We start from the raw sequence: 53,846 nt of genomic DNA on the forward strand, positions 1-53,846 counted from the left end.
CTCCTTTTCCGTTGTCTTTTATATGCTGATTGCACGCACTCTGGCCATTGGGACTTTCATCTTTGTTTGTGGAATCGAGATTTCCCAACACTAAGTTCATCAGCATAGTCTGAAGATGAGTGACATTTAGGTTTTCTAAGAAAAAGCAGTTAGGAGGACTCTCAGTTATATCCACAGCAAAGTTTTCCACCCCATAACTCAGGGTTGAAAAAGGGAAAGATATTAACTCCTCCTTCAGAAGAAGCAAACCTCTTCCTTCAGGTTTTTTCGTTTTGGTCCATGCGAGAGGTAGAAAAATGTCTGTGTTGGCTAGACCGGCGAAAACTCCTTTTGATGCATTCTCAAAACTAAATTGGACCTTTAACATCATCGTGTCTTTCATGTTGAATTTCTCGTCAAATTTTTGTTTGGTATTCTTGCCAAGAACGACAAGGCTACAGGCTTTGTTGGCAGAAGGAGTTGATCTAGTTTCCGTGGTAACATTTTGAGCAAAAATGTCCGACAAAAATGATATGAATAGGAACAGTTGAATTATTAACTGCATTCTTCGTAGGCGTTCACTTGTGGAATACTACTATCAATTTTGTTTCTCTGATTTCCAGTCGGATATTTTTCCAAGCAGCAATACTGAAGTACAATTCGAAAAACCAACGCAAGTCTCCAAGTCCTCTGAAAGCAGTTCGGCTTTCTGTAGCATTTTTCTTCGGTCAATTTATTTATATACTAGTGTTGCCATACCTGTTTATTTCATTAAACTTCCCTGTTTGGTCTTAATACATTTTTCCTCAAATACGCGTATAGAAGCACGTACACGTAAATATTGGTGTTTTTTTTTAATTTCATCTATTTTAATCATAAAATGACCTTGATAATTTATCCTGTGAACAAAGGGTTAGTGAACCAAATGAAGGATGATTTTGTTGCATGCACACATGCAAAATTGTACTTTCTTGAGAATTATAAAAATTCATTTTCAGGTTCTACTTGTGGACGACCCTGTTAAAATAGTGACTTGTCTTTTGTATAAGAAACCTTTGGAACGTAAACATCTGTTATGTCTACTAAATTACATGTAATGAAAAGAAAACTAAACAATTTTTGAAACAGTAAATAATTTTGATGGTTTGATGTTAAGTTCCTTATTTCTCTTCATGAATCGGTCATTTTAAACTCAACTGAAAATATTTTATAAATGTATAGGCATCCGGCTCGGTGAACATTGTACTTCTCGGGTAGCTAAATCATCGTAATGGCCTCAAAAACGGCAATAATTGTATACTGGTAATGTACACTGTCCGATAGAAAAATAGTATTATATTAACCAACCCAATAACGGCATCCGTAAACAAGATTGTGAACGTGACAATTGCCTGGGGTGGGGTGGTTATTTGACACTATACTTCACAATTGTTGTTTATCAGTATAAAACTATAGTTTTTGCTTACAATGCTCGTTATAGTAAACAGGAAAATTAACTCTCATATTATTTTTGGACAACAAAAGCTTTATAGCTATTTACACGCCAATACAATGAAGTAAGAGAGGAAACGTGAATCAAAGACCAGTTTGCAATAAACAGGAATACAAGTGTATGATTCAATTTTGTTGTAAACAAGGTCATTTTTAAACAAGGTCATTTTGACATATCTCCACGATATTCTTGCCCAATCACATCTGTAGCAATAGTCTTCCTCAAAATATTAAGGAGTTCGGATTGTCAACAAGTATACTTTTAAATTAAAAGTTTATAAACAATATACTCAGTAGTTCTAATAATAAAATAAGGACTTTGTGGCTCTACTATCGTGGTGCATTGTAGTTATCTACCTGGTATATGAAATGTTGGCCTATACAAGGTGCAAAAAGCACGGGGAGTCATTATAGACGATGAATTTCTGCAATCAAGTTTTAACACCACAACACATATTTTCTTACATACATGTAGTTTAAACAAGCGTAAAATCCATGGAATTAGGAATACCATCATTGAATATAAATTTATGGAATTCTTACCAATTTAATTTGTATCTTACAACAATCATCGAGTAGGTTGGTCCATCACAACAACAATACACTGATTTGTTCTCCTGATTTATTACTCACAGTATTAGATATATCTCAAGAATTGTGTCATTCAGTATTTACAATTTGATTTCTTATTTACATGCATAAATTATGAAACAAATACAGATATCCCACTGCAATATCTCAGCAACAAGACAGAGAGAAAGGGTTCTATCATCTTGAATGGTACAGCAGCCACTACCAACGAAAAACGCTCTCAGAATTGCACTCATTCTCTTAGTTTCATAGTCTTCCTGCTATTCATATTTCATTTGTACTCATTTAATGCCCATTGCTGAATGTTCAAAGATCACTCAGAAAGCATACACATTCATCAATGTCATTCTGTAAGTAGTTTGTTTCAGGTTTTATGGTTAATGATCTCATGATTATTTTCGTCTTTGGAAGAGCACCAACGTGCTTTCCTTTTGTATTAAAAGAAATGTCAAAATAAGAATGTCTTATAAAGCATATCAATTTGACATCTTCTTAATTACTTGGTTTCCAAACTACCAAATTACTTGTTAATTCTCTTGCAGAGGACAAATCTTGATCAAAAACAAATAATATTGCAAGAAAAAAGTCAAAATCTTACAAAACACCTGTTACTAATGCATAGAAATGATAGACAACAATGAATGGGTAATTACAATGCATGATGGGATGGGTGATATTTGTTAGTCTCTACTATGTTTATTTTTCTTGCTTTTCCTACGATGGCGACTAGGGCTTCTTGATAATGAGCGTTTGTGAGGTGACCTTGATCTAGATCTCCGTGACCTTTTAGGACTGAAACAAAATAAAAGGATGTCAAGTTTTTGTTTTTAAATTATACATTTATCTATATAAGAAATAAATTGATAACTTCTTTATCTATGATTGTGACATGTATTATTTGCAATAAATAAAGTTTCATTCAAAATTTTGTCATGATTCGCAAATTAGAATATATTTTCAAGTGTATGCAAATGCTTTTTTACTTCCTTTTTAAGATGTAAATCTTTATGTTGTTCTTACCTTCGAGATCTTTTAGATGAGCTGCGTTTTGGACTCGTGGAGTATGACTTGGAGTCCGGAGAATATGACCGGGATCGATGCCGCTTCCTCTCCTTTCCACCGGGAGAATCTAGCACTTCCTGTAAAACAGAAACAACACCAACTTAAATTCATGCTAAATATCTCTTCCACTAGGAACAGTTTTTCAAAATCATACAGAGAGCATTATACAAAAGAAAACTCTTAAAACTCCATTTTGTTGTGTTTGAAAATAAGTTAGAAAATGTTGTTACATGTATCAATAAAATTTTAAAAATTCAAACTGGCAATCAGTATTAAATATACAGTATTAATACTTGTGGCCACAGATACATGTATATCAAAAATACTTGTATGTTTCTCTAATCTTCTTGAGAAAATAATATTTTGCCTTTCCTCAGCATTTAAAATTCTGAGAAGGATTATATGCTTGCAGAAAAAAAAAAGACTTACTTTTTGTAAAAGTTTCTTTCTGTAGTGTTCAACCTGTTGCGAGATATTCATATGAGATTTCCGAGATCTCTTTCCACTCTCTATCTCATCCTGGTATTTCATCACTTTGAGCTGAGAAGAAGGAATCAAACACAACAAATTACAATTAGTCACAACTGCATATAACATGACAACAGTGATTTTTTTGTTTCCCTCTGTCTATCCTCTACCTTACCTCTATTTCTCTCAGTTTCGCTCTCCTCTCCTCTGTCATTTCTTGCTTGGAGCCATCAAAACTTTTACTGAAATCGTCATCATTGTCAGAGTAGGCCCCTTCATCTTCTAAAGGTCTGTGGATAAAAATCATTATGATTGAATCTAAACACTGCCCAGTGGCTCTGTGTGTTGATTCACATTAACCACTAATAATTTAATCACTACTCACGCTCCGTCGATATCCTCTGACTCCTCGATTTTAGATGACTGCGTATCTTCTCTTTCCTCATCCTGTTGATCCAACAAGTCCCACTTGGATGTTGTCATAGCTACAGATATACAATAATTTATACATTTAATTCAATATGCTGTCAATCAATTGCTGAGTGCATATTTAAAATTAAACTGAAAAAAAGCAGTAAGCTGATCATATAAATAATATATATATTATGAAAAGTATATACATGTACTCTACAATTGTAAAGACTTCCATAAATTTTCTAATCAGCCTTTGCATAAATTGACTCAAATACATGTACATGAAGTGCCTTCATTAGTACACATTACCTTGAGCCTCTAACTCGGCTTCGTCAACTGTCTCCCATTTTGAGCTGGCAAACCTGGGCTGGGGAGGAGACCTCTCTTTTTCTGGTTCCATTGCACTTCCATCAATGTCTTCCACTAAAAGCATCAAATGTGTTTATATATACAGAGAAACATGACTAAAATTCAGAGTATCCATTAGAGATATAGAACATATTCAATGACAGGTATTGCATGAAAATAGTCTGTAATTCTTTTTTAACTTTCTATACCAATTCAACTGTAAAATTGATTCTGGCATACCACTTATTTTTGCATCTCCAATGTCAAATCTCAGTTATGCTTAAATTAGTAGTTCTCTGATGATATCTTGATATCAATGGCATACAAAGTAATCTACTTTCTCCCACTTGCTAGGTGCTAGGTATTGTAATTTTCCGCTACATGCAAAGTTCCAAGTTTTATAAACTTCCACTACTTGCAAAGTTCAAAGTAAAGTCAAAATTCATTATCTCTAACTAGATGGGACTGTTTATAAAATTCGAGATATCTGGGTATTCAAGATATTGAGGGTAAAATACTTAAAGAAAAGTTGTTGGGACTTACAAATCACTTTGACATATCCATTATATTCGAGGTATCAGTGACTGAGATATCGAAGCTCAACTGTACATGTATTATAAACTTCCTCTACTTGCAAAGAGTTAAGTATTATAAACTTCCACTACTTTCAAAGAGCTACGTATTATAAACTTCCACTACTTTCAAAGTGCTAATTATTACAAACTTCCACTACTTTCAAAGTGCTAAGTATCACAAACTTCCACTAATTGCAAAGAGCTAAGTACTATAAACTTCTGCTACTTAAAAAGTGCTGGGTATTATAAACTCTGCCATTTGCTACATGTAGGCACTAAGTATTGTGGATTTATCCACTTACAAGGTGCTCCGTCTAATTCTTCCGTGTAACTGTCCCCATCCACATCCTCCACCAGGGGTTTGCCATCAATGGTCTTGATTTCCACCTCCTTGGAGTCCAGAGGAAGACCATCCAGATCTTCAATGGGAGCCCCATCAATGTCTACCTCATGCCGAATGTCTTCATCCTCCATCTGTAACTACAAACATTGATTGTGTCACTTACATTGTCCACAAGTGAACATGGTTAGACACTGAATTCACTTGCCCATGAATAATATGAATAAAACAGTAAAACCAGTTTAGGTCCATTACAGATGGTGCAATTCAATGGACATAACAAAAATTTGGGATTTCCAACAAGATTCTATTTAACATTTCCTTGTAAAAGTTTAAAGTTTTTTTGAAATTCTGGTGGGATGAATTTTCAAACAGAGCTCAAAAGATAGCCAATAGAAACCATTCAGTCAATGCAACTGTATTAACAACCTACCTTTGAAGGAATGAGTCCTAAGAAAACATTTTGTAAGTTGATCAGGAAATCATTAGGATAAATTGCCCAGTCTTCCCAAGCTCGGAAACAAGACATTACTTTTTGCTGTGGAAGATTTTATGAACAATTTTTTAGACATCAATCTTTACATTATAAGAAAACACAGAACACGATTACTTCAAGGTCTTCTAGGTCTAATAAGTTTTCAGACATATGTAGATTATTCATTTTGTTGTACCTTGAACTGCTCTGCTTTTAGCCGTCCATCAATGCCTGCATAGGTTTCATGGACATCTTTAAATATGTCTTGAAGTTTATGCTGAAAACTGTAACAGGAAAAAATACAATAAGATATTCAGAGTCAGAGTTTTGTGTTTTTGATTTCTATGGTGAATGTAGATGGTACTTACCATCTCCTGAAGAAGGAAGCGTTGGGAACCTTGGCACTGCTGTTAAACAGGATGTCTGACACCAGGAACAGCCGGGCAATCTGTGATACAAAAACTTGCTTATAAGTTCTGTAGATTTTATGACACTTTATTCCCATTGAGATAATTCGAAGGCTTTTACTTCTGCTTTGCCTTTTTATGAAAGGGGCATCTATAGAATAAACAGTGTGGATTATTTGATAGCTGACATTTTTTTATTTTTATTCTTACCTTTTTAGGTATTGGTGTCTGTAGAATGGACAGTGACTCTGTGATGCACTCGACGATCTCCTCTGCCGACTCAGCGTGATCTAAACACCACACCATGGCATCTCCAACCTTTGTTCTCTCCGGAGTCAATTCTCTCAGCATGTCCTCTAGTCTATCCCTTTGACTTTTAAAGACATTGATAAATTTGAAATAAGTGTCCATGTATCCTAAAATATCTCTTTGACTGGTAAGAATAGAAATGAAATAGAATATTACAATTTTCTGCCCCCATCACCTGTCTGTGAGTTGCCCCTTTTTGGGCCCCGATGGCGTCTGTTGTTCAACCACTTTCTCCATGTAGTCTTCTTGTACCAGTTCCTCTGGCATGCCCTGTGTGTATGGGTTCATAGGCGGTGGCTTCCACAGGGATCCCCCCTTGAACATTCGGAACTCCTCTGTCCTCCATTTGTATGGGGAATCTCCCTGAAATCAAAACACATGCAGAATGACGTACACCTTTTGTATTATTAAATTAATGTGCAACATTATGTTATGATAGAATGGATCCACATGCATTAGTGATTACATAACCATTAGTTTCATATACTTAGTGGTCACAATTATGAAGATTTACCTGTAGAATGTAAAAATTTTGCAAGATTTACCTGTAGAATGCTAAATAGCTTCCATCTGTAGTAGGTATGCGCTGGACTCATGTTGTCAAATAGAAATCTGAAAAAAAGTAGACTTTCAATTGTTAAACTTATATTTACATGTTAGTGATTCAGCGATAGTCGCCGACGATCGAAAAATCGTCGTTAGACTGCTACCGATGCCGACAATCGATAGCTGAAAGCTGACATCGATAGTCGGTAAACATTTGACTAAAATTTGAACTCGCGGTAAACAAATCCGTTTTGTGCCGGTTCTATGCATTTTTTAATTTCCGAAAAGAACGATAACTCTAAATAAAGTTCAAAGTTAAAATGGCTGGGCAAAGTGGGCAGGACGCGACGACAGGGTCTCAGATCTACCCTTAACTAAGGACAACCCGGTCGGCAGTCCCAAATATTTGACGTTTTCCTGGCTTTTTAAACGATTTTGATATTTAACATGCCAGGCAAGTAAAATATCAAAATCATTTAAAAGCCAGGTAAACGTCAGATATTTCGGACTTCCCGGTAGGTTGTATGGAAATAGTTTGGCTTCACTACAAAAAAAAAAGTAGACAGAACTTATAGTATGGTAGTCAGTTATTCTGCAAACTCTGTAGAAAATCGTATGCCAAAAAAGGTAAACAGAAAAAAATGTCAGCTTCACACCACGACTTGCACGTCACATGTTAGACATGTTTTGTTGCTTTGCGCGGTCAGTGAAGTTTGCCAGTTCTATTTTATAAATTAATTTTTTTTTATGATCAGCGTTTACGATGATTTAAAATCCAAGATCTAGAATGAGATGGTCTTAGGAGGACACAATAGTGTTTTTGAAAATGAATATGGATTTGTACTTGTGAAAAATTGAAAACTGAATAGTGGTAAATACCTCGTACATGTTCTGTATTTTTTCTGATAAAAAATTGATACTTGAACAGAAAGTTCATAACTTACTACGGCTTTAATTGTTATAATAGTAATAACACTCTGTCACATAACAGAAACTTTTAATCTGCAAAAGCTGAATGCCTATAATGCCCTATATTGAAATACAAAACTTCTATTGACTTATATTGTGTTATTTATCTCGAAACAAAATCTATCTAGCTGAAATATAACTTCTTGTTTATGATTTAATAATAATAATAATAGACGTTTGAAACAGAAGTGCATTCATGACCATATTTATTAAAGTTCATTTTGCAAATGCCTATGTTAGTTATATTTGCTTGAATATACTATAAGTACGTGTACATAATTAATACATGTAACTATAAATTCAGTAAGTTGAAAATCACCGATTATTTTCGATTATGAATCGAAATGGTGTTTCCGATTCGATTCGATAATCGATAGTGTTTTCTGTCCGATTCTGAAACACTATTACATGTACATGTTATATCATTATTTTTTTTTTAAATTTGTATTCTGACTACATGAATATCAAACCAGACCTGAACTGTGGGTTCTTGAGTTCTCTGTTCATGATCATGGCCTCAAACATGGGACCCTCGCGCACAACGAATTCGATCATGCGATGAATCAGGATCAGCAGGTTTCTGTGAAGAGATCAAAAACAAATTCGCAACCTTTTCACGGGCAAGAACCCCCAATTTCATCTTTCATTTTCAATTGACTGAGATTTAAATCTCTGAATTTTTGCCCAAAAAAATTAGAATTTTTGTTCTTTTAAGGAAAAAGAATGGTTGATTTAAGATCTTTCAATTAAATTAGTATTATAACAATGTAAGTATCAAAAAATGACAATCTTGTGGAATGTAAAAATCATTATCTTCAGTCGTAACAACTGTACTACAATTAGGAAGAAGCCATGAATTCCATTGGATTCCTGACTATTTCAAAGTTTTGGAAATCCCTGTTTATATCTTCAATCTAACTAACATGAAAATTAGAAAAATATTTCACAGCAACCTAAGTAGCATCATTCTGTTACCAGACAATCAATATCCACATCCCCCCAAAAATACAGAACTAGTTGAGAACTTCCTTGGCATTTCACAAGGTGTCGAAAAAATTGTAAGTAAAAAATGAAATGGTTTGGTTACAGTGACAATATAAACTGTTACTACTTCACATTAACATGCCTGTACAGAAAAAAAGACATTCGTCATTTCTATATCTGTTTGAATCTACATGTAAAAAGCTTCATTTTCCTTATACAGAGATTTATTTTGTGTATGAGATTGATCTTTAATCCATGGATTTATCATAATTATCATGGGTAAATTAGATTAAAAATAACCCCAATAATCCTACCGTCATGATTATTGCTCGTAATGTACATCACATATCTCCGACATTATGAATAACATATTAATAAATTATAAAATCCACTCTTCACTTAATACACTCAACATCAAACAGAAGTCTTATATTTGTACATGTACATACTTATAGAATCAAAGATACAGTTCACTGAATTTGAAAGGATTTACATATACATTTGAGATATTTACTTCATTGATTTGCATATCAAACTGTTAAAAAAAAAAAAAATTCACATTAAAATCTATACCAATTAAAAATTTAATAATGTGGTTTCTACTAATATAAGAAGTTCAGTCGCCATAACATCAATTGACTTTTGTAGAGAAAATAAATGTACAAATAGTTTTCAATCCTTTCACTTTATTCATTATCAAAAGTTATGCGACTCTTTTCTCCACACCTGTGTTTTTGTTTCTGGGTGGTGGTTTTCAGCTGGGGAGACTTTGTTTCTTCTTTAGATCCCTTTCTTCTCCGGCCAGTGGTGGTTTATGCCTAACCAGCCCTAACTCTAGTTGTAAACCTTGCATTTCTTAGACCGAAATATGCATACAAACTAAGAATAGATACCTTTCTGTAGGGATAACCACCTTGACAACAGCGTTGGCTAAACTCTGGAGAAATCGCAGTTGAAAAACCAAATTAAGTCGTGTTAAGTATGGTTGCTAGCTACATCATGTTAATTTTAAAGTAATCTCAATAACATTTTTTCTTATACTATCCTTAAACTACCTAGCCAAAATACTTATAACTGTTAATTACTTGCAAAATAAATCAATAAATAAATGAAAAAAAAAAAAAACAGAAAAGAAAATGCATACCTACCATAGATCAATTTTGAAACTTGTTTACAGACATTTCTATGATAAGTATTTCTAAATATTTCATGCACGGAAAAGCTATGAAGCTAACATACATGTACATGTATTCAGGTTGTAATTTAGATTTAGAAAATTGCTCCAGGGCTCCAAAAATATACACGACAACTGATAACAATATCTACATTACATAAAACAATAGTTTTATTCTCTAAACATTTAACAGTTTATATCAGAGCTGCATTTGTTGGTTATTACCTTTTCTCCACCCTCCTCCTCCTCTCGGCCCAGTGGGGGAGGGACTTTTCCCAGGCCTTTCCCTCTGCGATCCCTTCCTCTCGAGGGCTGGGCATTAAATGGCAATCCTGAGGGGGGTGGGGGCTGGGTCATCTCTGCTAAAGCCGGGGGGATGTATTTTGGATGGGGAGGGATAGGCACAGCCTTACCCCACCCTAACTTCATCTCATACTGCATAATATCTTTGCCTTTAGGAAAAATCAAAGGCATAATTTCAACAGTTGGTAAAATCAAAGAATATTATCAGACTTGAAAAGACGAGCAATAACAGCCTGACAATAGTACATATACAACTAATATTAATATAATTATTACTCCATTACTGACCTTTTAAAGCATTGAGGGCTCTTTCTCCATCCTTTCTATTCATGAAAGCCACAAAGCCACAGTTGCGTCCCCTGCTTCTCTCCTCGTCTGTGCGGGGCCACATGATCTTCACGCTGGCCAGGGGACCAAACCGACCGAAGATCTCACAGAGCTCAGGCTCTGTCATCTACAAGCCAATCAATCAACAAAGTCAATTAGATTGCACTCATTGGATAGATAAAATCCTTCTTACTAATTGAGATGGCTATGCTAACCAGGTTTATGTTTATTGTTAGATCAAAATATCATTCTTGAGTAGATTAAAAGTATTTTGGCAATATACCACATATTTACAGCAAGCATATCTTAATTAACTGCAACACTGATATTCAGCTTGGTCATTGGTACAACAGGACACATACCTTGGGGTTTATGTTTCCAACATAAATATTTGTAGTCGTTTCATCTACTGGGTCATATGGTCCAAGTTTCATATCTATAAATTAACAGCACAAAATGCATCAAGAAAATACAAGTGGTGAATAGTATGCATGTAATAAAATGAAACATTATGCATATACCCATAAAAACAAGTGTTTAAGGAATTACCTGCAATGTTAAAGTCTGCAGGCATGGGTTCAAACTTGGAGGCCCTAGAGGGATCTTCCATGGGGGGTGTGAGGATCCCAGGGTCAGGGGGCTGGTTCCTCATCTTCTTCATTTTGTGCCTCTGTTCTCTCTCCTGTTGCATTCTGGAAATTCAGGGACATTGTATTAAAAATTAAAAACAACAAAGTTAAGCAACAAATCTAAGTTAACAACAATTGCTACAGAGTCTTACTGCTTTAGCTCTTCCTTAAAAATCTCTAGGTTACTCTTCTTCTTTGATTCAGTCTTCTTCTTGCCAGGAACAGGCTAAAATAATGAAAGATCAATATTATAAAGATTTATGTCCTAAATAGGCCAGCTGATTTAATCGTAATATATTTAAACTTTGTTTACTTCTTTGGAAACAAATAAAATCAACAGAGGGTCAAACAAACTCTAATTTTCAATATCCAGGCCTTGCATTTATTTCATAAACTTACTGGTCTCAGTGAATCGTCCATAAAATCGTCCTGTTTCTTGGCCTCTTTTACAGATTGGAACGTAGATGCCAACTCAGCAAGTTTAGAAGTTGGCTTATAGATCTTTGTTTTCCCTCCGACTTTGTCCTCTACAAATATCAGGAGACAAAAATGCCTTAATAGTCATCAAAACTACAACATGTACTTAATTATCAATAATTGTTCAGCAGGGTGTACCACAAGTTGAAAAACTAGTAACTCCTTTGTAAGTAAGATATTTGGCTCTGAACAGTCACCGACATATAATCTACCCACCCGGATGTAGTGATATTTGGCTTTAATAATGAAGGTACACTTTAATTTTGACTATTACTTGTACTTTTCTCTGGGTTAAATGTCCCCCCTTTCACCCATGTCTTGTTCAGCTTCCCCGCGTCATCAAATGATGCCACAAACTCCTTGTAAACTTCTGCTGTTGCTTTTTCATCTTGCTGCAGAAAATCAAAATTGAAACCAGTAATATCAAAGAATATCAACAAGAGACATAGCACCAGTCAATATCACGTCCAACACCAGAACCAGTTAGCACTAAAGTTCTGCTCAAACTAAACACTCATTTCGATGGAAACAGTTTCCAAATTACACATTATTTCTGAATTTATTTACCATACCTTTTTTCTAAGTTCCTCTTGCTCTCGTTTTGACAATGACTTTTTGCCGATATTCATGGTTCCAACTTCAAATGCCTTTAGTTTACTCTCAGATATTGTCTAAGAATAAATAGAGAAATATTTCAAAATCATCATCCAGAAGCTGTGTTAAGTCTGTGCTCGATATAAACTTTAATTCGTTAATCTTAATGTTGTTTATTCTGACAAGTGCAATTTACATTTATATGTCAGAAAATCAATTTTGCTTGTCTGAAATTTTTTTAATAATGATCTTTTATTGTCAACTTAAAATTAGAGTAGTGTTTGATTTAAATTAAAATCCATTATATACTTGTTTGATTGATTTGTGATTTTATTGAAACAGCACATGAAACAAACAGTAATATAAAGGTTAAAACAGTGAAATCAACTAACAATATTTAATGTCACAAGATCCATCACAAGTAGTATGCAATTACTGAATTAGTGAACTTTGATTTCGGTAAAAGTGACCCAATTACTATACATATAGCAACTGAAGTTTGATTTCCATGCACTTATGGATTACATCTTTAAACTACCTATGTAAATTTCAACTGTTATTCTTTTGATTTTCAGGAGATTTCTGCACATAAAAAGCACTTGTTCTATCGGATATAATGTGACAGGCAAAATTTAATAAATTGTCCACAATTTTTTTGGCAGGTAACTGACAAATGGACAAGCATCAGTGTAGTGCCTTTCAATTAACTTTTTAACCAGGATTTGGAAACACTATATTGTTGAATACTGGTAAAGGAGGTGTTTTTTGGGGTTTTTTTTAGATTTATATACGAGTACGATATTCTGCTGTACTATTCTGTAAGACTTTGTTTGCAAAAGTACTTTTTGATGTACCGGTAATAGTGTGTATATAGACAGGGCTCAACACTAAGGCACGTCCGACCGACTCAGTCTAGATAGTAAAAGTTTGGTCAGCGCTAATAAACATTGCACCATGGTAGCCCGACTGATCGTGTTAAAATTTCACTGTTGGTCATTCAAGCAAACTCATTGTAATACTATTGAACAACAGAACTAAATATCAAAAGCTATGAGTTCAAAAATACTTAAAAATTCAACATGTTACAGTTGTTGGTATTGTTGCTCAAATCTATTTATAATGCCAAGACAACTACAGAAGTGACAGGTCTGTCGATCGTTTTTGTCAAATAGATACATAATACAAGGGTGGGTGCCAAATGACTTTTCGGCTGAAAAGTCTTTACAACAGTTGATCAATTGATTATCGATTTCTTTATCGATTTGTTTTACGAAATAATAAATCCAATAAAGTTACTTAATATAAATATGAACAAGTATTTTTTGTTATATTTTAATGAAAGAGAAACATATTGATTTTATGGAACCAAGACAAACTTGAAGGACCTATTTTCAATTCTTACACTGTCTTATTGTTACAATGTATATTGACTTTGTTATTTGATTTCAGTCTCTCCAAGGAAAAAATGGAAAATAATGAATCTAAAGCTAAAGGCAGAGCAGACACAAAGTAATACGAAAATGAAAAGAGAAAAAGAGAGTTTTATTCCAAATGGAAAGAAGATTACAAAAGGGTTGAGTGATGAGAATTTGATGTTTTTTATTCCGTGCAGGATTTCTAATCTATACAGTCAGGGCTAGAGAAAGTAAAAGTCAAGGCTAGAGAAATTTCTTAGTACTAGCCCGAATGGTCTAGTCCATTGATAATGTTGAGCCCTGATAGGCTCAGTACTTCAACCCTACTACTAGCTAGTGGGTTAGCCTTTAAGCTCAGTCAGTAGAGCTTTGATTTTTAAAATGAGAGTCTTGGGTTTGAAACTAGTTGTGGACATTCCCCCATTCTTTTACATAGGCGCCCAACAAAATGTGGAGTAGATCAGTCAGTAGTCTCGTGTGAGATTTCGAAGGGATAGGTCTAAATCTCAATAGAAAATGGAGAAAAATGTGCTAGAAGTGTATATAGACGGCTCTTACTGCACCACTCCACCTAGGACTAGGTAGTGTGTTTTTCTTTTATTTCAGTCAATAGTGTTGGCTTTTATACTGAACAGCTGCTGAAGGGTCTCTGGTTCGAGTCTAGTTGTGGACATCCCCTATTCTTTTTACAGGTGCTGGTCACTTTGCCCCAAAACTATTATGCACCTTGTAATTTTAACTTGGGGGCATTCGTGAAATGTATTTGGAGAGCTCGTGAAACGTAATAGGGGCGCTAAAAAAAATTGGGGGCGCTTATGCATAGGACGCTATAACAGTAACCCCTTTAACAACAGATCTTGTCAGTTGTAAATATCTACCCAGTACAATGTATGGAAAAGATGTGAACTATTTTTTACGGAATAATAGATGTGACAACTGTTACATCTCTAATGCAATGAACGGTCTTGACTTCAAAACGCAAAAAAAATGAGAGAATTGCGTAGACAAACATGTCCAACGCCACGCCGGATCGCCATTATTCTCTAATTTTAACATTGCAAACGTGCTTTATGGAAATGCATGTGACATTTCCCATGTTAAACTATCGCATTGAAACCCACCTTGGCTGATCCTGGTGATATTTTGTCGTTTATCAAGCCCCATGGCAAATTTTTATCCGCCATTTTTATCGATTCCGTCGTGTTTTTTGGTAATATATAAAAAGAAAACGGAAGGACTAGAAAAATCCGGAATAAATCGCAGTCTTGTAAAACACACCATTGAATGATTTTCATAATTTCCTTATTTCATTCAAAATCTTTGTAAGTCGAAAATACGAGAAGTTGAATGGGAAGGGGTGGGGCAAAGCAAAAAAGGAAATTGTGATTGCATAAATGCATGACGAGCAAATATCAAAAGACTTCCAACGTGCATAATTAATTTATACTCTCACCCTCACCCCCACCCCATTATATTTCAATAATCCTTATCGTAAAAAATAGAATTGTCTGATGGAATACATATGGCATTTCTTTTTGATTTTGCATTCTAGATGCATATTTAGTCATTAATATTTTAGTATCATCAGTAAAAACCAACATTAAAAAAAACACAAATAAAAAAAGCACACACCATAATTTGTTACTACTGGTGTGATTTCATTTTTACATATTAATATTTTACATAAACATGATCATTAGCACTACAAATTATATATTTTATTTTAATAGGATAATATCTGCATGCATGCGTTCTTGAAAATGCACCGATAAATCAGTTGCCTGTGGTTTGGGATTGAAAGAAATACCTGAATAGAGTATATGATAGAAAATAAAATGTAAAAAGATAGCTAGAAAAAAAAGATAGCTAAGAATACTTTTTTTTCAACTTTATAAAATCTCGGACACCTGATGAGTTCAAATATAACATACATGTACAAACTTTTTGATGGCTACAAAATTAATCTCCACTTTGTCTGTAGAGTTTCTTATACGTGATCATTTGAGTTTCTTTAAATGTTTTCCTCATATTTATGAATTACCGGTATCATACTCAGAACGCATGTTACTATGAGGCGCCGTTGTAATATTTTTGAGGTATATTTTAATATCAAAACTTGAATTTTTGACATGGATAATTGAAATTTTTTATGTAAATAAACAAAATCTTTATTTAAACTCTATCAGAAATTTGATTTTTTTTTTATATCAGATATTTGATTATATAATATCAAGAATTATTTTCTCAGACAACAAAAAAGTTATTATCGATATAAATAAAATATCGATTTATTGGTATAAAGATTTCGAACTCGAGTTTTTTATATGAAAACTATTTTTTTTTAAATCATAAATTTGATTTCTTGACATTAGAATATTATTTTCTGATATAAAAATGAATAATATGTATTTTTCTTGATCAGAAAATCGATTTTTTTTTATGTCAGAAAATAGACTGAATGAATGCTCCATGTGATGCAACCTTTATACCTTTCCGTCAAAAATGTTTCAAACCTGTAGATTTATGTAGGAAATTATAAAGTAGGTTAAATGGTAATCGGATGTTATTCCATGGAAGTTCGTCCTTATCTATCCAAGTCAGCACTGATTGTTTGCGATCCCGATAAGGTGCAAGAAAGACCCAAGGAAAATGATAAGGAATACTTATATATATATAATTCTTTTCTAAACAAAAATACCCTCAAGGAATCTAAAGAGCCCCAAAGCACGATAGTGCAACAATTTTTAGCTCACCTGAGCCAAACGATCAAGTGAGATTTTCTAATCTCAGTTTATCCGTTGTCTGTCGTTGCATTTTCATCTTCTTTTCCAGAACCACCAGGCCGATTTCATTTAAACTTAGAACAAAGCATTACTTGGCCAAAGGGATTCAAGTTTGTCAGAATAAAGGGCCATACCCTCCTTAAAGGGGAGATAATTAGGAAATAATGAAAATTTATTGACCTAAAAAAAAATCTTATTCTCAAATATTTGGCTAATAAAGTTGAAAAACCCACAAAACAGACTCTGGTCCTTATACTTTAGTATTTTTCTTTTTTAAAGAAAATCATTCTCAAGTTTTTAGAAGCAGACCAATAATGTTTTCAAAGCATTAAGTCTATGAATAATAAAAATAAAATAATCATATAATGCTCCAAATTTTATTGGTATAGATATATAAATGCATCATAAGCACTTCACACAATATTGTGAGAACTATAAAATAAAATTCAAACATCACTTTTAAAAATACTTCTTGAACCAGATGACAATAAATAAAAAAAAAATACTTCTTAAAAACTCTTTCATCACTCATGAAACAATTTTGTTAAAATCAATTTAAATTCAAATAAGAACAAATCCTTTTTTTTTGCATTTTATATAACCCAAAATGCTTTTCGCAACTATTTAATCATTATTATAGTTGTTCATTTCTCGTTGAATAACATCCCCGCTGGCCAACAGTTTTCTGTTCGCTCTATTGAACTCCCATGTCTGTGGAAAGTGGAGAGGACGGAAAACCCTCGGCTAGCAACAATGGATGAATAGTGGATATTTGGAAAAACAGCAATGGATGTTACAAAGTTTACATACAAATATGAAAGACTTTTAGCAGAACAAGCTCTGGTAATGCAATATACCCACAAACATTCAAATCTGGACCATATTAAACAACTTCACATTTAAAACCTATGGATCAGACAGCATTAGTCATTCAAGATATTATAAAACATAATTTTGTAGAAATCAATATATATATATATATATACACAGGCAGTATATCAACATAAAGCTTAAAGCTTGATGTATGTAATGAAAATATCAGTAACAGTATCATATATATATATATATATATATATATATATATATATATATATATATATATATATATATATTGGGGCAAACCAAAGTATTATTTACATATATTTATATAATTTATAGACTTAGGAGTTGATGTCTTTAAATCACAAGTTTTGTGACAGAAATTAACAATGGAAACTTTTTTTTTTTATTTCTGTACTAGAAGCTGCACATAACATCACATATACATTTATATTAATTAAATAATTCTAATCAAAAGCTTGCTTCATCAAATGCCCATTTGTAACCCTATCACATGATGTCTTTGCAATAAATGTGTCATTTCAACAATTTAAGCACATCTTAGTCTTCGGAAAAAAAGAACGCAATCAAAATGGAGTGATTTAAAACATAGACATTCAAACAAGTGTTCACTTTTTATCTGCTGCTTTACTTAACTGCTAAACTGATATACATGCAACTCATAAAGCACATGGCTTTTCCAAATCTTGGTCCAACTAATTTTCAAAAACAGTGATATTTACAAGGGAAATATATATTCATACCTGTTAAAGCATTTATGATTTAAAAAGAGATTAAGAAAACATTCCATTAATAGGTTCATTACAGGAGGAGCCGACTTTATATCTCTTGTCTGTTTCTCTCAGGCAAACATGTAAATGAACAGAGTTACAGATAAAATTATCTAAAACTTCAACAAAAAAGTGTCAACACATGTCATAGTTTTAAAATCAAATTTTAAATTTGTAAAAACAGAAGACATAAAATGATGCTTAATAATTCATCTTGAGACTCGCACCTCATTATTAAGTATTACAGCTGCACCAAGAATAGATCAGTGAGGTAGAGACAGCATGAAATAAAAAATGATTACAAAATATTTTTTATTACGAGTTTTCAAGAGTTTTCAAGAGTTTTCAATCAAAATACTTCTTATTTCAACCAGAGACATAAATAACATGTTATTTTGAACATTAATAAAATTGTTTTGTTTTGTCTCGATCTATATATATATTAATTAATGAAATAATCTTTCCTATAACTATTCCTTAAAGGAGGAAAAAAAGACACAGTTTATGTGTAAAAGTGGAATATTATAAGTATAGTTGAAATAATGCCTTATTTATTAAAACTTTTTTTTTTTGAATTTACATATGAAAAACTAAGATAAATATGTGTTAACTTGCAAAGCACAAAAAGTATAAACCACAGAGATATTCGCTCTTAAAAAATACAGTAAAGGCTTTTAACTTTGGCACAACGTTCCAAATTCAACTGGCAAATCTCCATATCAGCATGTTTTAATCATCATGTCATACAAAATGTTAAAAAAATGATTGCTGTCCAATAACACCAGGATGGCACATAATGATGTGATTATTACGTTATTTTCTTTCGCAAATTCTAAGCTTTTAAAGGAGGCTGGGTGGTCATAAAAATTATACATCAAATTTGCTTTAAACTTTTAAAATGATATTTTTTGTCGTATTTTTAAACTACATGTATTATCTATGGAAGAAAAAAATCAAAATATTCAGTTTCAAATTTAAACATATTCCCATATCTTTAAACAGAGCTCTTCATTCAAAGGAGTTATTTATAGCCTAAAAAATGGCCACAACCATCCAGCCCTCTTAAATACATGACCTTGAAATATAGAGATAAAGCAAATGCTATTCATAATAATTCCAAACAAAAATATAATTTATGTGAGACAACCAGTGAATGCAGTAGAGATCAGTTTTCATATTTTACATTGTAGTCATAAGTTTTAATAGAGATATATATCCAAAAGCAATTTTACCTTTGTACCTTTGACTTGCACATTTATCAATTTGAAACATTAAAAATTGTGTGCAATTTATATGAAATCATTTATAGTGAGATCAAATGGTCAAATTCTTTTTGTAAATAAAAATGAGAGCCAATATAAATATTAGAATGCCCGAAGTTGTGATATCAAATGGAAAAGCAATGTTTACACTCATCACACAGTAAGAGAACTTTTCAATTCTCTGTCCTTTTAAAAAAGGCTTAATAATGTGCACACACAACATAAAAATGCATAAAACTCGGAAAAGCATCATTCTATACATGTATAATTACCCTGGAAACAGGAGACAAAGATAAAAACAGAGAAAGCTAATGTAGCACTAAATATCAACTCAACAATACAGTGAAATGGACAGAATACAAAAAACAACAAACAAAATAAAAGTCAACAGAGATTCAAATCTATACAGAAAAAATGTCATGTAAACAACAGAGAATTTGTCTAAAACTACTCAGTTCTACTCTCACTAAACTGGTTGTCATATTGAGATTCTTTTCAAAAGTACTGAATACAGGGAAATATTTGCCCCAGTTTTACTTTTGCCCCTTTTGCCCTCGTTGTCAGTGGGCAATTTGAGACTGGGTGAGTTCCAATGTCTCAATTATCCCTCATTTAATTAACAGAACTTTGTTTGGGCGAATTCAAGACAGGGCAAAACCATCTGCAAGTGTAGAAGGGCGAAAATAACCCTGTAAAGAGTTTTTAATACAGAGGGTTCCGCTTAATCTGATAGTCAATTTGTCAGAGAAAAATGATCAAATTAACCGATAATTAGATTTACCGATTTAACGGGGCGAAAATAACCCTGTAAACAGTTTTTAATACATGTAGTAAGCATGCATTAATTACACAAATACAATCATTGTAATTGTAGGCACTTTTTCATTTAAAACAAAGAGAGTTTAACGACCATCTACTTCTAAGGCTATCAATTTTATGAGTAAAAGTAACAAGTCTTAAAACTATCATCCTCAAACAAATAAAAAACAAAATAAACTGTGACATCTAATTAAAAATAGATTTTTGATCATTCAACAAGCTGAACACGTTTCATTTTTAACAAAATGAAATAAAAAAAAATTGATCACATGCTTGATTCATGGGAATCGTAATTAATACATACATGTATGTAATGCCAACAAACAATTTATATCTGCATGACAAATATGATTTGAAAATAAAACACATGAACTAAGTACTGCTAGAATATAGATGATGTTTCGGGATTACTCATTGAACGACCATTGGTCATCATTACCAATGTAGGATGTCGACCTGAAAAAAAAAAGAATCCCATATTTTTGTTAATGAAATATAAAATTATCTTTTCAACAAGCAGTTGAACCTTGCTATCTCAAAATCCATAAGAAGGAGATAAAAATTCAAAGTATCTGAGGATTCAATTTGTTGAGGTAAAATTATTGTAAGAATAAGTAGTTCAGACTTCCAAATCACTTTTACATATTAATGGTATTCGAAAAATCAGTGTTTGAGATACTTCGTTAAGTTGTTTATTCAAATGAATGTATTGAGCTGCAGGCAAAGAGTCTATATAATACCTTTTGTAAAATTTACCTGTATTTATGACAATATTTGAGCTGCCATCTAAATTATCATTCCCATCTAAATATTCGTCGATGCCTTCAATAAAGTCATCGTCATCCATAAAATCCTCTTCGTCATCTGTCGTTGTTAGCTGTGACCGATTCATTATCAGAGAATAATTGTGATCTTTTTTCACTTTTTTCCTGCAAAATATAGAATGCATCTAATATACATATGTTTCATAAAAAGAGTACATGTATATGTTTATTCCAAAGCTTCATCATAAGTTGGTACCTTATTTATAGGTCTGAGTGGTGAGTAAGTGGGCTATACATATCAATTTCTTTACTTTTCTAGCACATTAATCACCTCAAGGATATAACAATACTCTTAGATTAAAGTAGATCACTGGGGGCAATTTCACACCATATTATTAAATAATTATCATTCTTCAAGCTCTTCACAGGTGGAGGTAGAAAAGACTGTAAAAATGGCTATGGCCCTTAGTCTCCTTAAAAATCTTACCTTCTGTATATAAAGATACTGATTCCTATAATAAGAAACACTGTAATTGTCGCCGACACCCCCACAATCACAGGAATGTTTGTGTTTATGGAAGTGGCTGTGTCCGCGGACTGGGGTGAAGAAGTGGGCGTCACTACATGTAATGGAATGGCACTTTGCGGTATTGGAACATCTGATTTTAAAACCAAAATACTGCTTTTAGTTTAAAAGATACTAAATGTGCACTGTTTTTAAATACTGTACAGAAAAAAAAACCAATGTCTGTTTCTTCTCGCTTTCAAGTGGTGTGTACTAACCTTGAGAATGTATGACTTTCATGCTGACAGCTTCTATAGTGTTTTCTGCATCTATTAACAATGTAAAGATAACTTCTCGACCATGAACTTTATCCTGAAGAATTGAAATAACCTACAGAAAAAAACAACATAGTTAGAGCCAATTTATTTCCGACCATCATATATGGACAGTTCTGTCACATATGATTTGTCATCTTATATGAAACCACGAGCATGTTGGAGTAATTTTTCCACCGCCTACCTGGGCTATGGACAGTCCTCTGGTTTCTGGGGGTAGAATTGTAACGTCCATAACTTGGGCTGTTGCATTGGAAGGAACAGTGACGATCAATCTAGTTGAGGGGATGTGCAAAATCTGAAGTGAAGGGAGAAAAGATGATTGGAGGTGTCCCATGTTAACTTCTCACATCAACCACAAACTGATATTTTTAAGGTTTAAAGCACAGACAGACATACAAAAAATCAATAGATCAATATCATGTAATCTCAAATAGATATTTGAAAGATATATAAAAGCAGTTGGATAAAAATCTAAAGGTATACATGAATCTAGCAAGCTGCTGATTTAGAAGAACTGAATAGTTTAACTAAAACAGTCTTTCGGAAGAATACTTCTTGCCGGAATTCAGGTACAAAATTTCTAAAAGAATTTTCTCATTTATTTAGTATAAACTTCAAAGGACTATGTGCGGTTTGGTCAAATATCTGCCCCCGATTTTAACCAATTTTTAAATAGTATCGTATAAAAATAAAATCTTCACAAATAATTGTATAGAGGATGCCTTTAACTTTAATCTTGATTTTAGTCATCATTGCTCATTTGCTGTTTATCTATGACGTCACCTAAATGACCTAATTCCCGCAAATTTGCAAACAAATTAAAATATTCTCATTTTTGCTCTATATTTTGCATTCGGAAGTATAGAGCGCAAGTCTGCTCAAGTGCGATTTTAACCTATATTTTTCGTCAGATAGATATACACATTATACTAAAAAATTGTACTTGAGCAAGCCTGCGCTCGATGTTTCCGAGTCGAAAAACCATCGGAAAACACTCATATTTTGCTACAAAACATCAATTTATCAAAATAATGCAATCTTCATGACGTCATTTTTATATTATGACGTCACTGTGGTGATAACCTTTTACACCTTTATTTCCAATATGGTTTTAAATATCTTTCACCTAATTTTTAAAGCTCTTTCTAAAACTTCGATTTTGGGGGCAAAAAATGCATAAAACCGCACATAGTCCTTTCTAAAGAGTTACCTTGGCAAGTTCAAGGGTCAGAAGGTCAGATGCCGCTGAGCGACTGAGAAATGTTGCTCTGTTTACCACTTGGAAGTTTTTGCTTAATTGAAGCTGGACTGTTGCAATTTGATCTGTCAAATACCAGAGGTAAAATCAGTATACATGTATCACCCACATATATTTTTTAATAATCTATCAATAGCAAACACTTTTTACTCTTTTATATATTACAGATCATTGTTATTGACAAACAAATAAATACCAAACATTAATACGAAACAAAGTTACATACATAAATATCAAACAGTATTTTGATGACATGAGATTAAGCAGTGCTTCATCGGCATATCAAATTAACATTCTCTACAAAACCTTAGTCTCACTCAAGTTAAATGGCCTTCTAAGTTTTATTCAGCACCACCACCCTTCCCAGCAACTTCCCTCCCCCCCCCCCCAACAACCGCCCTCCCCCCAGTAATGATTAAATAAAAAAATTTTACAATTTGAATTCAAGTGATTTTTATTGAAATTCACTGAGAAAAAGATGTGTGGACCATTACCATAGACATGTATGGTCTTCTCTCTGGTGATTGAACCCACAGAATTGACCGCCTCCACACTGATGGTGTACTCCCCGGTCTTGTTGTACAGGTGAGAGGTGGCGGAAATCCAGGTGAGATAAGGATCCTCCTTGTACTGAAAATATACACCTGATGTTGTATTGTCTTATAATGGTAGACAGTGGTAAAACAAAAATACCACCAAACACGTGTATAAAAAAAAAAAAGAGAGAGAGAGAGATCCATTACCTTGTCTCCAAACTTCCAGACATAGTGAACTTGGCCAAAGTCCATCAGGTGATCCCCAAACAGTGAGGCCCTCACCTGTGTGGGTTTCCCCACCTGGGCTCCCCAGGGGAGCTCCAAGTACACTGCTTTTAAGACATCTGTTAATAATTATAAAAATAATTAAAAGTTACAACCAACTCTTGAAAGCTGCAAAAAAAACCACAGAAAATTAAAATTTAGTGAACATGTGCATTAATTGGTAAAATCATTTGTAAACTTGGTTTAGGGTGGTATGGGATACCTCCATGCTGTGATGTACTATTTATCACAATAAAATCAAGTGTAATTTTATGAATAGTTTCTCTCCCAAAAGTGTCACCCAACAGTGTAGTGCAGTGTATTAGAAGATTCACAACAAAATTTCAGGTCTTGAGTTCAAATCCCATTGGGGATTTTAAAATGTTTGCCTTTCCAAAATTTCTTAAAACAATTTTTTTGGTCAAATATTGTAAAATTTAAAAATTCTAAACTGCAAGTATTTTTATATTAATGTACTTTAATCCACATTCATAATGACAGATGTCCCATGCCACCTTTATCTTATAGCAATTTTGATACCGGTAATTAAAAAATAATCCATACTTGGTTGAAGGATCTCCCTTACCCTCAATGTGTAGGGTGATGTAACAGGATGCCTGTCCCCCCGTGTTTGAGGCCGTGACTGTCACGTTGTACTTCCCTGCCTTGGTGTAGATGTGAGTGTTCTGGGTAGAGTTAGCTAGACCCTTCAGCGTAACCACACTACCATCTCCAAAGTCCCACTGGTAACTGGTCACAAACTCTGAACCCTAACCAACAGAACATCACATTTATATTTACGATAATTGGTCAATAGCTCTAACCCCTGACCTATTTTTGGAACAATTTATAGTGCCAGAAACACATCATCATGACAAAGTTATAAAAACATGTCTGTTGGACGAATGCAATTATTTACATGCCTCATCTTGTCCATCAGAGCAAAAAGTCACATCCATTCCAAGTGTGACATTGGAGTTATGTCCCTTGGCAGAGCAATGATGTAGTCTTTGAATGAACATAAGTTTATGTCACCATCTGATTTATCTTATAAGCATTACTTTGATTACATGTATCAAGATATTTTTAGAACTGTGATTGTAAATTTTGGAGCAACATATAAAATACAATTACTTCTAGACAAGACAATAGGTACTGTATATTTTTTTTTCAGAGACACTAACCTTGTCTTATTGTCTATATTGTACTCACCTGAGCTTGTGACAGTGTGAATGAGATCTTCTCCCCTGTGGAGAACGCTGCTTTGGACACACTGAGGCGGAGACCTGAAGGGGTGTGGACGGGACAAGTGGCTGTGATTGGTCGATATTTGTCTGAGTTCTCCACCCCTCCCACACAGTGGTCGGCCGCCACCTTTCTGTACCTGTCATCAAGAAATAATATTCTCTGGTAAAATTACAATAAGGTCTACTTTATACATGCATGTGAAAAACTTCATTTTTGCATACATATTACATGTATAAGATTTATGACTATTAGACATATTATAAAATAGTTCCGTAGAAAAATTCATGAATTTGTCATATTTTTTTTATCAGAATTTTCTCTTTACATATTATCAGTGACAAAAATACAATTACACTCACTCTAGAATATGATAATGGAAAACCAAAGTATATTATCTAAATTAGCATATACGGTATGTACAATCAAAGACTCGAAAATAACTCAATTGGACAAACAGTTATTCAGTTTATGAATTTCTCATAAAAATTGAAAAATCAGAATTAAACTATACACAAAAACTATACACAAAAATCTTGTAATTAAAATTTGTTTGGAGTAATGCAATGGACAGCTTTAACATAACTTTTTTAAAACCTTGTCATAAGAATTCATACTAAACAGTAATTCTGTGTCTCCATTTTTTTATGACCTCTTTCTTCCATTCTTACCCCTGAGTTTTGTTGTATGTGTGTCCACCTTTACAGTTCTGTTTAATCAGGTTTTCATCGAACCAGTCTGCTCTGGTACAAATTTTATTCCTTGCATCAGTGAGTTCAAATCCATAGTCACTACAGTCAAAATACAAATCAAGTTTAAAATTTGAAATACTTGCTGAAATTCTGACACTGCATCAAAATGGAAATATTACAGTAAAAAATATACATGTTTTTAAACATCAAAATATTCATATTCATAAAATCTACTGAGCATCAGTTAAAGCCTAGTCCACTTTAAGTGATGTATGGCTAATCATGGGATGGCCGTTACTTACCACTCATAGTCTTCATCTGAACACAAGCATGTGGAGGAGATAGAAGGCCGCTCATAATCCCTCCCGTTGTAACACTTTGCATCCCACTTCCTCCGATGATACATCATTTTTCTCCCCAAAAGACATCCCTGAGACAAAGAGAGAATTTCACCGCTTTTTGTTATTTCAGTGAAACATTTAATGCTTTTAATGATAAATGGTAAAGTTGTATGCATGTTAAACTGTTTCACATATCTTGATTTGTACTGTCAACATTTTTTATTTAGCGTGTACAATATTTGATGGAATATGATTTTCCAACAAGTTAGCGTGAATTTGATTTCTGAATGTGCCTATTTATCTACTTATATATTTTACTTTGGTGATATACTTGATTTGGCAGACACCGTTCTCGCCAAAAATTCTCAATAGAATACACAGCCAATCGTAACACATCTACAGTATTTCTTTGCTACCTTTTCAAAGACAGTCCAGTTTTCGTAATCATTGTCAGAGCACTTCTGAGGGAGAACATCAGTGAAGTTTATCTGCACTATCTGTCTGTTCCCTGCCTCACTAAGACGCCCATACACACTGAAACAAGGAACACAGCAACCAATGTTAAGAATTGTCTGTTTACTGTAAATTCCTTATATTACGCGAGTACTTAATTCCCCGATCCCGCTGTTTTGTATCAAATGGCAAGAATATAAAATCGCGAACGCGGAACATTCATCCATATTTCTTATAGCTATCAACTCTCAAAAAATAATTGCGAGGTTTTAAAATCCGCGAGGGATGCTTCTTGCGATTTTACGCGGATATAAATTCCTCGCGTTTAATTAGGAATTTACAGTACTCGTTTTACCAAGGTCTCAAAATATAGCGCTGACATGCTGTTAAAAATTGTTCTAATGCAAATTTTTTTAACAGCTTATCCCACAAAATCAAATTAGAGAAGAGAGATATATTCCTGAAGGGCAATGGTAGGTCAATATTTACCTGACCATTAGTGTGTTAATGCCAGGTTCATTCAGTACGCCATCAGCAATCATAGGCTTGTCTGTGAACATGTGAGAAAACCAGGTAGAACCCTCATCTGTGGAATAACTAGGGAAAAGCAATCAATCGTTAATTAGCTGTCAACAACAAAGTAATCAGTTGTTTATTAACCATGTTAAAGCAATTAATTGTTAATTAACTGTCTATGTAAAGGCAACCAAATCTAATTTATCTAATGTAATAGTCTCTTCATCTAGGTCATGTGGGTGTTTCAACTGTATGAAATAATTTGATTTAAATATCATTAAAATCTTATGTGTATATTGTGACCTTATTTGTCCCTAATGATTAGAAGCACAATATAACATTCAGTAAACAGTTTGTGTCTAATTGTCTATTCACTAAATTAAATGTAATTAAGAAAATGCTCTCTGTTCAAATGGTTCAAAAGGTAATTGGACTCATTGTCTGCTAACAGAACAATCAACATTGGAAAGTGTTAAAAACCACTGAAAACTCCGAAAATGTTTTTAATTTGATGCAATAAAACACAGAGGGTCTAGGCTTGTTATTATCTGTTGTTTTTTTAAATACTTTTATGCAGTCTTAATCATAAACAGCAAATTGCATTACAGATGTATTAATCAGCAAAGTACATTCAATTAATCACAATTAGTCTGATTGATACTGGTACTTGAGAGGCTTAGCGTTTGTATGTGTACACCTGCGGGTACACGTGGAGCTACATGAACAAGTTATGTTTATGTTAGCAAGTACTTGTACTCCCACTGTTCTTGAAATGATTCTATAACTTAGATGAAACCAGATGCACATTCATTCTCAATTTATCCTCTCCTGTACTTAAATTGTCGTTTGATATACACTATACCTAGGTGCTTGTAAGGGAGATATTATACTTAAGCTTTCTATTTATGAATAAATTTAATTCTGGTTGTAAATTTGTATAACCTGGTTTGCATTAATGCACAATGCATTAACTTCAAAAACATCCTAATCCACTTGATGTTATGTTTGAATTTTGAACAGATTAATATCATTTATAATTAAAGTAAAATGCATTCAATTTGGGCAGTAAATTACAGAAAATTAAAATATAAGGAATCCGTTTTGTGGATTATAAAGCGTAAAACTGCACCAACCCAGGTTATACTCGTATAATTTCTTAATTCTTTGTTCATTTCATAATTAAATTTCTAAATCTTTCACTCACTACACAGTGTTGGTCATGTTGTCTTGTAGAATGGCCGTAATTATTCCTCCTTGATCCAATATGTTGAGATGATAATACCCTGCAAAAGGTGCCTAAAAGAAGAGAAATACATAATTATATAAAGCTACAAAAAATCCTGCCAATTTGGACATCTTTCTTCATAAAATATCAGATGTTGAAGGTGACCAGACAAAACACATTGCACAAACTTGCATTGCATTATATTGATGTCAATTTGACATATAGGATAGCGATGATTCTTTGATCAAGATATTCTGAATCAATTGAAATAGAAAGACAAGTTAAGAAACAGGTCAAAGGCCCATTCTTCTCATTAACAAAATGTCACACTGTAGATGTATGTCATCTGCTGCTCCATTACCAATACATAAAACAGGGAACCTTGTTATACAGTGCAAATTCTACGTGGAATTACATGTATGTGATTTCATATCTATAAACCAGCAGATTTAACACAGCCCTGAGAATTTATTATAAGTTGTCAACGGCATTACACTGAGAGTATCCTGTATTGCAAGCTACGAAACACATGTTCAACAAGCCCGATTCCATAATATCTATTGGAAATAAAATTAACAAATGAAATCCCATAATGCAATATTTGCGTACCCAATACCCTGTATTGAAAATTAGTATAGTGCATTGACCAATGAAATCACAGAACACAATATCTGCGTATTCTTTTAGGATATTAAACATCTCTGCTGTAATACATGTTGTACACACCTGTTTCCAAGAGATCCCGCCGTCCCTGCTGATGAAGACCCTTGCCTGTACCCCATTGTACAGACTCTCACCCACCCTGCCGTGGGCCAGGATCAGTCCTGGGGTCTCAGGCTTTGACACTATTCCAGGGATGTCAAACTTATTTTTGCTGTATGTCTGGTGAAGATTCAAAGTACACTTCTGCAAGAAACAAACATCATTTTCATTTTTACTTTGTACATAGGAGAAATTGTTTTATTCAGTAATAACAACAAAATACTAAGAAAAGGAAAATATCAATGTTTGATAATTTAGGGTAATAACTGTATTGGTAAGGGCAAAATTGTTTTAGGTTTTTGTAGGTACCCCTAACCAACTTAAAATCCTCATAAATAAATATAGACACAGTTTTAACAAAATATAAATCACAAAAATTACATCTCAACATTTGTAAAAAAAAAAAAAAAAACTAGAACTGTCCTAATGGGACTAATACCCCCGCTAGGCTAATTTCAAATGGGACAAATAATTGAATTGAATAATAATTAAGGTTTGGAACACATACAAAAAAAATTTCTAGAATTGTAAAAAAAATAGTTAACAAAGAAAAATTAAAATCAAAATTGTCAGAATTTCACTGTAAATACATATCTATAACAGTAATACATTTACAAATGTATGTATTTGATGATATATTTTTTTAATTTAATTGATTTAAAGAAAAACCAACAAAATGACAATAACCCCTCCCTTTGCAGTGAATAGAAATACCGGTAGCCAAGCAATGCTCTTCTGTTGATAAAACTTTCAATATCTTTCTAATAAGAGTCTTGACAGATGCAATTAGTTGTTTCAAATTTTCCTCACTTTCTCCTATGGCACAATTGAACTCCATATCAGAAAATTGATCCCATAGGACTATGATTTTCTTTGATGAGCTTGTTTAATTTAATAAACTCCCAAAACTTTACCATAATTACCATACTATGTAAAAATATGTAAAAAAGAAAATTTAATATTACAAACAGTTTTAAAATTGCCAAAACACTACAATCATATCAGTAATTTTGAATTTCATTTAAATTAATGCCCAATAGGGTCACTTCATCAAATTACTTGACAAATAAATTTAAACAACCTCTAAAAATAGTTTAACTTCTTTATTAATAATTATATTATTTATTTCCTTATAATGATAGACCTTTTGGTTTACATGAAACAGTTTTAAAATAGCCCCAAAACCATCACCCATTTTACAGATTATCAATTTCCCCTAAACACATGCTCCATCTGAACCATGGCTCAGATAATGGCTCCCTTAGGACAAATGAATTCAGCCACACTTGTCTTTGATGTTCTCATTAGCTCCTAAGAATTTATCATTGACAAACAAAAACTTTGCATTGTCAGTGGATAGAATACTTAGGCCAGCATTTTTTTATTTTTAGATTTACGAAATATTTTTCAAATTATTTGGTTAGGAGGAGAGAAAAAAAATAAAAATAAAATTGAAAAATTTGTCCGTCGAGAAAAAAAATAAAAATAAAACAATTTTTCAACAATGTTTTTTTTTTTTTTTTTTTAAATAAGAACACATGTCCAGGAGCTGCCATTTTTTAAATATATAAGTAATTTTGGTTGTTGATGATGTTCTTATCATAACATATTCTATCCATGGGCACTGAAAATTTGTGTTAATATATTGTATATGCATGTATAAAAACGAAGGGTTTTCTTTATATATATATATATACAAGTACATACTGTACATATACATAAGACAAAAAAAATGAAGGGAGTTTTCACTTCTTCCTTGCAGAAAAATAGGAGGAAGTTTGAGAAATCATTTATTTGATTAAGTTAACAATGCTATTCACAAATTCGAAATTTAAAATATTATTACTGAAAATAAATTGGATTAGAAGCATGTTCATAAATGTCAGTAAAAAATCAAACAAGTTTTTTATTTAAAAAAGACGAACTAATTTTTAAAATTTTATTTATTTATGTAATTATACATTTAATAAAGGAAATGTTTCGTTATTTTGTTAGCCTAATGACAAATAAAATCATTCTTTTTCCTTCAGTCTTAAGACTCCTGTGTTCAGTGTGTTTAGGGTTATTAGTCCAACCCTATGACCCACTTACAACCGTTATGTAGAGGATCTATTTCCAAACGGTTAAATTATGATTAATTTAGAATTTATTTTGCAAAAATGTTTTTTAAAGAAGTAACTTATCATTTTCTTGCCAATGTGGTTTTTTTTAAATTTACGGAATTGTGATAGAAAAGGACTTCAACTTCTCTTTCTTGAGGAAATTCTGGCTACGTTGCCGATCACAAAACTTAATAGGGTCGTAAATTGTAGGGTTGGACGAAAGCAAACAGGCGTAGGCCCTATGGTGGTTTTTTGTGACTTCTAGTGCCTGTGACTTGATCGGAAAGAACTTGGTCTTTTTAATCAATGCATGAACAACAATAATTCAGACTATTCATACGGGATTGCATCAACATTTATTTTTATTTTTACCAGAAAGAAAATTTCGGGTCGGAGGAAAAAATAAAATTAATAGCTAGTTCAGGTCCTTTTATTTTTATTTGAATTTTTTAAAAAGTAGGGTCGGCGGGTTTGTAAATCGAAATTTCAAAAAATGCTGGCCTAATATAAAAAATAATTTTTTTTAATTAATTAAGACGTAAAGACAAAAAACTCCATCTGGATGTATTTATATAAATATATTTTAGAGTGTTTTCTATTAATTAATAAAATCTGTAAGGATTACCTCCCTTACTTTTCAACATTAGTGTACAATATATAGAATAAGGAAAATGAAAACTGTCATAAAATCATTAAATCTTGTCTAATCTTAAAAAAAATTGCAGGTGCACATCTTCAGATGGTGTTCAACATATGTACAAATTTTCAAACTGTTTCATGCAGTAATAAAAAATTCTATAGGGGGGACAAAGTTGCGTCTACAGACAGACGGACAGACGGACAGACAGACAGACGGACAGACGGACGGACAGACAGACGGACAGGGTGAAACCAATATACCCCCCTAAACTTCGTTTGCGGGGGTATAATGAGAATCCAAAGAGCCCTCCCCCAACAGATTTGAATGGTACCAAGACTCAAGTGGTTCATAAATTTGATACCATATACCGGGTATGTGTTAATGCTTAACCTTATTTGCTGTTATTTCTTAAACTTACCTGCGCATCTTTACATCCAGACTTCAGTTCTTCTGGTGGCTCCAGAAGTCTCCAGTTACCCCCCTTATCAAAGGTAATAAACGTCCTTTCCGAGACTTGGTTCCCCATTGGATCTGGTACATCATACTGATTACAGATGTAGGTCCCTGGGATACCTTTAACCTGGTCAGAAAACAATATGCATCTAAGTCTAGAGTTTATTGATTTGACATGTCTCAATCTATTTTTGTGAAGGATATTTTTACAAAAGTTCTTTCAATACGATGATCATTTTTTGAAGTCAGTTTTTTTTCCTCTGCAAAAATAACCAATAAGGCCCCCTGAAGTTGTTTGATTTCCAGAAGTTTAATGTCTCACCAATGTTTACTTAATGTATGAACATGCGTAATCATTAGATTAAAAAGTTTAATGTCTCACCAATGTTTACTTAATGTATGAACATGCGTAATCATTAGATTAAACTCTCTGCACTCCTCAACCGTCGGCGAGTTCATGTCATGTCAAGCTGTTCAAACTAAATCTGATGGCAAAATCATTAAAATAAATCTCCATGTTTCTAACCTACCTCATGCAGATCAATATCCAGCTGAAACCACCCACTCTCCTGGTCACTGACAATATTCTCCAGGGTGGGGACGTAGAATTGACCGGTGGGGTCAGACAGGTAAAGGGTGACCAGGTTCTCTTCGTGGTCTGCAGCCACGAACACCTGGTTCTGATGGGCATTCACTATTAGGAAATCCTAAATTAAGAAAAGTTCAAGACGGTACTTTTTCTGGCATCAACCAAGAATGAACTTTATTTTAAATAGGTTTGAAAAAAATTTATGCACAGAGACAGAGAAATCGTGTTTGGAAATAGCTAGCTAGGAATAGGGAGAGAAAAGGCATTAAAGAAGTACAAATTCAGGTAGAAATGAAAAAAAATTGTGGTGATCAGGGGAAGAGAACAAACTAGAGCAAGTATTAAAAGAACAAAAACTGGAGGATGTTGAAAAAGATGTGAAAATTCAACACACCCAAATTAAGGAGTAGAGAAATATTATGGATTTGCATTTACCGGTAATATAGACACATGGATCTAAACAAATTCTAAGGGATTAGCTTAAGGACCATGATTTTTGGGAATTGTTCTTGTGTATTGTTTAGAGAGGATAGTAATTTATCAATTATTTGTGGTCCCTTTGTAGCAGTGTATGACAAGACATGTAGTTCTGTAGGGTCCTTACCCGTGGATGTACATTCAGGGGGAAGTAGGCTCTCCTGAATGGGCCCCTCTTATAGGACACATACAGCTCAGGGTTGTGGTCTCCAGGCTTGGTTTTCTGAAAAATCGGTACACCGAGGTCAAACAAGTACAAACTCTATGCAGATGAAACACAGCGGGAAAATAATTTGCAGACACTAATGACAGACATTTTTGGAAACTAAATTCTCACTCTGTGTGTTCTTTCTTATGAATAAAGCAATTTTTGGAACCATTAATTAACAAATATTCAATTTTGTTTCAGCTATACATAATTTGCTGGATAGATATTAATTAGGTCAGCATATTGGTTTCTATATATACATTAGGCCTAATATACTTGTATATAAATTAGCCACATACTAATGTACCTTGATAAAGATATATTCATTTTGAACTGACAAAGAAAATGGATCAATGGTTCCTATGCTCTTGTCCATCGTGACATCTGTGCAGGCTGGTGCAATGCAGGCTTTGTATTCAGAAAATGCTGGAGGTGAAAAGAAGATATACACGATATTTCCCTTGATCAATACACAGGTCGTGTATCTTTTCGATGTCATTTGATGACGTTTTGCAAATTTCAAACACTTGACATTTTTTTTTCCATCTTTGATGCATAATTTTTCCTTTTTTTTTGGTACAATGAGTTTGGAATGTTGATAAACTCCAGTGCTTAGTAGAGAAAATAAACTTTTGCAACTAGACTACTGTTTGCACATGTATCATTCATTACCAAGATAATCTGTGATTTCCATGTGGACTGTAAATTTATTCTGGTCCTCATTCTCTGTAGCCCTGAAAAACACACAGAGCATATTCTACAATACAGCAGAAGACACCAAACTGACTAATAGAAACGTACTTTTGCTCACTAATAAAGTAATGCAAAAATTTTGATTTATCTCTCAGCCAGCAAGCTAGATGTATATATTAAAAGTCACTGCTAAAGACTGTCTGTCAGAGAATAAGTGAACACTGTGGGAGATCAAAGTAACTTGGCCCTGGGGCTAATATATCACATGGGGGGCCCAGAGTCACCTACTGAAATTCTGAATACATTATGAAAATCTTCTACCAGATGTTTCATTTCAAGACGGTACGTGGCTTATTACGTTTCTTAAAATGCATGCTATACTAATGCTCCTTGATTTAGAGTACAAGTAAGATAATAAGTCTCTGCTTCTCCATGACTAAATAAACAGCCTAGTCTTACTATTACTTTTACATATTTAAAGATTTGGCACCCCCACCACCTTCTCCCCCCCCCCCTCCCCCTCCATTTTTTTTTGACAATTGACCCATTTAATGACTTTTCTTTAGAACATATTGATTTATTGCTATTCCATCAAAAGTACATGAATAACATTACAATTATAAATAACATATAGAGATCTATTATCTTCTTGCAATAACACAAAGAATTTCTTGAAGATTCTTTCGGAAATAACACATAGAAGTTCTTGAAAATTCTTCCAGAACTAACACAATGGAGTTCTTGAAGATGCAGTAGTCTTACACTAATCAGTTGATAAAATGTACAGGAGTTTGCCTTAAAGCCATTGTTTGGGATCAGCTTATTGTATTCTACCCTTTTGAACAGAGGATTGTTCTGGTTTTGGGTTGCAATGATAATTACTGGTAGAAATAAGAAGATTTTTTTTAGGCGCAGGATGTTATGTGTTTGCTGGGGCGACATTGAATCGACAGAAATAGACAGAATTAGTGTATTACCATGTTGTGTCCACTTTAGGATCAGACACCGTGATTAGTACACACATGTAGGGGGATCTGACAGATGACCTTGTGTGGTGCCGACTGATACAGGTAGGGACTTTAAAAGGACAAGGGATGGCCAGATGTCGTAATTATCTCAAGGAAACAATTATTACGTTCATCGGATGTAAGAATACAATGAAGTAAATAAAGTCTGTCATAAAACCTACTGACGTAAAAACATATTATCACCTCTGAGATATAAGATCCAAGTCAACAAGACTATTTACGACAAAATTCACATATATACGTTGAAAAAAAATACTTTAAAATATTCAATTATCCGGAGACATGTATCCTTCTCATTAATGTATCATGTGATAATTCATTATAGTCTCCAAGTAATGCATGATATTTACCAGCAAACAGAATCAACAATAAAGATAAAGAAGGAAAGATGACGCTTCATTCAACCATTTGTGAAAATCTGTATTCAGCTTCATATCCATATCAATTTGCATTGTCTATAAAAGGTTTTTTTTTTTTTTGCTCAACACACAATGAAAAGCAGATTTAAACTCTATTCATGCTATTCTTTGCATGTCCAATTATTTTACAAGTGAATAGCGAATATCAGGTGATGTGGGAGCCAAAGTATAAACAAGTCAACTAATGTTAGAGTATATCTGGGTAATTGGATGAATACATTAACTTATTTTAATTATTGATTTGGCGCATGTCTCCCCGAACTTACCAGAAGAAGTTTTGCATCACATGTTCATGAAGAAGGGTCCAGTTCCTACCATAGTTACTACTGACAAACAACTGAAAAAGACAGAGAGAGCATCTCAATTCAAATGCTTATTAAATCAAACGGCATGAATTTTATTGCATGTACATGTAGGTATACTGTAGATTCCTAATTAAATGCGAGGAATAAACTTTTGCATAAAATCTAACTTACATTTTTCAGACAGTTTTGAAGCTTAGGAAATCAAAACAAAAAAATGGTGGTGCGATTTTATATTCTTACGATTTGATACAAAACAGCGGAATCGCATATTTAAGTATGCGCGTAAAATAAGGAATTAACAGTATCTAAAAATTCATTTTGTACTTTTGTTTTATGTACCTAACTTTTTTTTCAGCTAGGGAGCTTCATCTTTCAAAACCACAGGCAAAGTACATGTATTCACAATAGGTTATTTCCTTTTAGGTTTTTTTTTTTTTTTAAGGTTGAAAAACTGATACTGAACCATATGCTGAATCAGCGACATTTTTTCATTGGTGTTACAAAGGGTACATAAGAATTTTATTTTAGACCAGACAGAAATACAGACTGCTGACTCCTGGGGCATCAACCCATCTCCCCGGGGACTGAACTTGCCCTGAACCAAGAAGAAACATGCCATCTTTATACTCGGTGACATGAAGCTATTGTTGAGACGAAAGTGACAAGCGAAGGCAATGTTATGCAATGTCAGCAATTCTATTCAATGACAAGCACAGTCATTTACTCTCAGCACGACAACGTTGTAGAAAAAAAATATGAATTACGAAACAAAAACTTTCAAATAATAATAATAATTTCAAGATGGGATCATGCATCTGAACAGTTTCTGTCTGGATTTCCCATGAACATCCCATTAACACAAACCAAAAAATAATGTATCCTGTAGTTTATCACTCCATGTCAGCATCGACAAGGTCTTTTTTATTTTTTTCATTTTTGTGCCATTTTTCTCAAATTATCATCACAAGCAGGCAATAAACAGTCACAAGAATAGAATTATTTTCTAGGACCAAATAATTCCTGCATCAAAATAGCTACCATCTTCTTCAATTTTCACCATAAAGTTTTCCAAGAATAGAAGATCAATTTCTTAACACTTACCTGCATGTCGAAGAGTGAGAAACCCAGAATCCAGCCGGGCTCTGAGGGGTGGAGTACCAAGGTGTCTGGGGGGAAGGGAATGTCAATCCTACTCCAGGTCAAGCCCTCATCAGAAGACAAATATAGACGCTTATTGGTGCAATCCGTTAAAATCACCTGGAAAAAAAAAATGAAAACCAATTCTGAAATTTTTCATTTCCTCTTTCACAATGACTTCAGCAACATAAAGATGATTGTTTCAAAAGTTTCAGACATATGATAAATCAGTAGAGTATGTTTAGGGAGGATGGGGTGTACAGGAATTATTATACTTGGAGAATTTTTTTTTTTCAAATTTTTTAACTTCTTTGTCAAAATGTCAAAAACTAAAGTGACCCTGACCTTGACCCTAAAGATATTTTTACTTTGACCCTGCTGGATCTTTATAAGATACGATATTATCATATTGTCAGTTGAATCATTTTGAAGTCAAGGTCATTGTTAAGAAGCCAGTTCTGACCAGACAAGCAGTGCATGCATGACCAGAGAGACAACTCTAGTACCCATATAAAGGGGGACCCTATAATCAATGGGCCATAAAAAAATTTTCTTTTTATCTATATAAACAGACAGTTCAGTGACCAGGCTAACCTTGGAAAACCTGGGTTTGGTACAGATCCAGGTTTCTCTGGAGAGAGACCAAGTTCAACACTGACCACGGAAGAACCCCCGAGGTCATTCTACAGGTTGTTGTGATAACATTCTATTATAACACAGATTTTCATTAAGATACTGCATATCTTAGGAATGTTTACTGTATAAGTAGCCAAAGAATAACAGTAAACACATTCTCCCTCTCTCTCTCTCTCTCTCTCTCTCTCTCTCTCTCTCTCAATGCATCAATTCAGCATGGTAGCAAGGTTTACTGGCCAATGTTGTATACATGTATTCATTAAGCTCAAAAAAACCTAAGTAAACATGTATGTGCCAGTTTAATATCCACACTTAAAACCCAAACACCTTTTTACCAATTTGGGTTAAAATATTTATTTTCGGTCCTTTTCATTTGCATAAATGTGTATTGCAAAAATGAGATGAATGGAAATTGTATTTGTTTGTGTGTCATAAGGATTGTAAAGTTTTAGAAACTTTAATCTTTTAAAAAATCCCATGCATTGAAATAGATTGACCTATAATATATAACAGATTGGTGTTTTTTTTTTGGTCTCTTTTAAGAATCTGATATACGGTACTTTGCAACATATCTGCACAATTAATTCATCCCTATCCCCACCCTTTAACCCGACCAAGATATCATGCAGTTGCTCATTCTAAAGTGCAGCAGACTCAAAGTTGACCCCCACCCCCAGCTTACAATCAGGTGCTCTCTCTCTCTCTCTCTCTCTCTCTCTCTCTCTCTCTCTCTCTCTCTCTCTCTCTCTCTCTCTCTCTCTCTCTCTCTCTCTCTCCCCCCTTGAACCTACTTCTTTTCAGTATCAAATATTTTGTAGGTTTTCTTCAAAATACCTTTTTCTGTCCTGGTTGAGTTGTTGATTTATAAACCATTTCAAGAACAGCGTCAGAATCAAAAGCAATCTTTTTAAACGTCTTGCCATAATCTGATGACCTTTAAAAGAGAAATAATTATTTCTAAAATATAAAACAAGCAAGAGTACACTATTGCATCATGCTGCCAACAGGAAATGTTTTCCTGTGGTATTAGACCATGCAACGTGATTGCATCTTATAGAATAAACCAACAAAATCTTCAAGTTTATATATTTTGTTATTCTTTGAAAACTATCATGGCTTAGAAATCCAAAAATATCAACCATTAAAAATTCCTTTTGACAGACATCTATATGCATATTTATTTAATGTTCTCTAATACACACATACTAGACGAGAGGTGTGTTGATATTTTGAGTCTGTCCATTGTTCAACAGAGCACCAAATGACCGTGAATATTTATTTATATACCAGTATATAGTTAATGCTTAGTATCTGCTGTAAAGCATGTGTTTTGTTGATAGGTATAACATATATTTCATAAATAAAAATATAAACCTAATTTTATTTACCTCCAAAATGTACTGTCCAACACACGATAAGCCTGCGACTCTCTGGTTAAAACAAACAACACCTGCTCCAACAAAAATAAACACAATATTAATAATAACAAAAACATAATTCATTGATGGACTTCCCCCAAATCAACCTTAATTGTTACATAAGGTATGAAAATTGTAAATCATCAACGAATTACGTATGTATAATGATAGATGTAATTAATGAACAGGTGTGGCAAGGTAGAAGAAAAACCGATTGATTGTTACAGATAAAAAAAAATTTATGAAACACTTTGACATGCAATTTTTCAGAGGATTATCCATTACATTCATTGATATTTAATCATATGCTGAAAAAACTTATCTAGGATTTTGAAAACCAACACCCTACATCTCAACTCTTTAAAACATTAAAATGTCACTTGTTTATCTAGATTGTGTGTACCGCATATGATTTTTTCTCTCTCTTTCTCTCTCTCCAAAAAAAATCATTATATGATTTCATATGAGTGTTTACAGATTTATTAAATGAGATTTATGATTGAATAAAATTTTCAGGAGCTCAATTTAGATGTCTCTGGTTTGAAGTAAGTGATTTTCAGCAAAATCTGACAGACTTCGATAAAAAAATCTTCTTGTATTACCAGTTTTATCAAGATGATGTGATTTTGGGGCTTCTATCTTCACGCACCTTTGCAGAATTTTTTTTTTAATTCCACTTACAATTTTTTAAAAGCTTAAATTCTTTTCATTATGAAGCATAATTAGAATAACAGTAGAGAAAATACCATTTAATACAAATTCAATACAACAGACTGTTTTCATAATTAGTTTTTTAAATATTTAAACTTTGTAATCACATTTAAATGCATAGCCTTATTTGAACTTTGACCTTAGACGTATGTACCAAATAAATCTCGATGGAAAATTTCCAACAAATTAAGAGAGCGGCAGACCAAGACATATCCTAGATTATATCCCTCGGAATGACGCGGTAATGTTTTGTCCATGAACTAATGAGATAAACATGCAGTCTTGCCAATAATCTGCCAATACCGGACTCCAACAAAGACTAGTTAAGTATGAAATATACAGCTTTACATAAAACATGTCCACGTAATGTTTACATTCCTAATCCATGGGGCAGAAAGCACATGAAGTTTTATTGTTTAGTAATGCGGAGCTTATAATAAAAGTTACATTCCAAAATAATATGTGTGTGTTTTCAATCATTTATGTACCATTGCAACAATGATTAGCCCAGGGTAGGGGATCCAGAGTATATACTCCTAAAATTAGCTAACAATCATGATCATTATGGAGAAAAAAAATGAAGAATTTCAGTTTGTAATTTTGGACATTGACAATGAGTTCCATAAGTGAAAATTTCAGAATTTTCCCCTGAATTAAAAAAAAAAATTCCAGTATGAGGTCAAATAGATACTTGTAATCAAGTTTCTCAGAGTCTGAATATCTAAATGAAATGTTTTGCTATATTGTAGTTAAATCTAATTGTAAACCACATGTAGGTAACTTTTGGTATGCTGAAAAATGTCAGTAACTTTTTTTTTTTTTTGCTGAGAGGGACCCATTGCATCAGAGCAGGTGGCCTTGAAACGCTGTACAAAATGTTCTGCCGAGGTTGGACCGTGAGTTATATACATGGATTAAACTGTTCTCATTATGGTGCTGTCACATGATTAACTTTTTCTCGTTGTTTTGTTTCTGAGATACTTTAATTTCATGTTCATTCTAATTAGTGCGGTTAAGTTACAACTGTACACCATACATGATACACATAAACAAATTAATCACAAATAAAGTTGCTGAGTGTTTTACAAGTACATATGATCAGATTTTACTGTCCTAGAAACCCACAATGGAACATGTTTGTTTTTTTTCAAATTTTACATTTTTTGGATTTTATTCGGTGACCGAAATTCCAGCTCATAAAAAAAAAATTATGATGATTAGCTGTTATGCACATTACTTTATAATGATTTGCAGATGTTTTAAAAATTATCAAAGTGCCGACGGAAAATTACACATGGTATGAATAAAGTAATACTGTACTTCACACCGAGGGTTCTAACTACACATACATACTTATCAGCTTAAATTCCGTTTAAATAAATCAGCATGCCATTACACAACGCCACACGTGCGCACACTCTACGGCCCAATCTCTTTTGTTTACATACCAATCCCATTCTAAAAACAAACCTTCCACGTGCATTGATTTAGTAAAAAAATCGCAGAAACATAGGTAATTATACTTACATCACTTCCATCGCCGAACCAGTGCACTACGGCTTGTGTATGGTTTGTATTGGGGATTACAAATGTATTGCTGCTTACGTGGTGTTCCATGCCGCTGTCAGTAGTAATGTTAGAACCACTGCTTGTTTCGCGTTTGAACCGCATTAAATGGTCATTTTGGTGAACGACATTTTTAAATTCTAATTTCACAACACTTGGGTCATCGTTTCCCCACCGGTAGAATTTTCCTTCTGTTGGGTGTATCGATAAAATTAACAAAACATGCACCCATACCGCAAAAGCTGCTGTGTTTACGTCCTCCATAGCAGATACTACCGTTTCGCGGTAATCATTCGCAAGCCATTTCATTGGTTATGATTGATATGTAAATTACTCACGTGGCCACAATTGCATCATTGCCTTTTCATTCATAACATGAGTTGAGGTACTAATGGGGGAACCTTTACCCAAACATGTAACGTGAAATTGCTAGACATTCCGAAATAAATTCTGTAGATAAGTTGTGAAAACTTTCTTAGATACAATAAAACTTTTATATCGAAATTAGTGTTGCAATCTGAGTCACGTTAATAAAAAGCAGCACTTGTGCCAAAACCTCCGGCAACCTCGAATCAAGTAAATTATACCTGCATGATCAAGGTCAATATTCCGGTGATAGTGATATTGCATCATCACAGACGAGCTCAAGTGTCAAAAGTGCAATGTGTTTATTTTTTTTAGCTACCTTCGATGTAAACGGTGTTTCTGTGAATGGGAGGGGAAAGGGGGGTAAATTGTTTTTGATATCAATACAATAAACGTTTCATTCATTTTCAATGAATAATGATAAAAAAAAAAGCTTTTCAATAAATTGTATAAATTATAATTAAATTCAAGCAACAAAGAACTATAAAGATATTTACATGCATATGTTATTTATCATTTTATCATAGTCGCATATGATATTTTTAATTAATCTATATATATAATCAATCATGCAGATCCATGGTCTCCCTTAGAAAACACGGGGTTTCAGAGTCAGGGAATCATGCATTGACTTCATGGATATAGTTGGAGTTGCATCACTATGTTTGCGGTCCAATGATCAGAAAAGAAATTAGCGCGTCAGCAAAATTTGCAAAAGTCGGTAAACCACACACGATGTCAAGCGACGCAAAAGTGACAGACACCATTTTAAAATATTTAGATATCATCATTTTCTTTTCAATACGATCTTTTAAAAGATACAATAATGCGCGTAATTCACAAGCACTTGACGTTATCAACATTTTGAAAAATTTCTTTACATATGCAAGTGATTTTTAACTATAATATTTAAGCATTGAATCATTATTTTTTGAAAGATGTGCATGGTCTCATAACTGCAACGGTGTGTGCATACAAATTGAATAACGCGCGCTAGCGCGTTATGAAAATTTGTTTGCACACACCGTTGCAGTTATGAGACCACATCTTTCAAAAAATAATGATTCATGCAATGCTTATATTTACGTTTTTTAACATTTGTTCTCTTTCCGCAAATATGATTTATTTTTAAAAATCTCGGCCTTATTCAACGAGTAATGCGCAATTAACGGAAGAGCCATTGCAACAGCCAAATTATGCTGACAAAAATAGTGCACAGCGTTTTAAATTCTAATAACACAATTTTATTTTCATTCTGTAATTTGATGAATTTATTTTTGGTATATACTAAGAAATTAATCAATTGAATTCATTTAAATCTTAAAAAATATTTACATCCATGAAATATTAATCAGCCCAAGTATAATATCAGGTCGTGATCCGGTTTGAAGTCGGGATAAGAATCAGTCATGTTCTGAAGGAAGACTAAATGTATTCATCCGCACCAGATTTGGTGATTGGGTCTTCTGTGTTATGCGTAAATATCACTCAAATCTATCAATGCAAGTTAATAAGAGGAAAGAAAGTGAATGTAAATATATCATAATATAAGATCAGCGCTTAGAATTATCGAAAGGATAACAGAAGATAATGATTGTCAATGTGAACTGGAATTGCCTTTCAAACTGATGTAATTTTAGTCTTTCTTTTGAGCTTGAAGTTAATATTAATATAAATGAAAAATACTGACCGTCATGACATGAAGAATTTGGAAGAAAAAAAGCCCTACCCGAATGAATTAATATATGTACTGTAAATAAATAAACAACTAGATATATAAAAATAAATGAAATGTTAAGAAAATGTATATATATTATTTATATATATATATTTATATATATATATATATATATATATATATATATATATATATATATATATATATATATATATATATCTATCTATCTATCTATCTATCTATCTATCTATCTATCTATACTAATGATATTTAAAACATGACCGTGACAATGCAGTTTTAAGTTTAATACCTTTAACTTCATTGACTTTGTACATCAGCTTTTCCAAAAAGAGTACTATAATGCTAATTATTACATAATATATGATGTATCTATAATATATATTATATACAAATAAATTTATCGTTTTACAACGGGCATACATTTTGAGATGAAATCGGACTGAGCATCTTTGAAATAACATTGGGCACGTAGCATCAGTTAAAGGGGTAGGGGGTGGTCGTGCCCCCACCCCCCCCCCCCAAGCACACATTTTTATGGAAAATGAATTTGGGTTTTGCAAATCTGGCAAATCTGAGCTCAGTCATAACAATAAAAGTGTTGGTCTATACCATCTGATCGAAAGACAACTCTTCGAAAAAAAAATCATCATGTACATGCGACAACTCACAGATTGGACAGCTCATAGAAAGGACAAGTGATGGAATAGAGTTGAAATAGAATGAAATATCTAGGGTAGAAATAATTAGAACTCAGCCTGTGTTTCTTCTTTTCTTTTGCTCTTTTTTTGTCCTATTTTTATCAAATAATTGAATTCAGTATATTCTGGATATACCTAATTTGTTTCTCTTTCTCTGTTATCCATAATCTTTATACCAAAAAAAAAAAAGGAAGCAGAAGAAAAAAAAAGGATTTTTATTATAAAATTGGCTGTATTATTAAGAATCTAGGAACATGCATGATTAAATTACTAATTCTAGTTATATATAATGTCCTGCATCTGGGATTATTCTCTATATAACACACAAACACATACATTTTCAATTTTATTTACGACAATCTTTTCTATCAACATTTCGAGCATTAACCCCCCCCCCCCTCCAAAAAAAAAAAAAGCCGTGATTTTCTTAATATCAGAATTAAAAACCAATGCATCGGTATTTGATGGTCCGTGCCCTGTTCTGTACAATTGATTTTTAATAATTTTTTTCTTTTTAAATTCTAGACATCCTTTTTTTATTTTGTGGTTTTTTTTTGGGGGGGGGGGGGGGTAACATTTTTTTTCTCAGTAATTCATCAGATTGCATGACACTTTTTTTAACGAACAAATATGTCTAAATACAAAATTATATATAGATCCAAATAGATGGCTAAAGGTGGGATATTGATAAACACTGAGTACATGGTCGGAATTAAGAAGATTTCCATCACGCCAATCTCCAGTCTTCCACGTGTGCACAGGGGGTTTTACGCTGTGAGTCCGCCACTTGATTTAACCTGGTCAATCATGGACTTGGTCTAAATTAAAGATCATAAAAAGAGAAAGTTATTAGAAATGAGAGAGAGAGAGAGAGAGAGAGAGAGAGAGAGAGAGAGAGAGAGAGAGAGAGAGAGAGAGAGAGAGAGGATTTCACTGTTGTTGGAGCTCCACCTCCACCCCGACCGAGGCTTGAACGAGAGAGAGAGAGAGAGAGAGAGAGAGAGAGAGAGAGAGAGAGAGAGAGAGAGAGCACTTGTGAGAGGGGGTGGGTGTCAACTATGAGTCTGCTGCACTTTAGCTTGCAGGAATGGACAACTGCATGACATCTTGGTTGGGGTGGGAGGGATGGAGATAAGGAAGTATAAAGTGTGGAGATATGATGCAAAGTTCTGTATATTAGATTTTTTTTTTCATTTTTCATTGCAAATTTTGAGAGAGACAACCCCCCACCCCAAAACAACCCAATCTGAGAGAGAGAGAGAGAGAGAGAGAGAGAGAGAGAGAGAGAGAGAGAGAGAGAGGGGGGGGGGGGGTCCTTACCCATTTGTAAACTTGACCAGCATCTAAGCTGTAGTTTCTGACCGTATCCACAGTTTCCTTTGCGATCAAATCATCAGCTTTCTGAGCAATTGATTCAGTACAGTACAGGGGATCAAAGTGCTCCATTTTAGTCATTAGATTTGGGTCCGCCATTTTCTTCTGACAACTTTTCCAGTCCTAAAAGAAATGTTCCGATTTTTATAAGTAAAACAAACTATTTACATGTACGTTGTCAAGTGTAACATTGTTTTCTAAAGGAGAAGACTTACAAACAAGTTATTCTACAGGTAAAATTTTAAAAAAAGGGGGGGGGGGAAAGGTCCGAGAAAAAGTGTGAGCGCCCCCTCCCCTCTCTTGACGCCACGTGTTTGACATCAAATGATATGTTTACTTACTTTTACATCCTCCGATTGGTACACGAGTAAAAGAAATGCTTTCATGACATCTACAATAACTTTTGAAGGGCTACCAAGACACTTCAATGAGGCAAATGTTTTCTTGTCCATAACTATACATATACATTGATCGTTCAATATGAAAAAGGCCTTTTATTTCAACGGTACTTCTGTAAAAATTCGTTTTAATCATGGCAGTAATATTAAACATGAATCAGGTTTTAAAAAATTGAAATCCCTTATGACTTAACAATGGGTTATTCCAATATGACGAATAAAACTAATTGTCGATAGATTTAAATACTGATTAATTACTTGTTTAATCTAATATACTAGTGTATACCGGTAATCTTTATTTGCAAAATCTGAGAGAGAGAGAGAGAGAGAGAGAGAGAGAGAGAGAGAGAGAGAGAGAGAGAGAGAGAGAGAGGCGCACGATTTAAGCTGAATTTTTAATGAATAAAATGTTTGAAGATTTGTCAAAATTTCAATGTCGACTGTCATGTTAAATGGAATTTCAAGTGTCAAAAATGAATCTTATTTCCAGGAAGAGTATAGGTGCAGGTGTATATTCATCTTAACTAGCTATTTCCTCTTTATTTTGCTTTGTGTTGGGGATTTGTGAAGGGGGGGGGGGGTATCGTCGCAAACCACTGCAAATATGTACGATCCTCTCCCATCTGGAGAAATCAAGACCGTGGTTTGATGAGATGATGGGGTTGGGTTGGTGTCAAATTTTTAAGTTAAATCAAAACACGCTCAATTCTCAAAGAGGGATGGTGTTTGAGGTGTAAAAAACGGGACTAGAGTCCTAATTCCAACTACCTACATGTAGCTATATTCCAATTTAAGTAGCCAGGTACAAATATCAGCTACTCGTTCACAGCTTGTATACGCAGGTTAAGTATTTTTTTCTGAAATAAACTTCTTGCTGTCATACCCGCATGAATCACCATAGAAAAAATAATTTAGATAGGCTTAAATGCATAAATTTATGAAGAAAATACCGGTATATAAAAAACGCACATGAGCTGAGAACTCTTCAAAATGAGCTTTTCCGAGCTATCTGTCAGAAAACTTTTAACATTTACGATTTATGCTACCTTCACCAGAGCCACGAAGCTTTCATTTTTTTTCCAAAACAGGGCTAGTCACTCTTCCAAGGAGTATTAATATGAAAATATTGAAAATAAAATGTACATGTAGCTTCATCTTCGCTAGATAAAGGTTTCTGATACACAACATTACTTATCAATATGTTATACATGTATGTATTGGCTGGCGAAGAAAGCTTTAGATCCGTGATGAATTCATGATCACATGCTCATCAATTAATGCATCTTCGAAACCCCATATAATTTTAACAAACACAACATGTAGAAGCATGTAGAAGCAATGAAAACATTATTTGTGCATTCATACCAGTTTCGTGTTCTTTCCGTTTTGAATTCGTAAGTTTACCTGGGTCAGACTGAGGTCAACAGCTGGTCATTGTTGGTCAGATGAGCGATTTGGCACACTCAAGAGTGTGCATAGTGTTTCAACACCATTTTTTTTTTTTACCAGTAAATAAGTATTAAAGTATGTGACAATGGTTTACAATAAAGAATGTAGATTTACAGAAATAAAACACCTGCATGGTCCATTGGACCTTTAAGTCACTGTCAACACTAAATGATAATTCTAACTGCATATACGAGAATTTACTTTGTACAATTATAAAAACCACTCAAAAAAGAAAAACAAGTGATAAGCTGTCAATGTGACAGCAAACCGGGTTTTCTTTTATGTGAACTATATCTATAATCCATGTCAACCCATATCCAGTGAAATGGTGTACCCTATAAACAATATTTTGCCAAAAAGTGACTAAGTTCAAAAGCTGGTATTTTTTTCATAAATAATCGGAAATCAAAATCCTAGCAATGTGCACACCTCTGATATATGTACAATTGATCTGCAAAAGAACAACTTCCTATCTTGAAAATGTAGGAGGAGTTATCCATATAATGAGGGTACCCTATATGCAATATTTTCATTAATTTATATATTTATATATATATTCAATAATTGATAATCCATTGTCTCCCTTAGAAAACACGTGGTTTCAGAGTCAGGGAATCATGCATTGACTTCATGGGTATAGTTCGAGTTGCATCAGATCACATTTGTGGTTCAATGATCAGAAAAGAAATTCGCAGGTCAGCAAAAGTCAGCAAACCACACACGATGTCAAGCGACGCAAAAGTGACCGACATCATTTAGATATCTACATTTTCTTTTCAGTGCGATCTTTTAAAAGATATCATAACGCGCGTAATTCACAAGCACTTGACGTTATTAACATTATGAAATTTCTTTACATATGCAAGTGACTTTTAACTATAAAATATTATCATATAAGATCAGCGCTTAGAATTATCGAAAGAATATCCAGAAAATAATAATGATTGTCAATGTGAATTGGAATTGCCTTTGAAACTGATGTAATTTTAGTCTTTATGAGCTTGAAGTTAATAATAATGAAAGATAATGACCGTCATAACATGAACAATTTGGAAGAAAAAAACCTACCTGAATGAATTAATATATGTAAGTGAATAAACGAATAGATATATAAAAAATATAAATGAAAAATTAATGTGTTTTTTTAATGATATATATCGTTTCTGTTGAGACTATAATGATATTTGATACATAAGCATGAAGTTTTAAGTGTTATACCTTTTACTTCATTGACTTTGTAAATCAGCTTTTCCCAATAATTATGGGGAAGAGTACTATAATGCTAATTATTACATAAATTAAATACTAACAAAATCATCGTTTTACAACGGGCATACAGTTTGTGATGAAATCAGACTGAGCATCTTTGAAATAATATTAGGCACGTAGTATCAGTTAAAAGAGGGGTGGGGGGGGGGTGTGGACTTTCTTTTTTCTTTTTTTTTGTAAGCATGCATTTTTTTTATGGAAAATGAATTTGGGTTAGTTCCCGTTTTGCAAATCTGAGCTCAATAATTTGTTGGTTTACATCTCATCGAAAGACAGCTCGTCGAAAAAACCCCTACGATTGACATGTAATTTTGTTGTTGTTTTGTTTGGTGTTCGGTACCGACGGTAAATGCGAATCCTACATATTCCGTGCAATCATTAAAGCAGATGATTGGTCATTTCAAATAGATGAGGCTAGATATCGTAAGCACTCATTGATTCCTTCTATTATGCTATCATTATATACAAACATAGGTCACGGATTACAAAGCTCACCGAGACGAGGCATCACCTTTATGAGGCATCACCTGTATGAGACCACCTTTATAATTTTATATGAAAATCATACTCTATGATCTTGGACATTCATGGATACTGTTTTGACACAATATCGTATGATAATCATATGTTCATTTCATACGGTATTATAAGATACAATGTTTATAAATACAATAATATAAAATACAATATTGCATCGTATTATATTTACAATATATCATACTGTATCATATTTGATACATAATATGATATTGTATTATATGATACAATAAAATTTGAAACAACATTGTATCATATCAAAAGATACAATTCCATTTGATATAGTAAAATATTATATAATACAATATCATATTTACATATTCTAATATATGATACAATAATATATATAAAATTATCATTTAATACAATTTCATGTGATATAATACTAAATTATAGAAACCAATATCATATTATACAATATCTTATGATACAATATAAAATCATATACAATATTGTATCATATTGCACAATATTATATATTGCAGTATCATATGTAACAGTATCATGTGATTACGTAATAAACAAATAATACAATATAATATTATACAATATTGTATCATAATATACAATACTTTACATAACAATATCATGAATGAATATCATATCAAAATATTAAAAAAAAATTGATACAATTTTATATCGTGTCCTTTAGCTTTTTTACAATAAGCTTAATGCCTGTCAGGTACATCATATTGTATCATATTAAACAATAGTGTATCATATTATACAATACTTTATCATAGGAATCATTATGTTATATCATTTAACAACAAACACATCTATCTATCAAGCAGGTTTGAGTGAGGTAGGAGATTTTTTTGATAAATGAGATCAGGCGCTGCATCTTAAGCTTTCTCTGTGTTTCGTTTATAATATAGTTAAATCTACTATGCAAGCTATTATCTATAAAACATGTGACCTGTTCCAAAATCCTTAACCTCCTTCAGCAACTGAAACCTATGGCTCAGATTCAGCATTTAAGCCTGTCAGGTGATTCAGTATCATAAGACGCACCATCCATGCAAGTTTAGTGACGTTAAGACCAGTAATAACTAAGATATCATCATCAGAGGGCACCTGTGTCAAAAACTTTAACCAGCTATTAAAACCTTAATCTCTTCCAGCATCCGAAACCTATGGCTCAGATTCAGCATCCATGCCTGTCAGGTGCATCAGTATCATTAGACACACCATCCATTCAAGTTTGGTGAAGTTATGACCAGTAATAACTAACACATATTTTTTAGCATCCTTGATAATGAAGATCAAGCTCTGCATCTGAAGTTACCTCTGCAATTCATTCATATTATAGTTAAATCAACTATGCAAATTTGAAATAGTACTATTATCTATTAAACATGTGACCTGTTCCAAAAACCTTAACCTTTTCCAGCATCCGAAACCTATGGCTCAGATTCAGCATTCAAGCCTGTCAGGTGCATCAGTTTCATAAGACGCACCATACATGCAAGTTTGGTGAAGTTAAGACCAGTAGTAACTAAGATATCATCATCAGAGGGCACCTGCAACAAAAACTTTAATCAGCTCTAAAAACCTTAACCTCCTCCAGTATCCGAAACCTATAGCTCAGATTCAGCATTCAAGCTGTCTGGTGCATCAGTATCATAAGACACACCATCCATGCAAGTTTGATAAAGTTAGGACCAGCAATAACTTAGATATTGCTATTAAAGTGCACCTGCAACAAAAACTTTAACATGCTCCAAAAACTTTAACCTCCACCAGCATCTGAAATTTAGAACCCGGATTCAGCATCCAAGTCTTTCAAGTCCATAAGTAGGTCCAGATGCATCATCCATGCAAGTTTGGTGAAGATATGACAGGTAATAACTTAGATACAGGACCTGCAACAAAAACTTTAACAGGTCCGGACGCCGACGCCGACACCGACGCCGGGGGTAGAGCATAAGCTCCCCTTTACTTCGTCTTGGTGAGCTAAAAATTATGTTTTAGAAAATCAAACACCTTGATGTTTACGAATAGGAATCGTATGTTCCAGTTTTAACATGACGAACATATAGAATTTACCCCTAGTATCAAGGTATCCGTAGCCTGGCGAGTTGTGTTCACCGATCAGGGTCTCCCTAGCTCAGTGAGAAGGACGTCTCCGTAGTCTAGTGAGTTGTGTTCACCGATCGATATGTCCCTAGCCTAGTGTGAGTAGTGTTCACCGATCGGAGTCTCCCTGGCCTAGTGAGTAGTGTTCACTGATCTTGGTCTCCTTAGCCTAGTGATTAGTGTTCACTGATCTTGGTCTCCTTAGCCTAGTGATTAGTGTTCACCGATCGGGTTCTCCCTGGCCTAGTGATTAGTGTTCACCGATCGGGGTCTCCTTAGCCTAGTGATTAGTGTTAACCGATCGGGGTCTCCCTGGCCCAGTGAGTAGTGTTCACTGATCTTGGTCTCATTAGCCTAGTGAGTAGTGTTCACCGATCGGGGTCTCCCTGGCCTAGTGATAAGTGTTCACCGATCGGGGTCTCCGTAGCCTAGTGATTAGTGTTCACCGATCGGGGTCTCCCTGGCCTAGTGAGTAGTGTTCACTGATCGAGCTCTCCTTAGCCTAGTGATTAGTGTTCACCGATCGGGGTCTCCCTGGCCTAGTGAGTAGTGTTCACTGATCGGGCTCTCCCTAGCCTAGTGAGTAGTGTTCACCTATCGGGGTCTCCTTAGCCTAGTGAGTAGTGTTCACCGATCGGAGTCTCCTTAGCCTAGTGAATAGTGTTCTCTAGCCTAGTGTGTTTTGTTCAAGTGTGCATGGCTTAACGCATCTTTTATATTTTCATGCTGCCGAAGGTAAAAGGTTATAACTTTTGTATGGCGTTTTTATGCAAAATTGATTTTATATACAACGTTCTTTAGTTGATACAGAGTGATTTTATGACTCTGATAATGTAAAATGCTAAAACGACGATGGATTTTTAAAACAATTTATTGACAGAAAATTAAGAGAATCATTTAAACTTTTTATAAGTGTTATTTTGTTGATTTTTATTTTTTATAAGCCCAAATGTGCAGCAATATGCCAATTTTTTGGGGTAACAAATTGTTTTTGATTTTGTATTATCCCTGGACCAAACGACGAGGTAAACATTTTTGAAAATTTCAGTGTTTGGTGACTTTTTACAATGTTTCATATATATGAAAGAAAAAGAAATCCCTGGGGCAGAAATACAAAAGTATGGAAAATATGTGAAAATTTTGCGCCTTTTTCAACAAATTCCCATAGGGTTGCAAAAATTGATAACTTTCGAGACGACCCTCCCTTGGAGAATCGGGTTAATACTTTTGATCTACAAATAATTGATATAGAATTACAATAAGAAATTTCATCAAAATATCTAGGGTAATATAATTAGACTCGGTCTCTGTTTCCTCTTTTATTCTGCTCTTTTTTTTGTCCTTTTTTATTATTAAATAAATGCATTTTGTATATTCTGGATATACTTAATTTGTTTCTCTTTCTCTGTTATCCATAATCTTTATACTAATAAGAGGCAGCAGAAGAAAAAACAAAAGATCTTTATTATAAAATTGGCTGTATTAATAAGAATCTAGAAACACAATTCTAATTCTAGTTATGTATAATGCCCTGCATCTGGGATTATTTTCTATAAAACACATAAACACAAACATTTTTAATTTTATTTACGGTAATCCCTTTTACCTTTAGTGTCACCTGTCGAAAACTCATTTCAACACCAGTATATGAATTATTTCAGCCATCACATTTCTCGGGTAGCTAGCTAAATAAACATACATGTATTTATAATCACAACCCCCCCCCCCATAAATCAGTGCAACCCTTTAAATAAAAAAAGGAACATTGGTAACAAAGTGCATTGGTATTTGATGGTCCGTGCCCTGTTCTGTTCAGTTGATTTTTATCAATTTTCCTTTTTTTAAATTTCTACATATCCGTGTTTGTTTGCTTTTTTAAAGTAATTTTTTTTTGGGGGGGGGGGGGTTAACATTTTTTGCTCAATATTACATCCGATTACATGACACTAAATAAATATGTCTGAATACAAAATATATATATAGATCCATGTAGATGGCTGAAGGTGGGATATTGATAAAACTGAGTACATGGTCAGAATTAAGAAGATTTCCATTACGCCAACCTCCAGGTGTGTACAGCAGGTTTTACGCTTTGAGCCCGCCACTGGATTTCACCTGGTCTATCATGGACTTGGTCTAAATTAAAAATCATTAAAAGAAAGTTACTAGACATTATATTGAGAGAGAGAGAGAGAGAGAGAGAGAGAGAGAGAGAGAGAGAGAGAGAGAGAGAGAGAGAGGGGGGTCCTTACCCATTTGTAAACTTGACCAGCATCTAAGCTGTAATGTCTGACCGTATCCACAGTTTCCGTTGCGATCAAATCTTCAGCTTTCTGAGCAGCTGA

The 53,846-nt window shown here is 33.6% G+C and overlaps 4 protein-coding genes across 6 annotated transcripts in view; all 4 read right to left on the reverse strand.

The window, feature by feature from the left end:
• Positions 1-2,075: 2,075 nt before the first annotated feature.
• Positions 2,076-15,118, reverse strand: LOC105322600 (U2 snRNP-associated SURP motif-containing protein). 3 transcript variants are annotated; one of them, XM_011421419.4, is made up of 24 exons: positions 14,999-15,118; positions 12,441-12,539; positions 12,149-12,260; positions 11,791-11,918; positions 11,544-11,617; positions 11,312-11,454; positions 11,125-11,198; positions 10,724-10,889; positions 10,358-10,584; positions 9,852-9,895; positions 8,450-8,554; positions 7,005-7,071; positions 6,635-6,822; positions 6,361-6,523; positions 6,112-6,191; positions 5,940-6,027; positions 5,702-5,806; positions 5,231-5,408; positions 4,315-4,428; positions 3,977-4,076; positions 3,767-3,881; positions 3,553-3,663; positions 3,082-3,200; positions 2,076-2,853 (listed from the first exon to the last, which is right to left on the reverse strand). In XM_011421419.4, exons 1-24 carry the CDS (start codon positions 15,059-15,061, stop codon positions 2,742-2,744), a joined length of 2,775 nt encoding a protein of 924 aa, XP_011419721.2. In that variant the 5' UTR covers positions 15,062-15,118; the 3' UTR covers positions 2,076-2,741. The 3 variants fall into 3 exon arrangements, with proteins under 3 accessions (XP_011419721.2, XP_011419722.2, XP_011419720.2); XM_011421420.4 differs by having other exon boundaries at positions 5,231-5,402; positions 12,143-12,260; XM_011421418.4 differs by having other exon boundaries at positions 12,143-12,260.
• A 3,681-nt stretch (positions 15,119-18,799) lies between these two features.
• Positions 18,800-41,920, reverse strand: LOC105322599 (VPS10 domain-containing receptor SorCS1). The gene is made up of 26 exons (XM_011421417.4): positions 41,594-41,920; positions 39,326-39,387; positions 38,772-38,871; positions 37,266-37,421; positions 36,126-36,196; positions 34,392-34,453; positions 34,027-34,145; positions 33,639-33,734; positions 32,976-33,152; positions 32,411-32,572; positions 29,215-29,394; positions 28,468-28,559; positions 27,237-27,344; positions 26,711-26,828; positions 26,256-26,383; positions 25,933-26,052; positions 25,229-25,400; positions 24,603-24,786; positions 23,960-24,096; positions 23,711-23,846; positions 23,169-23,281; positions 22,140-22,253; positions 21,899-22,010; positions 21,603-21,774; positions 21,108-21,280; positions 18,800-20,807 (listed from the first exon to the last, which is right to left on the reverse strand). Exons 1-26 carry the CDS (start codon positions 41,894-41,896, stop codon positions 20,734-20,736), a joined length of 3,441 nt encoding a protein of 1,146 aa, XP_011419719.3. The 5' UTR covers positions 41,897-41,920; the 3' UTR covers positions 18,800-20,733.
• A 3,036-nt stretch (positions 41,921-44,956) lies between these two features.
• LOC105322598 (uncharacterized) lies at positions 44,957-46,320 on the reverse strand. The gene is made up of 3 exons (XM_011421415.4): positions 46,111-46,320; positions 45,716-45,892; positions 44,957-45,213 (listed from the first exon to the last, which is right to left on the reverse strand). Exons 1-3 carry the CDS (start codon positions 46,219-46,221, stop codon positions 45,163-45,165), a joined length of 339 nt encoding a protein of 112 aa, XP_011419717.1. The 5' UTR covers positions 46,222-46,320; the 3' UTR covers positions 44,957-45,162.
• A 7,078-nt stretch (positions 46,321-53,398) lies between these two features.
• The window catches only part of LOC117689894 (uncharacterized), a 1,016-nt gene continuing 568 nt past the window's right edge, over positions 53,399-53,846 (reverse strand). The window contains exons 2-3 of the mRNA XM_034472308.2: positions 53,754-53,846; positions 53,399-53,637 (exon numbers count right to left, since the gene is read on the reverse strand). The exon at positions 53,754-53,846 is cut by the window's right edge and continues 87 nt beyond it. Coding sequence (XP_034328199.2) covers positions 53,587-53,637; positions 53,754-53,846 — 144 coding nt within the window. The 3' untranslated portion in view covers positions 53,399-53,586. The remainder of the gene's footprint in view (positions 53,638-53,753) is intronic.

This window comes from Magallana gigas, chromosome 8, assembly GCF_963853765.1.
Source record: "Magallana gigas chromosome 8, xbMagGiga1.1, whole genome shotgun sequence".
In the NCBI taxonomy this organism is placed as follows: domain Eukaryota; kingdom Metazoa; phylum Mollusca; class Bivalvia; order Ostreida; family Ostreidae; genus Magallana; species Magallana gigas.

Excerpts from the sequence above, each read along its gene's own strand:
- LOC105322598 (XM_011421415.4), bottom strand. The coding sequence starts at position 46,221 with ATGGACAAGAAAACATTTGCCTCATTGAAGTGTCTTGGTAGCCCTTCA. Across the intron at positions 45,893-46,110 it reads ACCAATCGGAGGATGTAAAA|GACTGGAAAAGTTGTCAGAA; the intron begins GTAAGTAAACAT and ends CATTTCTTTTAG. Across the intron at positions 45,214-45,715 it reads CTGGTCAAGTTTACAAATGG|ACCAAGTCCATGATTGACCA; the intron begins GTAAGGACCCCC and ends TCTTTAATTTAG.
- LOC105322599 (XM_011421417.4), bottom strand. The coding sequence starts at position 41,896 with ATGGAGGACGTAAACACAGCAGCTTTTGCGGTATGGGTGCATGTTTTG. Across the intron at positions 33,153-33,638 it reads CCCTGAATGTACATCCACGG|GATTTCCTAATAGTGAATGC; the intron begins GTAAGGACCCTA and ends TTCTTAATTTAG. Across the intron at positions 22,254-23,168 it reads TGACCCTTGAACTTGCCAAG|ATTTTGCACATCCCCTCAAC; the intron begins GTAACTCTTTAG and ends CCTTCACTTCAG.
- LOC105322600 (XM_011421418.4), bottom strand. The coding sequence starts at position 15,061 with ATGGCGGATAAAAATTTGCCATGGGGCTTGATAAACGACAAAATATCA. Across the intron at positions 9,896-10,357 it reads AGGAGGAGGGTGGAGAAAAG|AGTTTAGCCAACGCTGTTGT; the intron begins GTAATAACCAAC and ends CGATTTCTCCAG. Across the intron at positions 4,077-4,314 it reads AGCCGAGTTAGAGGCTCAAG|CTATGACAACATCCAAGTGG; the intron begins GTAATGTGTACT and ends GTATATCTGTAG.